General features: G+C 37.7%; 2 protein-coding genes across 2 annotated transcripts; one reads left to right on the forward strand and one right to left on the reverse strand.

Annotated features, from left to right (window-relative positions):
- Positions 1-26,101: 26,101 nt before the first annotated feature.
- On the forward strand, positions 26,102-31,625 carry LOC115924475. Its single transcript, XM_030986638.1, has 7 exons — positions 26,102-26,290; positions 27,850-27,976; positions 28,658-28,879; positions 29,486-29,628; positions 30,159-30,204; positions 30,705-30,856; positions 31,391-31,625. The coding sequence occupies exons 1-7, from the start codon at positions 26,271-26,273 to the stop codon at positions 31,494-31,496; spliced, it is 816 nt and encodes a 271-aa protein (XP_030842498.1). The 5' UTR covers positions 26,102-26,270; the 3' UTR covers positions 31,497-31,625.
- Positions 31,626-40,713: 9,088 nt separating this feature from the next.
- LOC115924476 (peroxisome biogenesis factor 10-like) lies at positions 40,714-50,814 on the reverse strand. Its single transcript, XM_030986639.1, has 8 exons — positions 50,095-50,814; positions 48,099-48,220; positions 46,654-46,734; positions 46,341-46,417; positions 45,199-45,450; positions 44,441-44,604; positions 43,558-43,696; positions 40,714-42,758 (listed from the first exon to the last, which is right to left on the reverse strand). The coding sequence occupies exons 2-8, from the start codon at positions 48,211-48,213 to the stop codon at positions 42,684-42,686; spliced, it is 903 nt and encodes a 300-aa protein (XP_030842499.1). The 5' UTR covers positions 48,214-48,220; positions 50,095-50,814; the 3' UTR covers positions 40,714-42,683.
- Positions 50,815-72,089: the final 21,275 nt, after the last annotated feature.

Consider the following 72,089-nt stretch of genomic DNA (forward strand, 5'->3'; position numbering starts at 1 on the left):
TTTTTTTTTTTGTCTTGTGGAATGGTCATTTTGTATCATACTGCAATAATGTTTCAAGGAATTTAGGTAATCGTTCATTTATCAAATCAAACACAAAATTACAAATAGATAATGTATGATTCATTAATACAACTTTAAAGTATAGGTAGCATAATACCCATGCACTCCCAAGGTAAAATTTCGCGCCGCCCCAACCCACTCCCACACCACCACCTCCACCACTACCAGCGTTTGTCGAAACCTAGGACAAAGACTACCTTCATATTATTTATCCGACTTTTCTCATGTAAACGAGCAGAAAATAGAATTGTATCGAATGGTGATGATAACCTCTGATTTCTTGTTTCGAATAGTCATTAAGTGTACCTTAGTTTCAAGTTTCAAATTTGTATTGTTCCCCATTTTACAGAAAATATAGACATACATATAAAACTAGACATATAATACTTGTTTGGAACAAGTATAGGTGGGCTGGTCAACTAAAATTTGAGACAAAATAGAGCAAAAATAAGCGACATACTGCTTACAAATTCTTAAAAAACAATATCATGTAGATTCATAACGTAAACTACATTCACCTTCTGTAGGCATAACACGCAAATTATGAAGTTTTTGAATGAGGCCTTTAATCGAAATTTTCACTATGATGACATCATCAAAATGAAACATGGTGATTACTTAGCTTGTAGAGAATTGTCTTAGCTACAACATATCGAAACTTGGAAGAAAATCAATCAATATTTACAGAGATACAATCAATTTTCCTAAAAAATGCTGACGTCATAATATGCAAATTCGTATTTTGAGTTCCAAGGCCATTTGTGATGATGTCACGATACTTGTAATGGCCAAATGAGACATGATTTCATATCTCCGACTCATACCCTATCCAAAAATGAAAAAAATTAAGGGTCCCGGTTTATCCAAAAGAGCTATAATGGATTTTGTATAGGCAAGTTTTTGCCCATATATGCTATGTAATACAAGAGCTCGCGCGCACGGACATTTTTCTTGAATAGACGCTAATCTTAATATTAATGGTCATAAATAGATGAAAATGGTATCAAATTGTTTGAAAAAATATGGGAATTATCATGAAAGAAAACAAAATGGCGATTCTATTTTTGTAATGGCGTTACGCGCGAAAACGCGCGCGCATGCGCGTGTGCGCGATTTTTTATAAAATGCTTAAAATGACCTGAAACGTATGCAAAAAAAATTTAAGACGATTTTGAGCATTTCAAAATTTTGCGCGCGGACGTACGCGCACGCGCGCGTTTTTTGACCTGAAATTGACCGGATTGATATTGACCTTAATGATGATAAATATGATTGAAAAATCACTTTGGGTTATGGAGATATGATCAAGAGTTGATTTTCGGAAAATTTCACAAAATGGCGGCTTGATGACGTCATCAGTCAAGGTCAAGGTTGAAAAATTTGCTGTGTTTTGTGCATATGCCTATACATATGTGTGCCAAATTTCAAAGTATTTGATTGAGCCATTTTCAAATTATCTTGCACACAAAAAAGTGGGTCGAAATAAGAAAAATAAACTAGATTCGTAATACTTGTTTTGAACAAGTATAGGTGGGCTGTTCTAATTAAAATTCAGAGGGCAAATTTGTGATAGCTGATTGTCTCAGCTACAACATATCAAAATTTAGAAGAAAATTGATCAATATTTACAGAGATACAATCAATTTTCCAAAAATATGCTGACGTCATAATATGCAAATTGGAATTTTGAGTTCGGAGGCCATTATGATGACGTCATGTGGAAATTGAGGGTCAAATGAGACATGAAATCATACATCCAATTCATACTCTATTTAAATATTAAAAAAAATTGGGGTCACGTTGCACCCTAAAGAGCTACAATGGATTTTGTATAGGCATGTTTTTGCCCATATATGCTATGTATTACAAGAGCTCGCGCGCACTGGAATTTATGTTTAACGGTCGATCATTCCTATATTAATAGTCATAAAGAGACAAAACTGGTATCAATTTGTTTGTAAAAATATGAAGAATAATATGAAAGAAAAACAATGGCGATTATATGTTGTGTAATGGTGTTACGCGCGAAAACGCGCGCGCATGCGCGTGTGCGCGATTTTTTATAAAATGCTTAAAATGACCTGAAACGTATGCAAAATAAATTTGAGACGATTTTGAGCATTTATAAATTTTGTGCGCACACTGACGCACGAACGTACGCGCACGCGCGCGTTTTTAGACATGAAATTGACCGGACTGATATTGACCTTGATCATGATAAATATGAATGAGAAATTACTTTCCGTTATGAAGATATGATCATGAGTTAATTTTCACAAAATGGCGCCTAGATGACGTCATCAGTCAAGGTCAAGGTTGAAAACGTTATTTTGATTTCTCTAAATGCCTATACATATGTGTGTCAAATTTCAAGGTATTTGATTGAACCATTTTCATGTTATCTTGTCCACAAAAAAGTGGGTAGAAATAAGAAAAATAAAGAATAACTAGACATATAATACTTGTTTGGAACAAGTATAGGTGGGCTGGTCAACTAAAATTTGAGACAAAATAGAGCAAAAATAAGCGACATACTGCTTACAAATTCTTAAAAAACAATATCATGTAGATTCATAACGTGAACTAAATTCACCTTCTATAGGCATAACACGCAAATTATGATTTTTTTTATATGAGGCCTTTAATCAAAATTTTCACTATGATGACGTCATCAAAATGAAAAATGGTTATACTGCGCTTGTAGAGAATTGTCTTAGCTACAACATATCGAAATTTGGAAGAAAATTGATCAATATTTACAGAGATACAATCAATTTTACATAAATATGCTGACGTCATAATATGCAAATTCGTATTTTGAGTTCCAAGGCCATTGTGATGATGTCACGATACACTTAATGGCCAAATGAGACATGGAATCATATTTCCGACTCATACTCTATCTAAATATGAAAAAAAATTGAGGATCCCGGTGCATTCCAAAGAGCTATAACGGATTTTGTATAGGCATGTTTTTGCCCATATATGCTATGTATTAAAAGAGCTCGCGCGCACTGACATTTATCTTGAATTTACGCTCATCTTGTTAATAATGGTCATAAAGAGATAAACATGGTATCAAATTCCTTGAAAAAATATGAGAAATATCATGAAAGAAGAAAAAATGGCGATTCTATGTTTTGTAATGGTGTTACGCGCGAAAACGAGCGCGCATGCTCGTACGCGCGATTTTTTATAAAATGCTTAAAATGACCTGAAACGTATGCAAAATAAATTTGAGACGATTTTGAGCATTTAAAAATTTTGCGCGCGCACTGATGCGCGGACGTACGCGCACGCGCGCGTTTTTTGACCTGAAATTGACCGGACACATATTGACCGTGATCGTGATAAATACGAATGAGAAATGAATTACCGTTATGAAAATACGATCATGAGTACATTTTCAGAAAATTTCACAAAATGGCGCCTAGATGACGTCATCAATCAAGGTCAAGGTTGAAAACTTTGCTGTGCCTTGTTCATATGCCTATACATATGTGTACCAAATTTTAAGATATTTGATTGAGCCATTTTCAAATTATCTTGCACACAAAAAAGTGGGTCGAAATAAGAAAAATAAACTAGACATATAATACTTGTTTGGAACAAGTATAGGTGGGCTGGTCAACTAACATTTGAGACAAAATAGAGCAAAAATAAGCGACATACTGCTTACAAATTCTTAAAAGACAATATCATGTAGATTCATAACGTGAACTAAATTCACCTTCTATAGGCATAACACGCAAATTATGAAGTTTTTGACATGAGGCCTTTAATCAAAATTTTCACTATGATGACGTCATCAAAATGAAAAATGGTTATTACTGCGCTTGTAGAGAATTGTCTTAGCTACAACTCGAAATTTTGAAGAAAATTGATCAATATTTACAGAGATACAATCAATTTTACATAAATATGCTGACGTCATAATATGCAAATTCGTATTTTGAGTTCCAAGGCCATTGTGATGATGTCACGATACACTTAATGGCCAAACTAGACATGGAATCATATTTCCGACTCATACTCTATCTTAATATGAAAAAAATTGAGGATCCCGGTGCATTCCAAAGAGCTATGACGGATTTTGTATAGGCATGTTTTTGCCCATATATGCTATGTATTAAAAGACCTCGCGCGCACTGACAATTATCTTGAATTTACGCTCATCTTGTTAATAATGGTCATAAAGAGATAAACATGGAATCAAATTCCTTGAAAAAATATGAGAAATATCATGAAAGAAAAAAAAATGGCGATTCTATGTTTTTTAATGGTGTTACGCGCGAAAACGCGCGCGCATGCTCGTACGCGCGATTTTTTATAAAATGCTTAAAATGACCTGAAACGTATGCAAAATAAATTTAAGACGAATTTGAGCATTTAAAAATTTTGCGCGCGCACTGACGCGCAGACGTACGCGCACGCGCGCGTTTTTTGACCTGAAATTGACCGGACTGATATTGACCTTGATCGTGATAAATATGAATGAGAAATGAATTACCGTTATGAAAATATGATCATGAGTAAATTTTCAGAAAATTTCACAAAATGGCGCCTAGATGACGTCATCAGTCAAGGTCAAGGTTGAAAACTTTGCTGTGCCTTGTTCATATGCCTATACATATGTGTGCCAAATTTTAAGATATTTGATTGAGCCATTTTCAAATTATCTTGCTCACAAAAAAGTGGGTCGAAATAAGAAAAATAAATAATAAAGAAATAATAAAGGCAATTTTAACAAAATTATAAGGTGGTCTGTATTAGATACAGCCCACCTAACTAGATTTGTAATACTTGTTTGGTACAAGTATAGGTGGGCTGGTCCAGCTAACATTTTAGACAAAATGAAGGGCACATTTGAGAAAGCTTTTTGTCTCAGCTACATCATACTCGAAGTTCAGCGTAAATGAAGCTAAAATGACGTAGATGTTGCCCGCGAAAGACGGGAATGTAGAATCGAGTTTTGAGAAAAAGTCATGTCCCATAGAGAATACACGCAAAATGTGAAAAATTGACATGCCTCCTTTAATCGCAAAAATACGCCATGATACCTTTGTCAAAATGAAAAATAGTACTGACTGCATTTGTAGAAATTTGTCTCAGCTAGAACATATTAAAATTTGGAAGAAAATTGATCAATATTTACAGAGATACAATCAATTTTCCATAAATATGCTGACGTCATAATATGCAAATTGGAATTTTGAGTTCGGAGGCCATTATGATGACGTCATGAGTTAATTGAGGGTCAAATGAGACATGAAACAATATTTCCGAATCATACTCTTTTAAAATATGAAAACAAATTGGGGTCACCTTGCATCCTAAAGAGCTACAATGGATTTTGTATAGGCGTGTTTTTGCCCATATATGCTATGTATTACAAGAGCTCGCGCGCATGGAGATTTATGTTAAACGGTCGATCATTCCGTTATTAATAGTCATAAAGAGACAAACATGGTATCAATATGTTTGTAAATATATGTGGTATATTATGAAAGAAAAAAAAAAGGCAATTCAATGTTGTGCAAAAGTTTTACGCGCGAAAACGCGCGCGCATGCTCGTACGCGCGATTTTTTATAAAATGCTTAGAATGGCCTAAAACGTATGCAAAATGATTTTCAGACGATTTTGAGCATTTCAAAATTTTGCGCGCGCATTGACGCGCGGACGTACGCGCACGCGCGCGTTATTTGACCTTTTATTGACCGGACGGATATTGACCTTGATCATGATAAATATGAACGAGAAATACCTTTTGGTTATGAAGATATGATCATGAGTTGATTTTCGTAATATTTTACAAAATGGCGCCTAGATGACGTCATCAGTGAAGGTCAATGTTGAAAACGTTATTGTGCTTTGTACATATGTCTATACATATGTGTGCCAAATTTCTAGGCATTTGATTGAGCCATTTCCAAGTTATCTTGTTCACAAAAAAGTGGTTAGAAATAAGAAAAATATATAATAATAAACTAGATTTGTAATACTTGTTTGGAACAAGTATAGGTGGGCTGATCCAACAAAAAATTGAGACAAAATAAAGGGTACATTTGAGATAGCTTTTTGTCTCATCTACAACATACTTGAAGTTCAGCGTAAACGAAGCTAAAACGACGTAGATATTGCTCGCGAAAGACGGGAATGTAGAATAGAGTTTTGAGAAAAAGTCATATCCCATAGAGAATACACGCAAAATGTAAAAAATTTACATGCCTCCTTTAATCGCAAAAATACGCCATGCCTTTGTCAAAATGAAAAATAATAGCAATTGCCTTTGTAGAGAATTGTCTCAGCTAGAACATATCAAAATTTGGAAGAAAATCAATCAATATTTACAGAGATACAATCAATTTTCCATAAATATGCTGACGTCATAATATGCAAATTGGAATTTTGAGTTCGGAGGCCATTGTGATGACGTCATGAGTTAATTGAGGGTCGAATGAGACATGAAACAATATCTCCGAATCATACTCTATTAAAATATGAAAACAAATTGGGGTCACCTTGCATCCTAAAGAGCTACAATGGATTTTGTATAGGCATGTTTTTGCCCATATTTGCTATGTATTACAAGAGCTCGCGCGCACGGAAATTTTTGTTAAACGGTCGATCAATCCGTTATTAATAGTCATAAAGAGACAAACGTGGTATCAATTTGTTTGTAAATATATGTGGTATATTATGAAAGAAAAAAAAAAGCAATTCAATGTTGTGCAAAAGTTTTACGCGCGAAAACGCGCGCGCATGCTCGTACGCGCGATTTTTTATAAAATGCTTAGAATGGCCTAAAACGTATGCAAAATGATTTTCAGACGATTTTGAGCATTTCAAAATTTTGCGCGCGCATTGACGCGCGGACGTACGCGCAGGCGCGCGTTATTTGACCTTTTATTGACCGGACGGATATTGACCTTGATCATGATAAATATGAACGAGAAATACCTTTTGGTTATGAAGATATGATCATGAGTTGATTTTCGTAAAATTTTACAAAATGGCGCCTAGATGACGTCATCAGTGAAGGTCAATGTTGAAAACGTTATTGTGCTTTGTACATATGTCTATACATATGTGTGCCAAATTTCTAGGCATTTGATTGAGCCATTTCCAAGTTATCTTGTTCACAAAAAAGTGGTTAGAAATAAGAAAAATATATAACTAGATTTGTAATACTTGTTTGGTACAAGTATAGGTGGGCTGGTCCAGCTAACATTTTAGACAAAATGAAGGGCACATTTGAGATAGCTAATTGTCTCAGCTACATCATACTCGAAGTTCAGCGTAAATGAAGCTAAAATGACGTAGATGTTGCCCGCGAAAGACGGGAATGTAGAATCGAGTTTTGAGAAAAAGTCATATCCCATAGAGAATACACGCAAAATGTAAAAAATTTACATGCCTCCTTTAATCGCAAAAATACGCCATGCCTTTGTCAAAATGAAAAATAATAGCAATTGCCTTTGTAGGGAATTGTCTCAGCTAGAACATATCAAAATTTGGAAGAAAATCAATCAATATTTACAGAGATACAATCAATTTTCCATAAATATGCTGACGTCATAATATGCAAATTGGAATTTTGAGTTCGGAGGCCATTGTGATGACGTCATGAGTTAATTGAGGGTCGAATGAGACATGAAACAATATCTCCGAATCATACTCTATTAAAATATGAAAACAAATTGGGGTCACCTTGCATCCTAAAGAGCTACAATGGATTTTGTATAGGCATGTTTTTGCCCATATTTGCTATGTATTACAAGAGCTCGCGCGCACGGAAATTTTTGTTAAACGGTCGATCAATCCGTTATTAATAGTCATAAAGAGACAAACGTGGTATCAATTTGTTTGTAAATATATGTGGTATATTATGAAAAAAAAAAAAAGCAATTCAATGTTGTGCAAAAGTTTTACGCGCGAAAACGCGCGCGCATGCTCGTACGCGCGATTTTTTATAAAATGCTTAGAATGGCCTAAAACGTATGCAAAATGATTTTCAGACGATTTTGAGCATTTCAAAATTTTGCGCGCGCATTGACGCGCGGACGTACGCGCAGGCGCGCGTTATTTGACCTTTTATTGACCGGACGGATATTGACCTTGATCATGATAAATATGAACGAGAAATACCTTTTGGTTATGAAGATATGATCATGAGTTGATTTTCGTAAAATTTTACAAAATGGCGCCTAGATGACGTCATCAGTCAAGGTCCATGTTGAAAACGTTATTGTGCTTTGTACATATGTCTATACATATGTGTGCCAAATTTCTAGGCATTTGATTGAGCCATTTCCAAGTTATCTTGTTCACAAAAAAGTGGTTAGAAATAAGAAAAATATATAAACTAGAAATTTAATTCGTCATGGGGACGAATTAGGTGGTCTGTCTTCAATTCCTATGTTCATGCTCATCTTTAATTCAATATTTACTATATTGAAAAAGGGAGAAGTTATATAGACATGTAAACAAAGATGATCATGATGATGATCATGATGATGATCTTGATAGTAATGGTGATGACGATGATGATGATGATCATGGTGATGTTGATGATGATCATCAACAGACCATGATGACATCTGATTAAAAAATGAGGGAACGTTTAGATAGCGTATAGTCTCAGCTACAACATACTCAAAAATCAACAAAAATCAAGCCGAAATGATGGCGATATTGCTCGCAAAAGACAAGAATGTAGAATCCAGATTTGAGAAAAAGTCATCTCCCATAAGGATTACACGCAAAAAGTAATGGATCAAGTGATAATAGGGTAATAATAAAGTAAATATGGTTGTCTATTACATTATTTGCGATTGTACGTATTTTAATATTTAAAGGAGATGGTACAGTGAAAGGTCAAAAAGAAAAAAAATTGAAAAAAAAAATTGTTGGAGACGCCCGGACTCGAACCAGGGACCTCGAGGTCGGAAGTCAAGTGCGTTACCGATATACCAAAATATTTCCCATAGCGATTACACGTAAACGGAAAATGGAATTATCAAATCCCACTTTGCAAGTGAGATATGAGCATGATCCCGGCATCTGATCGAAAAATAAAGGGCACACTTATGATAGCTTATTGTCTCAGCTACAACATACTCAAAGCTCAGCGAAAACAAAGCTAAAAAAAACGGAGATATTGCTCGCAAAAGACAGGATGTAGAATCCAGTTTTGAGAAAAAGTCATGTCCCATAGAGAATACACGCAAAATGTGAAAAATTGACATGCCACCTTTAATCGCAAAAATACGCCATGATACCTTTGTCAAAATGAAATATTGTGGCAACTGCATTTGTAGAAAATTGTCTCAGCTAGATCATATCAAAATTTGGAAGAAAATCAATCAATATTTACAGAGATACAGTCAATTTTCCAGAAAAATACTGACGTCATAATATGCAAATTGAAATTTTGAGTTGGGAGGCCATTATGATGACGTCATGAGTTAATTGAGGGTCAAATGAGACATGAAATCATATTTCCAATTCATACTCTATCAAAATATGGAGAAAAAAATTGGGTTCACTTTGCATCCTAAAGCGCTACAATGGATTTTGTATAGGCATGTTTTTGCCCATGTATGCTATGTATTACAAGAGCTCGCACGCACGGAAATTATCTTAAACGGACGCTCATTCCGTTATTAATGGTCAGAAAAAGGTGAACAAGGTATCAAAATGCTTGGAAAAATGTGTCAAATATGATGACAGAAAAAAATTGGCGATTCTATGTAGGAAAAAGCAATTACGCGCGAAAACGCGCGCGCATGAGCGTGTGCGCGTTTTTTTGCAAAATGCTTAAAATGGCCTGAAACGTATGCAAAAAAAATTCGAGACGATTTGGAGCATTTTTATTTTTTGCGCGCGCGGTGACGCGCGGACGTACGCATGCGCGCGCGTTTTCTGACCTGAAATTGACCGGACGGATATTGACCTTAATCGTGATAAATATGAATGAGAAATGCCTTTCCGTTATGAAGATATGATCATGAGTAAAAAGTACCAAAAAAAACACAAAATGGCGCCTGGATGACGTCATGAAAACTTGATGACCTTGAAAATGTTACTCTAACGTCTCATGACAATGACCTATGACTGTGCCAAAATTGAATGAAATTGACTAAACTGATCTTGAGTTATCCTGTTAACAAAAAAGTGTGAAAATAAATAAAAATAAATAATAATAATAATAACTAGAATTTAATTCGTCACGAAGACGAATAAGGTGGTCCGTCTAAGTCTTATGATAGATTTGAGAATGGGAGAAGTTATATAGACATGTAAACAATGATGATCATGATGAACATGGTGATGATTATGATAGTAAAGGTGATGATGATGATGATGATAATGATAATGTTATATGATGATAAAAACGATAATGTTAATGATGAGGATAATGATCATGATCATGATGATGTTGATGATGATCATCTTCATACCATGATTATGATGATGATGGTGACATTGATGATGATGATGATGATGATGATATTGATGATGATGATGACGATGATAAGTATGAGCATGATCCTGACATCTGATTGAAAAAATGAGGAAATATTTAGATAGCATATAGTCCCCGGTGGGGTCACTCAATGTGACTTCCGGACCGCATGATCGTTACCAAAATCGCGGAAAAAGGGGTCGATTTCAAGCAATGTCCGCGGACAAAATATTCCTCGAAATAAAGAAAATAGGGGTGCACAGGTGTCCCCGAAATTGATAAATAGGGGTCAGGAAAAGGGAAAAGAGAAAACCGGGAAGAAAAATTCTCGGAGCCGAGTCTTGTCCTTGAAATATGGTAAAATAGGGGTAAATTTGCGAAAGTGTCCTTACAATCTTATAAATAGGGGTATTCCAAAGTACGATTTTGTCCTTGTTTTGACGTAAAAAAGGGGGTTAAATTTCACAAAATGTCCTTGAAATTGACCGCAAAAGGGGGTTATATGCATTGGTGGTAACGGTCATACGTGTCACTCTTTGCAGGGGAGTGACCCCACCGGGATATAGTCTCAGCTACAACATACTAAGATTTGGTTGAAAACTGTTTTGAATAACAACTGAGACACTGGTCAAAACAGAATCCAGATTTGGAAAAAGTCATCTTCCATAAGGATAACACGCAAAAAGTAATGGATGTAGTGATAATAGGGTAATAATAAAGTAAATATGGTTGTTTATATTATTTGCGATTGTACGTGTTTTAATATTCAAAGGAGATGGTAGAGTGAAAGGTCAAAAAGAAATAAAGGTGAAGAAAAAAAAATTGTTGGAGACGCCCGGACTCGAACCAGGGATCTCGAGGTCCGAAGTCAAGTGCGTTACCGATATACCAAAACATTTCCCTTATTAGCGATTACACGTAAACGGAAAGTGGAATTCTCAAATCCCTCTTTGCAAGTGAGATATGAGCATGATCCCGGCATCTGATCGAAAAATAAAGGGCACACTGGTGATAGCTTATTGTCTCAGCTACAACATATTCAAAGCTCAGCGTAAACAAAGATAAAACGACGGAGATATTGCTCCCGAAAGACGAGAATGTAGAATCCAGTTTTGAGAAAAAGTCATGTCCCTTAGAGAATACACGCAAAATGTGAAAAATTGACATGCCTCCTTTAATCGCAAAAATACGTCATGATGCCTTTGTCAAAATGAAATATCGTTCGGACTGCATTTGTAGAAAATATTCTCAGGTAGAACATATCCAAATTTGAAAGAAAATTGATCAACATTTACAGAGATACAATCAATTTTCCAAAAATCTGCTGACGTCATAATATGAAAATTGAAATTTTGAGTTCGGAGGCCATTATGATGACGTCATGAGTTAATTGAGGGTCAAATGTGACATGAAATCATATCTCCAATTCATATTCTATCAAAATATGAAAAAGAAATTGGGTTCACTTTGCATCCTAAAGCGCTACAATGGATCTTGTATAGGCATGTTTTTGCCCCTGTATGCTATGTATTACAAGAGCTCGCACGCACGGACATTATTTTAAACGGACGCTCATTCCGTTATTACTGGGCAGAAAAAGGTGAACAAGGTATCAAAATGCTTGGAAAAATGTGCCAAATATGATGACAGAGAACATTTGGCGATTTTATGTTGAAAAATACCAGTACGCGCGAAAACGCGCGCGCATGCTCGTGTGCGCGTTTTTTTTTAGAAACGCTTAAAATGGCCTGAAACGTATGCAAAAATAATTTGAGACGATTTGGAGCATTTTCTTTTTTTGCGCGCGCGCTGACGGGCGGACGTACGCATGCGCGCGCGTTTTTTGACCTGAAATTGACCGGACGGATATTGACCTTAATCATGATAAATATGAATGACAAATGCCTTTCCGTTATGAAGATATGATCATGAGTAAAAAGTACCAAAAAAAACACAAAATGGCGCCTGGATGACGTCATGAAGACTTGATGACCTTGAAAATGTTGCTGTCACGTCTCATGACAATGACCTATGACCGTCCCAAAATTGAAAGAAATTGACTAAACCGATCTTGAGTTATCCTTTACACAAAAAAGTGGGGAGAAATAAATAAAAATAAAGAATAATAATAATAAAGAAAGAAAATTCTGACGAAAACAATAGGTGATCTGTCATTGACAGACCACCTAATAATAATAATAATAAAGAAAGAAAATTCTGACGAAAACAATAGGTGATCTGTCGTTGACAGACCACCTAATAAAGGCAATTCTAACGAAATTATAAGGTGGTCTGTACGTTATACAGCCCACCTGATAAAGGCAATTCTAACGAAATTATAAGGTGGTCTGTACGTTATACAGCCCACCTGATAAAGGCAATTCTAACGAAATTATAAGGTGGTCTGTACGTTATACAGCCCACCTGACTAGACATGTAATACTTGTTTGGAACAAGTATAGGTGGGCTGGTCAACTAAAATGTGACACAAAATAGAGCAAAAATAAGCGAGATACTACTAAAAAAACAATGTCATGTAGATTAATGATGTGAACGAAATTCACCTTCCATAGGCATAACACGAAACTTAAGAAATTTCTGATATGTGCCCTTTAATCGTAATTTTCACTATGATGACGTGATCAAAATGAAAAATGGTGGTGACTGAGCTTGTAGAGAATTGTCTTAGCTACAACATATCGAAATTTGGAAGAAAATCAATCAATATTTACAGAGATACAATCAATTTTACATAAATATGCTGACTTCATAATATGCAAATTCGTATTTTGAGTTCCAAGGCCATTATGATGATGTCACGATACACTTAATGGCCAAATGAGACATGGAATCATATCTCCGACACATACTCTATCTAAATATGAAAAAAAATTGAAGGTCACGGTTTATTCCAAAGAGCTATAATGGATTTTGTATAGGCATGTTTTTGCCCATATATGCTATGTATTAAAAGAGCTCGCGCGCACGGACATTTATCTTGAATTGACGCTCATTTTGTTATTAATGGTCATAAAGAGATAAACATGGTATCAAATTCCTTGAAAAAATATGAGAAATATCATGAAAGAAAAAAAATGGCCATTCTATGTTTTGTAATGGTGTTACGCGCGAAAACGCGCGCGCATGCGCGTGTGCGCAATTTTTTATAAAATGCTTAAAATGACTTGAAACGTATGCAAAAAAAATTTGAGACGATTTTGAGCATTTTGAAATTTTGCGCGCGCATTGACGCGGATGTACGCGTACGCGCGCGTTTTTTGACCTGAAATTGACCGGACGGATATTGACCTTGATCATGATAAATATAAATGAGAAATGGTTTTTGGTTATGAAGATATGATCAAGAGTTTATTTTCAGAAAATTTCACAAAATGGCGCCTAGATGACGTCATCAGTCAAGGTCATGGTTGAAAAAATGTCTGTGTTTTGTTCTAATGCATATACATATAAGTGCCAAATTTCGAAGTATTTGATTGAGCCATTTTCAAATTATCTTGCACACAAAAAAGTGGGTCGAAATAAGAAAAATAAATAATAAACTAGACATATAATACTTGTTTGGAACAAGTATAGGTGGGCTGGTCAACTTAAATTTGAGACAAAACAGAGCGAAAATAAGCGAGATACTGCTTAAAAATTCTTAAAAAACAATATCATGTAGTTTCATGACGTGAACGTAATTCACCTTCTACAGGGATCAGGCAAATTATGAAGGCCTTTTGACATGAGGCCTTTAATCGAGATTTTCACTATGATGACGTCATCAAAATGAAAAATGGTTATTTTAAAGCTTGTAGACAATTGTCTTAGCTACAACATATCGAAATTTTGAAGAAAATTGATCAATATTTACAGAGATGCAATCAATTTTCCATAAATATGCTGACGTCATAATATGCAAATTCGTATTTTGAGTTCCAAGGCCATTGTGATGATGTCACGATACACTTAATGGCCAAATGAGACATGAAATCATGTCTCCGACTCATACTCTATCTAAATAGGAAAAAAATTAAGGATCCCGGTGCATTCCAAAGAGCTATAATGGATTTTGTATAGGCATGTTTTTGCCCATATATGCTATGTATTATAAGAGCTCGCGCGCACTGACATTTATCTTGAATGGACGCTCATCTTAAAATAATGGTCATAAAGAGATGAACATAGTATCAAATTGTTTGACAAAATATGGGAATTATCAAGAAAGAAAAAAAATGGCGATTCTACGTTGTGTAATAGTGTTACGCGCGAAAACGCGCGCGCATGCGCGTGTGCGCGATTTTTTATAAAATGCTAAAAATGACCTGAAACGTATGCAAAAAAAATTTGAGACGATTTTGAGCATTTAAAATTTTTGCGCGCGTATTGACGCACAGACGTACGCGCATGCGCGCGTTTTTTGACCTTAATTTGACCGGACTGATATTGACCTTGATCATGATAAATATGAATGAGAAATTACTTTTGGTTATGAAGATATGATCAAGAGTTGATTTTCAAAAAATTTCACAAAATGGCACCTAGATGACGTCATCAGTCAAGGTCAAGGTCGAAAAATTTGCTGTGTTTTGTGAATATGCCTATACATATGTGTGTTAAATTTTAAGATATTTGATTGAGCCATTTTCAAATTATCTTGCACACAAAAAAGTGGGTCGAAATAAGAAAAATAAATAATAAACTAGACATAATACTTGTTTCGAACAAGTATAGGTGGGCTGGTCAACTAAAATTTGAGACAAAATAGAGCAAAAATGAGCGAGATACTGCTAAAAAAACAATGTCATTGATGTAGTGATGTAAACTAAATTCTCCTTCCATAGGCATAACACGCAACGTAAGAAATTTCTGATATGTGCCCTTTAATCGTAATTTTCACTATGATGACGTGATCAAAATTAAAAATGGTGTTGACTGAGCTTGTAAAGAATTGTCTTAGCTACAACATATCGAAATTTGGAAGAAAATCGATCAATATTTACAGAGATACAATCAATTTCCCATAAATATGCTGACGTCATAATATGCAAATTCGTATTTTGAGTTCCAAGGTCATTATGATGATGTCACGATACACTTAATGGCCAAATGAGACATGGAATCATATTTCCGACTCATACTCTATCTAAATATGAAAAAACATTGAAGGTCACGGTTCATTCCAAAGAGCTATAATGGATTTTGTATAGGCATGTTTTTGCCCATATATGCTATGTAATAAAAGAGCTCGCGCGCACGGACATTTATCTTGAATTAACGTTCATCTTGTTATTTATGGCCATAAAGAAATAAACATGGTATCAAATTCCTTGAAAACATATGAGAAATATCATGAAAGAAAAAAAAATGGCGATTCTATGTTGTGTAATGGTGTAACGCGCGAAAACGCGCGCGCATGCTCGTACGCGCGATTTTTTATAAAATGCTTAAAATGACCTGAAACGTATGCAAAATAAATTTGAGACGATTTTGAGCATTTTGAAATGTTGCGCGCGCATTGACGCGCGGACGTACGCGCACGCGCGCGTTTTTTTACCTGAATTTGACCGGACTGATATTGACCTTAATCATGATAAATATGAATGAGAAATGACGTACCGTTATGAAAATATGATCATGAGTAATTTTTCAGAAAATTTCACAAAATGGCGCCTAGATGACGTCATCAGTCAAGGTCAAGGTTGAAAAGTTTGCTGTGTTTTGTTCATATGCCTATACATATGTGTGTCAAATTTCAAGGTATTTGATTGAACCATTTTCAAATTATCTTGAACACAAAAAAGTGGGTCGAAATAAGAAAAATAAATAAATAAATAAATAAATAAATAAATAATAAATAAAGGCGATTTTAACAAAAATATAAGGTGGTCTGTATTAGATACAGCCCACCTGATAAATAATAATAAAGGCAATTTTAACAAAATTATAAGGTGGTCTGTATTAGATACAGCCCACCTAATAATAAATAATAATAATAAAGGCAATTTTAACAAAATTATAAGGTGGTCTGTATTAGATACAGCCCACCTAATAATAAAGGCAATTTTAACAAAATTATAAGGTGGTCTGTATTAGATACAGCCCACCTAATAAAGGCAATTTTAACAAAATTATAAGGTGGTCTGTATTAGATACAGCCCACCTAATAATAAAGGCAATTCTAACGAAATTATAAGGTGGTCTGTACGTTATACAGCCCACCTGATAATAATAATAATAAAGGCAATTTTAACAAAATTATAAGGTGGTCTGTATTAGATACAGCCCATCTAATAAAAAACTATACAATACAATAGTAGTTTAAATGAGCACCTCTCAATGATTCTCAATTCATAATGGTTTAAGTAGAATGTGATGAGCCTATCCAAAAGCAGTGCTTGTATAATATAGGTTCCTGGGAAAAAAATAAGTAATGTAGATTTAAAAAGCAATAGCAGTAGAGAAAGACGTAATTTAGAGGCGAGAATTTAAAACACAATGAAATAAGGACATTTGTAAACAAAATAATGCAATAGCACCGATACCCATGAGTCACCCGGTTAAAATGAAGTCAAAATGCGTAGTCACTCGAGCAATTAAGTAAGCATAGCACAAAGTGATTTGTGTATATACATTACAAAACCGGAACATTAGCATTGAAGAAAAAAGGACTGTGGGGAGGGCAAACAAATTATATTAGATGTAAGAATTTACAATAAGAAAATTCGAAGTTTGCGTTTAAAGCAATTTAACGATGGTGCTTCCGTAACCGCCGAATCCAAATCATTCCAAAAAGAGAGACCAGTATACATAATTGTCTTGTGGGCACAAACTGTCCGGATTGGGGGAAGATGGAAATTGTCTCTTTGTCTTGTAGGATAGAACTCATCCTTACTTTGCTGATACATACAAATTCCGAGTAAATAATTGTATAAATCAGGTACTTTCAGAAAACGATTTGCAAGAAATAAAACGTTAGTGTGTGCCTGGAAATCTGCCAGATCTATCATTCTTATTGCTCTTTTGGGGGTCATGAAAATCAAATTGATTTTTGTTTTTGAACAATTTCCCCACGATAGCACCCCATAATTTAGATAAGGTAGCAACAGAGTTGATTATAATATTTTTAAGACATGAAATGGAAAAAAATAAAGCTTATTTATTACACCTACGTTCCTAGGCAACATCAGTTTGCATAAATTATCAATTTGAGTATTCCATGTTAGTTTACAGTCAATAAAAAGACCAAGAAATTTAGTGGATTTTATCTGGGTTAAGAGTAAGTCATTAATCAAAACTTGTCCTGGTAGCTCAGATAGTGTGAAAGTTAATGTAGTAGAAGAACATAAGGATTGCGAAATGCACTTTCAGTTTCTATTTCCTGGCACGATATTCTTCGCAGAATAACGCCAAGATCAATATCTCTCGTATCCGTTGTGAGAGGTATTACATTTCTTGCGGCTATTGGGATAGATTATAACTGTAGTCTTGAATATTCTTTTTTGATGATTTGGTATATTCCTTGGAAGAGGATCTCTATTTTTATTTATTTGATCCGTATCTTTAAAATATTTAACTTAGAAATGTGGCGTTCAATTCCATAATACATTATAGGTCATATCAAAACAATGTTAATATATACATCAGATATACGAGGTCAAGGGAAATGGGAAGAGGAGAAGAACAGATGGCAATGTAGAGAGAGACAGACAGACAGACAGAGAGGGAGAGATAGAGAGAGACAGAGAGAGGGGGAGGAAGAGGGGATTGAGAGAGATAGACAGATACAGAGACACAGATAGAGAGAGACGCAGAGAGAGAGAGAGGGGAGTTCACAGACTATCTAGCATAGAAATATATCTAAAAACAACATTGCATGCATTATACACATGTCATAGTGTAGTTGGTTTGTTCACTCATGCGTAAAGTCTGTACTGACTTTCTTTCTTTGTTTGCTTTTGAATAGGCCTGTACAATCACAATGAATCTCACCACTTCAGTAGCTTTTGTGTGCTGTGTGGTCATGTTGTACTGTAGATGTCATGTAATGCAACAATGGTGTCATGCTTCTGATCTGGTTTCTGATCCACATGTACAAAATGTTCCCTACATGTATTTAGAAGCTGGACCTGATGCATATCCGTTGAAGTTGAAATTGAAAGGAAAACATTTTTGTGCTCCAGTACAGTTTTACGCTAACAGTGTATCCACTTTTCAGATTTTGATATTGTTATCTGGCGATGTGAATCCGAACCCAGGCCCTGTCACACATAACTCGGCCTCCTCGGATAACGATAACAGTACGAGATATTCTATATCATACAAGTATGACAGTAAAACACTTCATTCTTTTAATTTGCGTTCATTCTCGCTACTGTGGTGTGAACAGAATGAGGAATTATGTAATATGATTACGTCTTTAGGTATTAATAGACATGACATAGGGCGGAAGACACATCGAGGTATGAAGGGGGCCGTGATCGTTTTAATAACAACCTCAAACTTGGTATGATGAATTGCCGTTCTGTTCGTAATAAATCTACCTTATTAGAGGAATTTATTATTGACCATAGTTTAGATTTTACATGTGTTTGTGAAACTTGGCTAACTGCATCAGACGATGCAGTGATTGCTGATCTTTGCCCTCGTGGTTATCTGTTCAAGCACCATCCCAGAGCTGCCAAACGTGGCGGCGGGGTCGGCTTTCTCTTCAGGGACAGTCTCCACGTCGATATTTGGTTATCTGCACAAGCTGCGCCTTGAGCATTTGACTGTCAAGTGGATTTGGCGCCTTATAAATCATATGTATTATTATTATTAAACTTGAGGAATATAACATGACGTATGAACAAATTCACAAGTTGACAATACAGTGCGTCCCAGAAAAAACGAAAACGAGAATTTTCGATATTTTATCATAACTTAATCACAATTGTGCTTAATAAATGACACATAGGCTATTTTTAAAGCTTATATCCTCCTCTTTCATTTGATGCGACTCAAATGATGCATATTTCACGCATGAGTGATTAAAAACAATTTGAAGGGAGGGTACCAAAATTTGGCGGGCGGTATCTGAATTTCAAAAAGAAAATCACATTTCCACAAAGTTCATTTTCTGCCCTTTCATATGACACCTCAATCAGGAAAAATGAGTGAGGAATAACCAAATTCTGTTTGTTTAAAGTAATGCTTGCATTTCCATAATTTGATTAAACGAATTCGTTTTCACTGGCTGCCTGCCGTAGCGACAAACAGAGTTGACAAAAGACTTAGATAAAGGTGAGTTCTGGTTAAAAAATATGAAAAAATGAAATCTCACAGAATCAAACTGAATGTTCAAGATTACAAATAAATGTCATTTGCCAAACAATTTTGGTAGAAATTGCATACTGGCTGAGTCATGAGCATCGAAAGATTAGTAAATCAAGGTTGGTAGCCCCGACACTATTTGTATAGTCCCATTTACATATTTCTGTGTACAGTGCTTGTTACTTTACCAAGACTGGGCCAAATTTATTATGATTTTGATGACTCCAGAACTTTGCAATACACACCAATACTTACATGCGACATGATCTACTTTTTCTGATCCATTCCACACCTTTTCTTTCACAATGCAATCGGATGACCAGAACTCACCTTTATCTTTAACTCTGTTTCCTTGACGATCAGCCACGCATCAAGTCTTTCGTCTTCTTTGTTCGTGGCTGATCGTCAGCGGAAAAATAATAATTTGAGCCCTGATTACAATCTTTTGGGGGGAAACGAGTATGGTAAAAACTGGTCACTCAAAGATTTTTAATTTTTTGAGGCACTTCTTGGTCATTTTGAATCGCAATTTTTGTTAGGGCTTCAAAATTACACCAGACACTGTTAACACGTAGGGCCGTGCATCTCAGATTTAACATTGTTAAACGATGCCTCTAATGCCTCAGTCACACCTTTGCGTATGTGGCTTGCGTATTTATTCCTTTACATGTATCTTGATATCAAGAAGTGAATTCTCGATATCAAGAATTCGATTTCTTGATATCAAGAATTCGATTTCTTGATATCAAGAATTCGATTTCTTGATATCAAGAATTCGATTTCTTGATAATCAAGATTTCAATTCTTGATATCAAGAAATAGGAATAAATGTTAAAACGGCTTGTCATAAATACGCAGCACAACGCAAGCCAAATACGCAAAGGTGTGACGGCGGCATTTTTAATAAGTGTACATTCCTAACCGAATTGAATCTTTTTTCTTTCTTTTTTTGGTTAAGAATTCTAAGCATTATATTTTGTTGAATTTGTACATTGTTTTACATTGCATTGTGATTGCATTATTTAATACAGGGCTTTCTTGCAAAACAGTTTTTTTATTTCCTTAAGAGACCACCCTGTCTCTGGATAACATAATAACTAAACGAATGAACGAATGAAGATATATTTCTATAGATTTAACAGCATCCATTTTCAATATTCTATGATAACTATTCCGATCTTTACTTGACCTTTAGTGCCTTCACATGAAATTCAATTTCAAAATAAGTGAAATCATAAGTGAATCCTACTCCCTTCAAAAGTTGGGAATACACTTATCATGCATCAACATTGAACATTGGGCTCAAAATTGTATCCAAATTATACAAATTGCCGAACATTGCCCGAATGTAGACAATGCTCTCTAACGACATGAGATCACGAAACATCACCATGATCATTAACAACAACAACAACAACAAATCTGTAACAGGAATTCCTTTTCTAGGTTCAAAATGCGAAGTCCATTATCCTAAACCGGGGATTTGGGGGGAATCGCTTCGAACAAGATGATGTTCCGAACGTTACCGGTGCCAAAATGACTGATCCTTGCCCAGGTATAGACTTACGAAACTTAAGACATGCCAATGTGGATATAGTCCACCTTCTCATCATTCTCACAATAATAATAACATTTTAGTCAAATTGTCTATAATATTTACTAAGGATTAGGGTTTCTGCAATATATTATACATATACTGTATGTAACTCTATTACGATGAGCTTATATAGTGGCTATATTGCTTGGATCAACACAATAGAGGTAAGTAACGATTTAAAAATGAAGTATTATACTCACTGTTTGCCTATAGATCCTGTTAAATGCGAAATGAATCGTAGAATGAGGCGTCGAGTCGTCTCCTCAGAAAGAGCTAAAAGTATTCACACATAATCTTACACAGTTCAAATAAAAGTAACAGGCAACAAGTGACGTAAGAGTTCTCTTCTAGAACGTGTTATGAAGGCGTCTACAATGTCTCTTTCCCATTATAAGAGCAGAGTCTTTCTCTGTATCATGAATCTGGTTTTATAGTTGCTAAAACATGCAGTGTGTCGAGGAAAATGATCTTGAAATCAGTCTCATGTAGATTCCCTTAGCACAAATGTGCTTTGTTCAATCAGATGTCCATGAAAATGTTACTGATATCCCATATCAAACGAAAAGCATAGTGTGCGTGATTCCGTATTTCACAGTCTTGTGACAGTGAGGAAGTGTGCATGGAGTCTTAAGTTATGAAATTGTAAATAATACACTCTTTATGTTGTATAGCTCCCTCTCAAGGTCAATATATTAATTAAGCTATAAAACAATGTTTCACGACTAAAATCGACCGATTAGCTATTCCCGTTTGAAAATTATATATCACAACTACATATTCTGACATTTTCATGATCGCAGCTACTATCGTATGGCCGTAGGCGCTATTTGAAATTATCAAAATTTACCGGGAGCTCCGGTAAATTTTTATATTTAATATTTCTCGAAAGTCAAAGTGTTTTAGGGGCTGAATTTTCTAGTGATTATAATACATCCACAGGGGCATCCAAACATATATAAATTGTAAAGAATCACTTCCAGCCAATTTTCAAAATTTCCCAAAACTTTGTATTACCTTTAACAGTAAGATTCATGAGAAAATTAAACGGCGGGAGAAAAGGGTTGTATTATTGTTTCAAGACAAGTATAGCATTTCAAACATATTTCTCGAGTCACAACATTTGCATATTTACAAACGTTACTGCATGCGGAAATTACAAACTGAAATTAACACGGCGAGTGATGTTAATGTCAATGAGAGGGAATTTGAGGAGTTTTGTATCAACCAAATAACGAGTCAATATGTTGTGAATGATTAAAACAAATTATGGAAATAGAGATATATGTGTGTAAATGTTTTACCCTACTTCATCGCTGCTATGCGGGTAGTCCAGAATCTGGCCTATTTAACTTTGATCTCCACCACACCAGCGCTACCTCCCCCTACTTCCTTGCTACCAGCCGATGATGGGGTGATCATTAAATTAGGACGCCCGCCTGGCGAAAAAAAATTGGCTGGGCTGGTGAGCATAATACACCAGTTTACGGTTGTGGGCGCCATTTTAATGTACGGGTAAAAAAAAACATGGAGCCGTGGCGGTACACCGAAAGAAAGAGATTGACAATTAGCAGCTATCGACACTTTGAAATGCTAATATAACTAATTGTTGTGTGCAAAGGCGCCGGAAGTGGGGGGGGGGGGGGGGCAGGGGGGCAAAACGCATTTTGCCCACCCAAACAAAAATAACACCCTCCCCCCCCCCCCCCGAAAGGGCAGTAAAGGATTATGGGTGGTTTGTATTTTTTAACCAAAAAGAACATAAAAAAGAACAAAACCTGAATTGAATCACATATAAATTATATTCCATTCAAAGAGAAGGAAAGTGAACAGGAATTAAATTTTGTATACATTCCGCATGCCCCTACATTTATCAATGGTGGTTTTTATAATATATGCGATTCGCGCATATCGTGGAAATATTGTAAGAGGATTGGAAAGTGTGTGCGTTTTTTTATTATAGAGGTGAGGAGACATGAGCGCCTGAACACTGGCGTACTAATAGGTGAGGGTTTTTTTTTCTAATTCGATACTAGGATTTCTTAGGGGAGGGGGCCCAACTTTTTTTTCTTTTTTTTTGCTCCCGAAAATTTGAAAATCGCGCCGGCCGAAAAGTCGCTCAGTGGGGGGGGGGGGGGGGGGGGAGGGGGGGGAGGGGGGGGGGGGGGGGGGTAAGCGGACATTTTTTTTTTTTTTTTTTGAGTCCCAAAAAAAACCGCAACGACTCAGCCACCCGAAAAGTCGCTCAGTGGGGGGGGGGGGGGGGGGGGGGGTAGTGAGCACAACTTTTTTTTTGGTCCTCGAAAATTTTAAAATTTGCACCCCCCCCCCCCCCCTTGAGCGCCAGGGGGGGGGCCCAACCCCCAAAATAGGTAAAAATCGCGTGATTTTGCATGGTTTTTTTTCTCAAGGGGGGAGCCCGGGCCCCCCGGCCCCCCGGCCCCCCCCCCCCCCCCCCCCCCCCTGGATCCGCCACTGTTGCATAGGTTGCTGAAATTTCTCTCTTTTTTTTTTGTAAATCATACCTTTTATGCGTTTGTTGGAAAATTACTAATTCCCAAATTAATAGTTGGGCAAAAATATGCTTATTAAGACGGTTTCATGTCAGGGTCTGCAGAACGACGGGGCTCGGGGGCTCGAGCCCCTCTCACTTTTTGAAATAGAGGAAAAGAAAGAAAGAGAGAGAAAACAATGTGTGACCTACCAATGTCACAAATGAGATATCAAAATATGCTCATCTTACGGGATGAGCTTACGGGGGCTTCACCCCTGGATGCTCATCTGACCATAATTAAATACCTAAAACCTTAGAGCTTCCAGGGGCTCTGTCCCTGAACCCCACCAAGGGCCCTAATGAGGGCCTCTGGATGTTCATCTGACCGTAATAAAATACAAAAAACCTCTGAGCTTTTGTTAAGATGTGTGACGTCGCAGTGCGAAAAATTAGATCTTATAAAGAGGAAAAAAACCAATCATATTGGCAGATATGCAGGGGTTATAAGCACATTCTTATAACGGAAGACTGAAAAGACCTTTGATAAGTAACACAAGTATATCTTCTAGATACGTGCGAACGTAGAGAGCGACTTTTGGGAGGAATTGCTTTTAGTCGCTTGAAATTAGCTAGGGCGCGTTTAATGATGAGAGGAAAAGGGGACACCTATCAGGAAAGAAAAAGAGCATGTGCCAAAGTACAAAGAGTAATTATCAGAGGTGCAAATGGGGCATTTCTTACACCCTCGAAAAAAAGCACTCACCAGGAATGGAAAAAGTCAGTCATGAGATTAGGAAATGAGTATTTGTCGACGGAAAAGGAGCCCCATCAGATTTTGATAGGGGCATTTATAAGAGGTAAAAAGGGGCATTTATGAAAAGGGGATAGGTCCCTTACTAGAAAGGGAAAGGGGCACGTATCATTGTTAAAAGGGAAATTATCAGAGGTAAAAAGAGGCACTTATCGCACCTTAAAAGGGGCAATGACCAGATATGAAAAGATGCACTTATGTGAATGAAAAGGGGCACTTGTAAAAAAAGGAAATTTGTGTATTAGTTGAAATAAAATGGGCACCGATCAGAATTTAAAGGGGCATTTATCGGAGATGAAGGGGGCACTGATCTAAAGTGAAAAGGAGTAACTTGTTGTACCTGAAAAGGGTCAATTACCAGAGAAGGGGCACTTATGAGAAGGGGAAGGGGCTCTTTTTTTAATGGGGCACTTATCATTAGGAAAAGGGGCACTTATTAGAAAGGAAAAAGGGCACACGTGAAAATATAAGGTGCGCTTATCCGAGTTGAAATTGGGGTAGTTATTAAAAGGGGAAGGGGCACTTCTTACAAAAGAAAAGGGGCACTTGTCAAAGTAAAAGAGGCACCTCTCAGATTGAAATAGGACAATTATCAGAGGTGAAGGGGGCACTTATCAAAAGTGAAGAGAGGCACTTCTCGTACCTAACTAGGGGCACTTACTAGAAATTAAACAGGGAACTTATTAGAATGAAAAATGGACACTTATTGCAAAGAAAAATGGGAACTTGTCGAAGGAAAGGGGCACGTGTCCGAATAAAAAGGGCACTTATCAGGGTAGAAAAGGGGAAGGGGCACTTTTACAAATAAATAGGGGCACTTCTTAAAAAAATAAAGGGGCACTTTTCATTTGTAAAAAGGGGCACTTTTCGGGTGCTTGAAAAAGTACTTGAAAAAGTAACTGTGTTCCTCCCCCCCCCCCCCCCCCCCCCCCCCCCCGGAGGGCCACCTCTGTTTATAATATTCACAGTGCATGCTGCTCAAGGCTGGAGCTCTATTGAGATAGGGTACATTGAAATGATGTTGATGAGACTTGAGGTATATAATTTGCACATCAATTATCAAGTTCAACGAAGTGATATGGTTATGGCTATATACAGTCTGGTCTCATATTTTGATTACAATTTTCAATTCTAGAAGGCAAAATTAATAATTAAAAAATTCCACTAAATCATGAGAGAATCATGAATCACGCAATTAATACCTTGATTTGATTATCATAAATGACGATTTTCTAGCTCTGGTAGCTCTGTTGATGAAGCAATGACATGATTGAACACACTCGTAACAACAACCCGAAGCGAGACTAATTAAGCAGGATCCATAGCAATTATGACGTCAGAGGTACGCGAAAGTACACAGCTACAGAGAAGTGCACAACTACGATACATGTCATTTTCTGTACGGCGAACAGGTGTATTGTAGCACGTACATGTATCACTATCAGTATCAAATACGCAATTTTGCTCAACAGAAATCGACTGAATATTGAAAATGTGACAAATTTACTGCTGTAGATCCTGCCTTGGAATATGACCAACATGACAATAGAGTAAGCTATAAGTACTACTTGAATATATATAAATTATAATAAATAATCATGATAATTAGATCATAGAGGTCTACGGCATGGCATATGCATAATTATGTGTGCATGGCGAATGAAAATGAAATGATTGTTGTTGTTGTTGCTGGGTGTTAAGGCTGACCAATCTGAAATGAGATTTTTCTCATGAAATTCATCATCGAATGTACCAGACGATATATTTATTTTTGGTAGCCAATTAGATTTAAGATTGAAGAAGGGGTATAAAAGGAGAAAAAACCAAATTAACAATTTAGTAGATTTTTAAAAATTGTATTGAGAGGTGCTCACTCACCGTATAATTAATGGAAAGAAACAAAATAGAGCACCGGTAGTAAAATGGGTAGTATGTTGTGACAGAACCTGCGAAAAAGGTTTTCTCTAAATAATCACACATGTTTGTGTGAATGTGTGAGAGGGAAAAAGTGGGAATACCTTTTCCGACCACTTCATATTTTTGGCTAGATCTAGACAGAAATAACCGTCTGGTATGGGTCATTCTTTAATAAAACTGACATTTGTCGACGCGGTCAGAGGAGCCAGATGCAATCTCGGCGGAACAATTAACCGTCGATATCAGAGACTGAAGCTTTCGGTGACTTTTTGGCCTGACAGAGATACATACATGAGAATAATATATTAAGGTATTTTTTTGTAATGATGTCTCTTTCGTGACAATGATTGTGATATTCAAAAAATGATAACAAAATTTGAAACCCAATCCATGATCCAAATTTCATTGCCCATGTTATTTATAGTATATGAAACTTGATCTTTATTCTTTCCAATGATAACTTGTTTTCTCACTCAAACTGTTAAGTCTATATATAGCAATATAGGTTAAGCCAAGGAAAAACTTTTTCGCTAGATTCCGGCAAAATCGGCTTGTAAATACGTGTTCCCCCCCCCCCCCCACCCACCCCTTGTGCGTGCGGCAAGGATTACTATCTGTGTATGAGGAAGGTTGACAAATGTCAGCTTTATCAAGAATTCCCTATACCAGATGGTTATACTTCTGTCTATAGGAAGGGGGTCGGGGGATAATTATGTAAAAATTTCATTTTCCTTCTCAATATGGAGGTCATTTTGAAATTCTTTATTGATAGGTTACTCCTTACATAATCATGTATTGGAGAATAAAGCATAATGAAATCGTGATTACCATAATCACACTACTAACATTTGCATGGGAAAAAAGGAAAAAATATCTATAATTCAGTCGTTATCACATTCAACATACCTGAAAGATAACATTTTTTCAGTATACAACCCCGAGTGGAGATTGTCAAATGTGGAAATGAACTCATTGTTTTTTAATCCTATATTGCATTCTTTATCTGGGCAATAACATCAAACGAACCAATAGACCTGGAATGTATTGACTAAAATGTTTAAATGCACGTTTGATGGAATCAGAATATTTGAATGCATGTTTGATGGCATTGGAATATTTGAATGCATGTTTGATTGCACTGGAAATAATTGAATACATGTTTGTAACCCTTCTTGCATTGTCTTTAATACAGTCCTCCAGCCTACCCGGGCAATAACGGCAAGCAGACCGATAGCAACTGGAACACGGTCCCTATCATCACGGTCAGCTCACCTAAAAATGCCGAAAAATCTGGGAATAAACTCGTCAAGCTACCCAAGGTAAGGAATGTACGACATAGGCTAGCTGCTTTAAGGTGGTGACGAGTCATGTATTGTTTAATTTGTTTTTGTATTCATTGAGAATTTGTCATAGAATATGTGTATCAATTCATATCTCTTCTCTCTGTCTCTTGCCTTCTCTCTCTCTCTCCTGACTGCTTGTCTCTCTCTCTCTCTCTCTCTCTGACTTTAATATTCACCTTTTGATCGATTAGCAAGGCCTGTGAACACATCTTCCATTTTCCATCCTTCCACTTGCAAACAATTATTGTTGTTGTATATCACGTTGTATCACCTTAAAACTATTGTTTATTTGCCTTGTAAACACAAATCCTTGTAATTGTGTCTACATGTAGATGTACATCCCAAGATTTTACTTTTTTCCGGGGGTGTATTTTCTTAAAGTAAAATAGGCTGAATTGAAAATGACACATAATTCATCATCAATCACTTTGGCAAGACATTGATCTACATTTACCACACTCCACCCAGGTGATGTAAATGGGTACCTGGCAGAAATTTATTCTTTGAAATGCTAGAGCGCCCAATGGCAGCACAGCTAAAGCCGGGATAATAATCTTCAAGTTTGGAAACGCTTAGTGATTCTAATAAGCGCTATATAAAAACTGAGTATTATTATTATTATTATAATCATTATCTCCTTATTTTCCAACTATTCAGCTCCCATCAGAGCGATTTCGGTACACTCTGTGGCACGAGCTGCGCTCCAATGACCTAAAGGGCAGTGACCTTCACTTCCCCAGGGTGCGGAAGGCACCGGAGGTCAAGGAGAAGATCTTTAAGAAGGTCCAGGATGATCAGGGTAGGAAGATTCATCATGGCAAGATGGGGCAGGAGAGAAAGGCCCATCAGAAACAGGCGGAGGACTGGGAAAATACAAAGGTAATTAAAGACGTCTTAAAACAGTCATTGCAGTGAAGGCATCATTTTAAGAAAATTTTGTAAAGAATGATTGTGAATTGTTCCACAAGGAGGAGGGGGCACAAGGGGTCATGTGCACTGCAAATCAAATGGGGAGGCTGTAGTATTTACATGTAATGTTTTCACAAGTAGCTTTTGATACTAGTGAATGTAGTGGCCTTCCAGACTTCCATACATGTATCAAGTTTAGCAAACGGACACAGTAATAAACGCACACTACACGATCCATGCAAAGATGTAAATTATCACATGTTTATTTCTATGTAAAACTTGTACTCTAAATATAACAGAGGCATATGGGGGACTGCAAAACCAAATGATTTGCTATAGAAAAATGGAGAAAAAAGACAGAGTTTGAAAATGCCTCCTGTACACTTCCCTAATCAATAGCCTGGTTAAATCACATTTTATATGCTGAGTAAGACTGGTAACCCTTTTCCGTACCTTTTATGTAACCCCCCCCCCCCCCCCCCCATAATGCCCCCTCAATCACTGGACCTACATTCCACCTGTGTCTAGCTGCAACGATTGATACCAATTGATATATTTCCATTACTTTCTATACAGCATGCGAACCTGTCATTTCAAGATCTCCACCATGACTACCAGAAAGAGAACCTTCATCGCATCATGAAGAGATTGATCAGAGCGGAGACCGTTCAGATCAGAGACGATAATATCATCAACCTTTCAGACATCTCATTCAACTGGTAAGAACATTATAATGCTAATAATCTGTTCTTGTAGCACTTATCATATTATTTTATGATGTATAGTTGAAGTTCAAGTTCATTTTATTCAAAACCAAACAGAGATCGATTAATATAACCTTTTACATAAAAAAGAAACTGCAGGGAGTACATTAATAAACATTAACTTGATTACATCATAAAAATGAATGGTTTTAGGACCCCTTTAGGCTAAGCTTGTGAGCGTGGCCCTATACTCAACAAAATACATACATTAACAATATGGCAAGGTGAATAAAAAGAATGTAAGGTATCTACAAGGGATGTAAATACTAAGCTACATAATATAGAACACACAAATATAGCATACATATGCATTTCTAGAGTTTTGAAAGATTGTTGTTTATATTTGTTCAAGTGTATATGGGCCAATTTAGCTCACTTTTGCTCTATTTCAACTTAAACACTGGTTTTATGTATTTTAGGTATGTATGTATTTCAAGGATTGTTGTAAAAAAAATCATTATTCTCTTTGCTCTCTTTCTAAATAGCTGTAGAGAACTGAATGCAAGCAAAAACTTCATTACATCATTCAAGGTGAGAAAACTGTGGCATAGTGTGAGTCGATCCTGCCATTGAAGGGGCTCTGACATCATGGAGTGGGGTGGTGGTGGGGGCACCAGTAATACTCTGAAAATGAAACAGACATATACAAGGCCTCTGATTAAGGGAAGGTGCTGAAGGCGGTCCTTTCACCTTTTTTCTACACCTTTCTCCCTCTCTTTTCTTCCCACTTTTGTTATCAAGTAGAATTGTAGATGCATATTTTTCAGATGTTTTTTGTTTAAGTCATGTGTGAAGTATTATGTCTTAGAAATGCAGGTAGTTTGTTCTATAAGTGTGGAGCAATGGATTAAAAGGATTGGAAGCCAGCTTTTTTCAGGACTTGGGAATGAGAAGTGAAAGAGCTGTGAAGTAGATTAAACAGAATATGATGTTCTATGATGTTGTAAAACAAACCTGAAATTGAAGAAATGGATGTGTGATGTTTACTCTCGATAACTCTTCTCTATATCTTCCCCTTGCTTTTATTCTAGAAATTACCAAGATGTCCTGTTTTAGAAGTACTTAACCTCAGCGACAACTCGATCAACTCATTTGATAGCATCAGTGTCTTGAGGAAGACACGCCTGGAGTCTTTGGACCTGAGAAGGAATCCTATCTGCTTCATGGAGAACTACAGACAGAGGTATATATACACCCCAACCTCTGTAATGAGCAGAACAATCTGGGAAATAGACTGGTGAAAGTTTATTAAATGAAATCCAACAAGAAAATAAGAAAGTTATGAATTTTTGAAAGTTGTAATAACTACAGGCCTTTGTATTGGAATTTCAGTTCTTGTAAAGCGCATAATATGTTATGAAATAACATCTCTATGCGCTTCCAAAGATCTTTGGAAATTACCCTAACTTTAGCTCCCGCAGCTGTAATCAGCGCACAGTGCATTTCAAGGAATAATCCTACCAGGTACTTATTTACCCCACCTGGGTTGAGTGTGGCAAACGTAGATAAATGTCTTACCAAAGGACATTAGTGCCGCAGCCAGTGGATATGCCTGTGACATATCCACTCGACCATGAAATATGACAATGCTTTTGAAATTGCCTCCCCCGCCCCCCCCCCCCCTCCCCCTCCTCCAGCCCATTTGAAATATCTGCTCCCATATTTGATTCTCCAACTTTCAACATTTTCTTTCCTTTTCTTTCTTTCTATCGTCCAGGATATTTCAGGCTCTACCCAACTTGAGAGTGCTTGATGGCGTCTCACGGTTACCGACGGATGATGGAGAGGGTCTGTCCTCGACCGGTGGCTGCATTGTAATGTGATCCAGAGCAATGGAAACTTGACACTCTCCGGGGCTCTTGAAGTCCTATCCCACCCTCAACCCCCCCCCCCTACTCTTGGAACGGAGGGACCGCATGCGTGTTCCCAAAATCTCCGGCTCGTAACGAAAGAAAAAGGTCTACCCTTATTGACTTTACACACCGGAATTGTGCTGAAAGGGGGGGGGGGGTGCTAGGAACACGCATATGTGTACCCTAAATAACACTGAGTGGGGGGGGGGCGGGAGTCCTATACTCCCAATTGGATCCGGGGAAGATACAGAACCCCTACCCCCACCCAATTTGAGATTGCTGGATCTCGCTTTAACCATCCTTATATTTCGCAGAGCGCCTCTCCTCGACTGGTTGCTGCTTCATTAATGTGATCAAGATGAACTGTAGTAAATGGGCGATCTTCTGGGCCTAAGTTCAAGATGGTTTACCCCTCAGCGCGTTATGCTCACGTCCACATATTCAGGCAATTAAGGGCAATACTTGATTTTGGGTGATTCTCTTCATGAATTGAAACACTAGACTCCCACACTTCTAGGTGAATCAAGGGAGTCGATAGAATAGGAAAAGTACTGACGTCATGTTCACTCGTCATACAGGTTACTGATGGCAGGGCCTGGGCACGACGTTCACCATGACATCATTCAAGCAATGAGCTGAAGCAGGGTTAACTCAGTCTTTGGGTCTGGTGTGATCACCACGTCATTGATTACCACATAATTGTTTGGAACCAGCAACCTTGACAACTTGGCCAGTATAATGTCATACTTCGGTACTCTACACGACACCATGATTTTTTTTCCTTCTTTTTCGTCTTGGTCCTACTTGACCCCTCTGGCCTAGATTTGCATAATAGTGACCCCAGCAGTAAAGAGAGCATGTATTACCAATCACTTATGTATGGTTCTGAATTGGGATATATTACAGTGGGTGATACAAAGGTACATGTTTTGAATCTTTGGTTCTTTGTCGAATTTTGTATGGATAAATTGTTAAATATGTATTTTAAGTGTGATTTATATAAGCCATCATCCGTCCAACTTTTGTAATCATACATTTCCTTCTTTTTCGAAGTAGGTGCTTAATAGAATATGATTCACATTCATTTTAATTCTGAACAATTATTTTATTTAGTGTAAATAGTGTGCTTTAGTTGAATTGTTTTTATAAATGTTTTGTCATTGTTATAAGCAGATAACTGGTAAGACTATTCTCATATGATATTCAAGGATGAATTCTTGAAAAAACCACTAGTCACTTATGGATTATTTAGCACATTTTTGTAATTTCTCACAATCATGATTATGGACCTAGTGCACCACTTCCACTCCTGCATTCTGTTCTGTAAAGTGAATAGAGACATGCAATTATGCCTATGTGTTATGTGCTATACATAAACTTTGGATATTACACAATTTGGATGTAACAGGTGGGGAAAATCAACATGTCATATGGGGGATAGTGTCACAGTTGGAATCACCTATTTTATATTGTAAAAACCTATGACAGGTATTTTTAGATGTCCACATTATAGGTACTATGTCCCATTTGCAGGCCAAAAAAATGAAAAGGTTAAACTCCAACAGCATTTGAAAGGTAAAAGTAATTTAGAACTCCCCTTAAAACAAAAGGGCTTGAAAATGTCTTTTAGTGGGAAAATGACGATTGTTAGTTGTCGAATCGAATCAAATTTAGTGATCGCGGTCATATAATTAAATAGTTTGCTTTTTAAAGATTCAATCAGTTTAATTTTGGCCATGGGTCATTGATGTAGACAAATGCTCATTTTATGTTTGTTATTACCAAAGGAAAAAAAAGAAGTTAATCAGTCACTCAATAGTGTCTGACAGTGAAGTCTAGCAAGTAAACGGGTTTCCTTGCATCATTTGAATACCGGTACTAGGACACTGCTAACGTTTAAATTTCACAGATAGGACATACGTGACATATTCATAATTCCTGCAAAGTTCAACAGAATTTGTACATATTTAATCTAGTGGTCTACATGTAATTGAACAAATCTTTGTAAAAAATCAAACTATTTTCTTTTACAACTATATGTATATCAAGAAACTCTGAATGATTATTTTCAATAAACTACTTTAAAATATCAGAGTGATGGATATTTCAGATTTGTTACAGCAGGACTTTTAAAGTAAGTGAACGAATTGTTTAAAGAAGAACACAGATAAAGTGATGTTCTGAGGGACAGAGAGGAAGAGAAAGAAAGATGAGAATTGAGGAAGCGTATGGACGTGTAACTGGCCATTTCGTAATGTAAACAAATTTAATGCATACGCCTTTGTGAAGTGCCTCCTAACAAATTATTTCATTCACCTGTTATAAATTATCAAAATAGTCAGAATGCATATTGCTTATCTTACATTTTGTGAGGTTAAGCAAGCCAGGTTTGCCTTACCTAGCAAAAACTAATGTATACAACTTGCATTCTGACTACCGGTATTCAAATACAATACACCCTTTCATGGTTACAAGAGTGCATATGCGCTGACCATGGCGCCATTGTAAATTACGAGTAAACAAAGTTGTTTACTCGTAATTTACAATGGCGCCTGTGTCAATATGATGTGAGTGCACAGCGCAGGCAGTGACGCAACAATACATGCACATCTGAAAACATTGATGACGCAATGTTTACTCGCAAATTAAAATGGCGACCTTAACCGTGAAAGGGTTTATTATTTGTAACAAGTGAATGAAGTAGTTCATATAGATTCAATCACTTCACAAAGACATAACTGAAATAAATGAATCACTGCTTTGTTTTGCCATTTAGAAGTTATTTTCAAACAGTTCCATCCTGCAAAATAATCATATCATGAGTCTGAATTTTGCTTTTAAAAAGTTTCTGGTTAAACAGAATATGATCATTAATATGAAGAAAAAAACATGTTGGTACATTATTAATGCTCTAACGTTCTAGTAAAAACATAAAAAATCTGTTGTATTGGGTAAACATCCACATGTATTATTCTAAAGAGATTCAATATACTTCAAAACTCAGAAAAACAAAAGACTTGGATGGAGACGTATTAAATTTCATAGATTTGTTCAATTTTTTCATATATAATATGTACATTTATTTGCTTATAAATAATCATAAAATAAAATATATTCTTCAATGAACGACTCGTAATTAACATCTTGATTTTGACAGAATACTACTTGAAAATGTCAGAAATTCTAAAATGATTTCAAATAGAGTTAATATCTCTGCACAACAACAATAGCACATATTGCGATCAAACAAAATTTAGCTCCTACCTTAAAGTATATAATTATAAGTTTTGGTACAGAGATCCAAACACATACGTTTCTAAGAAATTTAGGTATTCTTGAACAAGCCTTAAAGCCCCACTGTCCTACTTTTGTAGCTACTTGCTCCCTCTACATAGAAAACTTCCCAAATCGGTGCCTGTTGGTCCCCCATGATCCTCTTTTTCTTATGTTAGTTGAGAGCTCAGTAGTATTCACTATGAATATGACGGACAAAGAAAGCGGACAAAATATACAGTTCATCAGGTAGACAAAGGAACATCCCTTCACTGCTATTATGTAAAAATGTGTAGAACAGGTGTCACATGCATATTCACCTGTTCTACACATTTTTACATAATAGCAGTGAAGGGATGTTCCTTTGTCTACCTGAGGAACTGTATATTTTGTCCGCTTTCTTTGTCTGTCATTTTCATAGTGATTGACGGTCTTTAAACTAGCTTATTGTTCTAAATATAAATATATGGGAAAGGAGGGGTAATGGGGTTGGTGATTCTTTAACATTAGGGACTTTTAGATTGAGTGGACGAGAACACGATGAACACCGACTGATCATGCATGTCAACGTACTTAACTGCCCATGTTGACTACAATTAGAAATCTTTTAGATTGCACTCGACGATATACATGCATGCAGGAAGTAACACTATGAACATCACGGACAAAGAAAGAGGACAAATACAGTTCATCATTCTACCCTCAACAAAAGAACATCCCTTCACTGCTATTATGTAAAAAAAAATGTGTAGAACGGGTGAATATGCATGTGACACCTGTTCTACACATTTTTACATAATAGCAGGGAAGGGATGTTCCTTTGTCTACCTGAGGAACTGTATATTTTACGCGCACGCGGCATACTAGTACCTTGAGCATGTAAAGGCGCTATATAAATACCAATATGTATGTATGTATGTACTAGATTTAGGAAAATCAAGGTTGACGCATTCTCGATCGCCGACTGAGACGACGTAACGCATGCGCAATGCCTTAAAATGACGTCACACGTTGCAGTCAAAGCTGTCGACGTGCAAATCTAAAAGTCCCTAATGTGAGACCCGTTGACTCGAAACCACCAATTAGTCACTAGACTTTGTCATTGTTTCATTTTGCGTATTTTCTGACACAAGATTCCAAACTTTCCATTGAAATATTACACTCGTAGAATCCACTTCAATTTCAGTTTGGTTAAATTTATTCAGAAAAATTATGACCTTTTTCTTATATTTAGACTATATTTTAAAGAACTCAATGTTATGGTGTGAATAGTATACAGTTACAGATTAAAAGTAAAATCAAGAATTTCAATGACACCTTAACAGAGAAATTTAGTGGCATAATGTCTAGCAACAAACAATGATAGCTCAGTTAAAAGTTAGGAAAGCAGCTATAAAGGATTTCAGTATAACTGTCATTTTTTTATCAATAAATATATATATTTCTTTACTTTCACCTTTGCTTGAATTGTGCATTAATCTACAAGAAAATGCTGGATACAAGATGTTGAGGGTTAGGGTTAGGTGGAAGTGAATAACAAGCATCAATCTTCAGCGCTGGATTTAAAGAAAGCGTTTGATACTGTAGATCACAATCTGCTCGTAAAGAAACTTGAATGGTACAAAATAGTGCATCTTGGTTTAAAAACTATTTGAGTGAGCGCACGTTTACGGAAACAATTGAATTTGCTCCCTATGGGGAAAGGTGGTCGTAATCTGTGTATAGTGCTTAATAAGCAGAAAAAGTTCCTTTACAACTCTGAGATATTTTTCATTCTTTATAGTGTAGAATGGCTTGCTAGGAGAGAATGTAAAGGGTGGGATTTGAGGGTAAGAATATAGATAGGCAGAGAGGAGGAGGGAAAGCTCTAGAGGAGAACCGAGCCGCAACGAAAGCAATCAGAGACTCAGAAGCCAGGCATCAGGACTAGGTTCTACCTACTCAGCCGCTTTTGGGCTGAGGGAGGGGCGGCGGATCCGGAGGAAGCGGCCCAACCTAGTCAATACATGCAGAGAGGCTTACCCCTGGGTCCGAGGGTGATGTACAAGGAGAGAAACAGCAGCTGGGTGACAAGGGATCTTATCTAAAATGTACATGGGGACAAGCTCTCATTCAGGGTAAGGACATAGTGGACAGACCCAATAATTAATGCAGAGTATAACTTGTGTTATGCTTGTTCCAATCCCTTTCCCTCGATTTTTGCTATACAGCCCCCATCAAAGGGAATTATTCAAGTTAGGTTTAAGTTAGGTTAGGTAAAGAACATTTACAGTTATCTGTCTTTCGGACAAGGATCACATAGTTAAAAACATTAAATGCCTGTGCTTACTCCAGTTCTCCCAGTATGTTTAAAGCATTTTTCTGATTTAAGATTCTTACTTACCAGACACTACGATGTCCATTATAAATGTGTATTATAGTTTGTTATGATATTGTATGTATAGTACGAGTGTAGTCACCAATATAAAAAGATGGATATATCAGTCAATACACAATAAAAAGGAAGCTTAAGTATATATAAAAGGAAATGCTGGTCTGTTGATTATGAAAGGCAATTGATGGTTGTGTAGTAAAATCAGCAGACAATTGTTGATGATAACATTTCGCTACAACATGTTTACTCATCATTTCCCAAATTTGGAAATTAGTTGTTTGTTTCTTTGTGTTCTTCTTGTATTTTATGAAATGTCCATTATTTTGTAATTGTTTATGTCTGTAGGTTTTTTAAATGGAATGTGGAAAAATGAATAAATGAAATCAAATGTGCATGTACTTCTGAATTCCTGGATATGGACTGAAAATGTTGCATGTATCAAGAGTTGTATACTAAGAGGGTACAGAAAGACATTGTACATCAGTAGATGAACTTCTTCAATCACGGACATAGACTGAATTTCTCAACATATTGAAAACATAATCACTGTGACAATGTGCTCTAAGGAGGCGACTCTCATTACAGGTGCAACCAACAGTTATTGGAGCTAAAGATAGTGAGGACAAGGAAAGAAAAGATCTCAAAGAAACAGTAACTAATCTTTATGAGTCACCCACATTTGGAAATGAATCACAAGACAAGTTCACTATGCAAACAGAAGAAGGAAACTTGTTATGACTATAACATGGAGGAATATTGGTCATGTACATGTAGTCCTTCTCTCTTCTTGATGTATTCTCCTTCTCTCTCTCTTTATCTTTGTCTCTTTCGGCTGTAGCTTACTTTGTCTTTATTGATTATAGTTGTATTTATTAAATGTGCTGGCATGTCTCCATAAATTAAAGCTAGCCCGTTCCCACACTGGGATATAGCCTTTATAACCCTATTGCCATTCACAGTGTTAATCCATCATGTTCGATACAATAATTACTACTACTAGACTTAAATGCCATTCATAAATCTGTAATCCACTTGTATACTTAATGGAGATTAAGCTCTATGAAAGGAGATTTAGATATGAGACAGGTTCTTTGTGGTCATTCATGCTTTGTGACTATTCTTTGAAATATGCTCTTTGAGGAACACTTCAAAGGACTGTGTCTTTGGTCATGAGTGGTGATCTTGAACCAATAAGAGTAAAGTCTTACATTAGCCCCCTGCCCCCCTTTAACGTAATTACCAATAAGATGATCCGAGGAAAAGTCAAGTATGAATGTTTAATGAGGTATAAAAGTAGTTTGCATGAATGTTTTGCTCACCTGGTTCCACCCCAACTTGGTCTCCCCTACTTGTACCCCTGTCCTCCCATCTCCTTCAAGCTGTCCCTGGACTAACTACTAATTGCTGGATGTGAAAATCAACAATTTTTTTCCAACCAGATCGGTTCGATGGGAGTAACCCCTGGAGAGACTACTAGGCACATTTTGAATCATGTGCACTTGTCATTGTCTGGGATTCGAGACAGAAAGCTCAGTTTTTGGCGGCAAGCTTACGTGGCCCGGGTCAGGAAATCTTGGTCGACTTAGAACCACATGCCCAGCAGAACTACAGTTCACTCTGTCAGAGACTAGAACAGAGGTTCGGACCAGGGAAAGAGGCGGAAACTTTTCTGACAGAGCTGAGGGCCCGGGCAAGGAAATCAGGAGAAAACTTGCAAGAATTGGGACAAGCAGTGCGGCGCCTTACCTCATTGGCATACCCGGAGCTGAAACGAGATGTGCATGAAAGACTAGCACGAGGACATTTTTCTGATGCAATCTCAGACCCGGAGATTAGGGCAGGGATCTTTCTCGCTTGTCCTAAGAACTTGGATGAGGCCATCGGGCAGCAATCGAGACAGAAGCATACCTCTTGGCGGAGAGGCAGCGACAAGGTATCAGGAAGCCAGAAGCCAAATTCACCAGGAAAATTCAGGAAGTTACGTCAAACGAGAACACATATGAGGGGAGGACGCTGCCAACCCCTGAATGGGCCAAGGAGTTAGGGAAGCTGATGAGAGAACTGGTGGCAGAAAGGAGGGAACCACTCCAAGCTGGTGGACCTGGACGAGGACGACAGCAAGGGTCACCCTCAGTTTGCTTTTATTGTGGTCAGGAAGGACACTGGAAGAGGTCGGGAAACGGGAACGGGCCTTCCCAGCTGGCCAGGGGGAGGTCAGGGCCACAGGGCTATGGACATCAACAACGGAAAACGTACTAGAACATGATTCAGGACAAAGATTATATGAAAAGTGGAGATAGGGAATGGACACTGGAAGTATGGGAGCAGGTAACCTTAAGACAGAGCCAATATGAAAGGGTTGCATATCCCAGGAAAAGTCATACCTCCCAAACCTATTACTACAATATGGAGTCCGTACAGTGCCTGAAATGTTCCAAGGACGTATCCGTCAACGAAATCGCTCCAGAGGCATCAAAGAGAAAGGCACGGTTCTGGCTTGGAGTTCCATTGCACAAGGTGCTTGAACACCTATCCCAAGAGGTGGAACCTGAGCAGCCACTATAGAGACAATCACCAGGAACATGTAAGTGAAGCAGAGGCAATCCATGGCCCCATCACCAAGGAGGCAGTATGCACTGATACCGTCGGAAAAGTGAAAAGAGCTCCCAGAGAGGAGGACACCACAAAGAAACAAAGAGGAGAAGAAGCTGGGAGCTTGAGTCAAAGTCCCAGAAAGAAAACTGCATCAGACCTACAGGCAGCGGAGCCGAGAGACGGAACCCCCACACGAGACAAAGCCCTGAACCTCAGCACTAAACATTAATAGCATCAGGGAAAGTGCAAGACCTGAAGCTCGGAAGAGGGCGGCAGGTCTGAAAAGCCAAGTTCCAGTTCCTCCAAGTCGCATCCCGTCCCAAGTCCAGTCACGAGCAAGCAAGTAATAGGCAAGTAACTTTCTTCTAATATCCTCCCTTTCTCTTTAAAAGATTTGGTGATATTGTGTGGTTCTTGTGAATGAATTTAAATATTTTGTTGAGTCTGAAGTTAGATGATTATTTGAAGAAAGTTTAAATGATTTTAATAAAGTAATAATTAAGTAACACGTAATCAGCCTGTGTCCGTGCCTTGCGTTGTTTTTAAAGAATCTGGTAATTAATATAAATCAAAAGTGGTCCCTTTGTGTAATTTTCTGCCCGGGACGGAGTGGTTGCCCCCACGGACTTACCACAGAAACGAAAAGGGGAAGGAGCTGGGAGCTCGTCTCAAATTCCCAGAAAGAAAAATTCATCAGATTGGCTGAACCCCAATCTGAGACCAGTCCTTGAGCTACAGCACTAACAGCACCAGGGAGAGAGAACCTGAAGCTCGGAAGAGGGCGGCGGGTTTGAAAGGGCCCGATCTGGTCCACTGCAAAAGAAAGCAGGAGACTAGTGACTACGAGAGTAATAGCCGTAACTCCAGTGACACCGATGCGAAGTTAGCTACTCTGCCGGATCGAGCAACTTACAGATAGCAGCGCCAACGAGGATACGTGGGGACAATCACCGACGGAAAGGGTGCTGCCTGAGGCACCCGAATATGAATCAAGAAGACTATCACTGTTTGGGCCCCTCTCACTCCACGCAGTGATCAACAACCAATGCATGGAGATTATCGAGAAAACATGGCAGGAAACATTCAGTAAAAAGGGCCAACTGCATCGTCGGCTCACCTTCAATAGACATTACACCCTCAAAGACATCAACGGAGAGAAATTTGAAAGACGATTCGAAGACATAACGGGACGAGAAGAACATTAATACGCTCACAAACAACAAGTGTCGACTGGAGAGGCTGGAAGAAGGGCAGCAGCAGCTGACGCAGTTGGTAAAACAACTGCTTTTGTCCAAATCGGGAGTGGCCGTTGATGTGTAAGACCTGAGGGAGCCATTTACAGAACCAGTGAACACCGAGGACGAGTTTGACGCTCTTGCATCAAAGCTTGTTGACGTGGAGTATAGGAAGAAGATGGTGAATTTAGAAAAATTTGAATTGTAGTGTCAACTTTACTTGATCATCCATTAACCCCATCTTAACTGGGAGGAGGGTCAATCCCCCCTCGACTTTTCGCGCGTTCATTCTGCAACGCACACAGATATTGATGCTCCACTTCATTTTTCATTGAAGTCTTGCGCAACTTTCGAGACCAATTTTGCGACTAACAGATATACTGTTCTTAAGTCATGTGACCTTTCTCAAGTGATCCTCGGCACCAAAATCGCTAAATTTTGTGGTTTGTGTACAAATCCTATGGAAAATGATTTTTTCCTAGAATACACAAAACCTTCGAAGTCAAGGTCAATATTGGAAAAAAATGCTTTACAATATTTTGTGTTTTATTTCTATGTTTAAATATCTATTTCTGGACCTCTAGGAAAAACAGAGCCATTTTGATAATGGCCCAGAATAGAGCATTCCAGTAGTTTTTTAATTCTCGATATGTACTATATCTGTAAATTGTACTCTTGTATATATTTGAATTTTTATACGGAAAATATAACCAAACCAAACCAAAACAATATATCTTTTTTTTTAAAGGCTGGCTCAGATCCATCCATAAAACATGTTTGTTACACTCTGGTAATGTTGGAATTGAGTTTGCTTTCTCTTTTCAAAATACTCCCCTTTTCTAGTAATTACGTATAGATTCACACAGATTAATGCACAATTCAATTAAGGAGATGGTCCCATTTGACTTCCAAGACAAATGTTGTACTGGTAATGTATACTTATTCTTGTTATTGTTTATATGTCCTTTTTGCAATATTCAGTGATGATAGTTGTTTGATATTTTAACTTCTGTAACCTATTTATTTATTCGTTACTGCCATTTTATTATGTATACTTGATGTTATATTGTACCCAAGACAGGTGTCAGTCTTCAGACTGTTTGTTCTTGGATTTTTTTTTGTGATTTGATTTGATTTCAATAAATCCTATATATAAAATATTTCTAGAAAAATGTCTCTGAATATTCTGTACACTGATCTGCATACTGACAATCAGTGAGTATGCATAGAGGGCTACATTTATTTTCATGAATATGGTTTATCTTTATGTAATATTAGGAATGATTCATACAAGGAAAGATGTTTCTTTGGTGTTGACAAAATACCAAAATCCTTAGTTTAAGGTTGGCAAGAAATATGTCTCAATGATATAAAGACTAAAGCAGATAAAACTTGACTTCATACATACATTTGAAATGCGTTTTCATGAAAATCAACAAAACTTAGACAAATGACAAGTTTGTCCGAAATATTCTTCCATTAACTCAATACAATATATATGTTAATTTGGCCTCAAAAACTTAAAGCTTCATACTGCAGCATTTGTGCTATTAAATTCGGGCGTAGGAGCCAAACAATTTAGCCCAAATAGTCTGCCCTCCATAACAAGACCTGATTGCTTGGCACCGAGCATGGAATACTGGATGGTTATATTGGCGTGACTCCTCCTCCTGTCTCCTGTTATCTCCTGTCGTAGTTCTGCAAACGGACTAGCCTTGAAGCCTGGAAGCCGTCTCTGCATATTGGGCACTCCGGCTGGAAATGGATAAAATGTAAAAACGATAATTAATTTTCTGCAAAACATAATCAGCAATAATTTAGAAGAAACAAACTATTTTGATATAATAGACACTATATAAATACATTTTATAAGAGCTATGGAAAAAACAACCCAGACTTTAGCCAGAGTTCCGAACTTACTTTTTTCCTGGGGTCCAGATCAAAATATTGGGGGTTCTAGGATCACCAGCCCTGTTTACATTTGGATTCTTTTGGGGGAGGGGGCAGGTCTGTTTGTACTAAACACTTGTTAAGCTGGATGCTCTCCGCCCCCCCCCCCCCCCCCCCCAACAAAGAATATTCAAATAAATTATAATAATAATAATAATTAATAATACAAACTTAAATTATTTTTTTTTTAAACGTATAAATAAATCAAATTATTTAAAAATTGCTCTAAAAAAGTTATAAATCATCAAAAGTTAAATCATCAAAAGTATGAAATTGGCAGGTATTGTGGACTTTTTTTCTCCATTAGTTATCAGGTAAGGAGGAATTCATTCCATGTACTACTGAAAGTGCCCAACCCCTCTTCCTACAATCTTAAAGGCATCTTTGATCGTGAAGAGTCTTAAAACATCCCCAAATGGATTGTGCTGACAGCCTGTCAAGAATCTCAACAAATCTCCCCAAATTGCGTAAAGAGTATGCAGCGTAGAGATTTTTTTTCTTGTCCTTAATTTTGGTGTAAATAGTCACAACTGAATAAATGATACAAGCCGTTAAAATTAAAACAACAACAACAACAGGCAAGGAAATATCATGACCGGCTCACCTTTGTCCTGCACCATTCCATGATACACCCCCAGCAATAAAGATGGCCACATGGAGGGCAAGTCGTGTGCTGACGTCGTTCCAGGCAAAGTGAACAGCGCCATCTGGGGTCCACAACTTGAGTATCGAGGGTTACACTTCTGCAAGTACAGCCAGCAATATGTTTTTAATGGATTTGGATAGAGCAAGGTTATTGGTCAGGCCAAGAAACTGAATCGTCTTAAATAGGTGTAAGCTTGAGATACAGATACAGATACATGTAATAATTCAAGGCTTCAGAACAGTCAATGTGCTAGTGCCCTCAAGTTAGAAACTCATCATCAATTTAAAATTAGATCCTTCAGACAGTTCTTGAAACCATATATAAAAGCCCTGGAGCTTACTTACTTAGATTTGCTTTTTAATAGCATTCAATGCAAGTTTCATTTAAAAGTCATTAGAAACTAGATGGATCTTTGACTGCGCACGGTCGTAAATGATGCCTCCGCCAAAGAGCAATTTTACAAACCAAAACAGAAGCAATTTTTAAAATGCAAGTTTGGTTGTAATCCATCAACAGGTTCTCAGAATATCATGATTACAGTAAAAGCTATTTTTCATATACATGTATGACCCTTTGATCATTGACCTCATGACCCTAAGTTCATTGGCTCAGCAAGATACATACATGTCTTGAGTTTGGTAATCTGTCAATTGGTTCTAATGGTAATGCGATCACGAGAATGGAACGTACGGACGGACGGACAACCCAAAAAACATAATCCCTCTGGCTCCTTCGTTGCGGGGGCATAAAAATAGCCCAAATAATCATGCAGTGAACTAAAGAAAGACAACTTCATGGGCAATATGAACAAGCTTTTGGCATTCTCAAAAAAATGTTTTACCTCTCCTTCTCCTCAGTTGCTTCAGAAGACTGGTAAATCACCATTTTTCTGAGTTGTAGGGCATGCCATAGTAGACTGACACTAAGCTGAATACCTGATAACCAGCCCAGAATGTGAAAGCTTTTCTGCAGGGCCTGAGATACTGCTGTCCTTCTGACTTGGATCTAAGGGATGGGGATAGAACATGAAAGGAAAATTTGCATCTTAACAGCAGTAGGCTTTTATAAAGTGGCATTTGATTAGAAAAATCTGTCGAGGTAGAATCATTCAAGAAATTTCTTTGCTACTGATTTTTCTACACATGGGTTGAGAGAGACAAAAATAAGAAAAGGGAAAAAATGTGTCTTTGGACATAAGAAGGCTCCAAAGTCAGGATTTAAAGCCACACTGTACTACTTGTACCTACTTGCTCCCTCTATATAGAAAACTTCCCCAATCGGTGCCTGCTGGTCCCCCATGATCCTCTTTTTCTTATGTTAATTGAGAGCTGAGTTAATGAGATAGCCATCTGTCACAGTGACCTCGCTGGCTAGATGGGTGGTCTAGTCCCTTCTAGCTGAACTAGTACAGCTGGCCTTTAAACCAATCAAAGTTAAGCAATGATAAATGATCTCTTCACTCATTTTCTTTTTGAAAACTCTTTGAAATGAAAGTGCAATGATAGGGTTCTAGAAAATCAATTATTTTTTTCCCTTCAGTTTTAGAGATTTGGTTAAACAACTCCCTACAGTGTGCTTAGGACAGCGAAGAAAACTTACATAGTTGACTCCAGAGAATCTCTTTGCAATATGATAGAAGAGGCCACGTAGGTAGAAAACGGCCATGTGGACACGGTTTACAAAGGTCAACGCACGTCTCACGGAGGGCAGCCAAAGGCGGAGCCTGTTGTTAGCCTCCTCGGAGAGATGAGACAACCTGTAGCCAGCCTCCAGGTGAAACAAGAGACGAGCGAGCGTCTTGTCCAGGAGGTAGGGGGCACCGATGTGGAGCGCTACTAGAGCAATGCGTCTCTGCAGGAAGAGATCATCGAATTATGATAATGATAAAATGATGAGGAGGAGGAGGAGGAGGTAGAGTAAGAGGGAGAAGAGGAGGAGAGGGAGAAGAGGAGGAGGAGGAGGAGAAGGAGAAGGAGAAAGAGAAAGAGAAGGAGAAGATGTGAAGAGAAAGAGGAAAACAATAATAATACAGTCATGGGTGGAGATTGGTATCAATGCAGACAACAAATTAAATGGTCTCAAATTTGTTGTAATGAATTAGTTCAATCTGTAAAGCGCTTAGGCACATTGTTGGATCAGTGTATTTAGCGCTATATAAACAAACAGATTAGTATTATTATTATTATTTTTCATAGGAAAAAGATTTTTAAGTCAGAAGTAGGACTCAGCAGATGGTTAAAGATAAACTCCAGTACTGGTTAAAAAAAAAAAAAATTCTCACAGAATCAAACGAAACTTACCCTGAATGTTCAAGATTACAAATAAATGACACGGGCCAAACAATTTTGGAAGAAAATGTATACTGGCTGAGTAATGAGCATAGAAAGACAAGGAAATCAAGGTAGTACTAGCCCCGACACCATGTGTGTTGTCCCATATATAGCTTTCTATGTGAGTGCTTGTTACTTTACAAAGACTCGGTCAAATTTATTATGATTTTGATGACTCCAGAACCTTGCAGTGCACACCAATACTAACATGCTACATGATCAACTGTTTCCGATCCTTTCCACACCTTTTCTTTCACAATGCAATCGCATTACCAGTACTAAAGTTTATCTTTAAATTCCAAGAAAAGTTGCAATCTACTGCCAAAATGGTAGAGTTGGCATATGTGAGAGACAAGAGAGAGTGCAAACTCAAAATGAAAGAGAGAAATGAAAGAGTTTTTCATGCCATACCTGCAACGATGGAACTGCTCTCTTTGTTCCATCAACTTGAAGTATGTTGACATACTCTTCACCAAGGGTCTGGAAACCTGTGGAGATTCACCAATTCATATGGGTTAGTTAAAAGAGAATTGTATCCAACAAACATTAGCTGATTATCTTACTCAACATAGGGTGCATTTATCAACTCTTTTCTAGCCTATAATTAGCATTTTCAAACGTGTTTCAGGCAAATTGGCATGTTGATAAACGTGACATCCTGCAGATCACGTTCGTATACTGAACATTTTTGTTCAATAATCCCCTATGAAAAGTAAGTACATACCTGCAATTGTTGTTAGACCGAAGTACAAGACATCTGACACTACATCAAGTTCCTTTCTCCATCTGGCCCAAAATCTTGTACCTAAATGTAGACAGTAGAGAAAGACTGGAAATAAATAAAATTTATGTATCGTTTTCTCTCTTGGTTTTCTCTGTAGTAAACTAGTAACAATCTTGATAATCTAAAGTCTGGTTTTAAAAAATGGAAAGGGGGGGGGCGGTTGATAAGCCCTGCACATTTGCTTCAGACTTCCTTCCCTTTGGCATGCTATGTGATTATTATAACAAGGCCACAATTCTACATTGTTGAAATGGTACTTGGTACTTGGTTGGGTAATCCCTTTGGCAGCTCACTCAGGAAGCTATACTGGGATGGAAGGTGAGGTGAGTAACTACAAGGAGTGTCATGAATTGCTGGAATGGTGTGGAGAAAGCACTCGTTAATTTACAGTAAAATATGCTGAGTCCAGTGCAAGTAAAAACCAAGCTAGTAAGCTTATATGATGTGGGAACCAACAGGGGGGCTGCATCATTCTGATGGAGGGTAGAGCAGCCTCCTTGAAGTTGGTTATTCATGTTGCATTGACTGCTGATCCTGGCAGATGATTCTAGTTACTTATTGCTCTTATGGTCTTATTGCTCTTATGGTCATCCCCAGCATCTCACAGGAACACAAGAAATTAAAAATAGTACAATGATGGAAAAATTCATTTCATTTTACCCATACTTGGTGCTTTAAGGTAATTGATTTCCCATTCAAGCCTGCCTACTGCTCATTGGAGCACATTGTGTTTACACGGAGAAGTTGGTTTTAATCATGAAGGAGATATTAAGGTTCCTTGTACAGTCAACTATCAGACCTACAGGGGGGGGGGGGTTCACAAAGACTAAGATCGAATTAAGTTGGACTCGAACTAAAGCAGGCCATTCACGCCACTGGTTGCTCTCACCGTTGGTATCACAAGGGATGTCGCACATGTATCTACAGAATTTACTTTTTTGATAGTTCACTGTTGAAGAAAAAAAGTTACTTACATTGTAAACTTAAGTTACATTTAAGACTTGGATTCATATTAGGTATGCGATTTATGCCCCCAAAAAGTCTTGAACCAGATGTAAAATTAGAGGGGGAAAACCTTAGAAATTATTATCATTAGATAATATTTTTCCCTTTAATAATGAACTATCAAAATATGTGAATTCTGCAGATTGTACGTCCTTTGAGAGACCAATGCCACAAATGGTTAGAGGAACTAATGCCATGAACTGCCTGCCATAGTTCAAGTCCAACTTAAGTCGATCTGAGTCTTGTGAAACACCCCCCTGGTTGTATCTCCCTTTTCGCATCAAACTGATAAAGCTTAGCTCATTCAGACAGACAACAGAAGTCAAGAGTATACATGTAGAAAAATGTCTCTACTGATGAAAGTGAAAGAGGTGACATACCTATTAATGACTGGACGACATCATGGATACTGCCTCTAAGCTGAGTTTGGTACGCTTCATCCTTTTGACTGCTTCTGATAATCTCGGCTTGACCTGCCGACTGAAAGGTCGCCATTGAAGATCTGTAATATGAAATGACAATAATTGCATTCATGATTCATCTCCACAACCCTGTACTTATATGTTATAAAAATACAAAATGGTGAAAATATGTACAACCACAACTTCACAAGAATTATACAATTTTGTGAGTGGTAACAACTTTGCTTTTCCAGTTCCATGCCACAATTAGTTGAATATTACTGGTAAGTAGAATTTTTTTTTTTCCAAACACGCCTTCATAATATGGTTAAAAGAACTGATCATGATTTGACTCCGGCAAAATATATATTTAGCCTTGTCGATTACTAAAACAAAATTTTAATAAATCTTAGAATCAGTCTGGGAAATCGACAGCCACCCAAATTGAACAATAAAATATGGGGACAGTGAGAAATATATGTTGTGCATGACCCAAATTCAAACATACATGTACGTCGAGGTCAAAATCTCAACAACCACCATTATTGTAGGAGTAACTTCAAATTACCAAAATATGAAGAAAAAAAATTGAAATTGGGTTGTTTTTTATGAAAATGCCGTTAAAAAGAAATATCAGCAAAGTTTATTGTTTTTTTACCTTAAATTAAAGACGAAGCCCAATGGTCTGAAAATATTTTTTTTGAGAGAAAAAAAGTGCCTTCAAATTTGTATGTAAAAGTTGATACTGCTGTGGAATCATTCTTACCTTTTCTTTAAACTCTCATACTCACAGTTTGCACTTATTGTTTTTATGACTTTTTTTGTCAATTGCAGCAAGTTATGATCCGACCATGAATTCTGAGATATCAGATATCTCTCCACAATTCTTTTGCTATAAATTTTCTAGTTGCAACCATTTCACTTGTCATCTAAAATGTTGGTATTAATCGATCTGAATAATTTTTTTATTATTATTATTATTATTTATTTGACCAATCGGAAAACATACAATGAGTATAACAATCAGATAATACATAGACATTTCATACAACATTCAAACAGCTTTATGAAAGTGGAGAGGGGATAGAGAGAAGGATGCAGTCTGCTGGTCAGAAGGATTGACTAGCATGAGTCATGGCATGACCCTGAAATCTGAATATCACACTCTTAAATTGATAGTTGATACAAAAAATGTTTCTTGTTAGACTTTTCTAGTCTAGGCGATGTCGAATATAAAAATGTAAACAGTCGAGACACCGTCAGAATCAAAACATCTCATCACACATACACAATTATACATGTAGTCTATGTAGGGTCTAGGCCTATAATCTTTTTGGCAGTAACATTTTTAAGACTACATATACAACCACACACACCACTTCCACTGATACTGAACAACGAGAACAAAGGGGAATCTACTCTTGATCTTGTCACAAGTCACAAATCTAAACTGATGCGGGACCGCCAAACGTTCTCAACATTATTAACACGGCTCAGCTGGCGCTAGTGTAGCAAGGTATCCAAAATATAGCCTACTAAAACAGACCCCAAATTTCAGACCCCAACCCTAACCCTAAGTTAACCCTAACCCTAACCCTAACCCTAACCCTAACCCTAGAACCCTAACCCTAACCCTAACCCTAACCCTAACCCTAACCTAACCCTAACCCTAGAGATAATGATAAACACGAAATTTGGGGTCTAAAATTTGAGGTCTGTTTTAGTAGGCTATATTTTGGATACCTTGCTACACTAGCGCCGCTCAGCTCAGCCTGCGCGGCATGCAAGGACTAGATCTAGCCCGAGCCGCTCCGGCAAGAGCGTGTGACGCATTGACCATTTTTCTGTCTGGCTGCCCCAACTTCGCCACAAAAGATTAAGTAGAAATTTAATGTAGAAGGTTAATTTATTCACTTTAGGGAAATGAAGTCGGAGTAAAATTCATGACAAATGTTAAAAATGAACCATATTTCACCTCAAAGGCTCAGACGATGTAGAATTGTGCAATTTGTTGATAGAGTTCGTTAAAACTGTTATCTCCCGAAACGCAGATATTGAACAAACAAATAAAAAAGGAAAAATATTATGCACTGTTCCAGCGTACCGTACCCTGCCCGGTTTCCGCCCGATGGGCAGTTTTTCTCAGATAACTTCTCCGAAAATGAATTATACAGGCGCTAATGTATACCAATTTGTTGCCGAAATTCTAGCAAATCTAGCGTTGCCATTCTTACGCCCGAAATCATAAGCGATTGTCCGTAGCGCGCCGTCTGCGTGAGGCATTTTCCTTGCCTAATTCCGCCTAGACCCGCCCTAATTCCGCCCGATGGTGGGCGCGCATCAAAAGTATAGAAAAAGGAAACATCTCGGGTACACGTTAGGCCAAATCAAATTGCTTCCCAGTAGAATTCGATCTACATGTTATTTTGATAATTGATATTTCTTTCTTTATTTCTTCTCTTGCCTCTGTAGGCCTAATGCAAGTGCACTGTTATTTATCAGTTTCTGATCTGGAAAAACAATTTTGTACTGCCTTTGGAAAATCCTGCGACTTGTCTATGATGTTTTAATAATGTGTTCAGTCAAATCTTCAGTGTTCTATCGCTAATCGGGAGAGGGGAAGAAAAAAAAATCCACAATAACAACATTTTGTCAAAAAAAAAACTACCACTATTAAAGTAAACACTTTGGTAAGAGAGTAATGGCACTTCATTTTTTAATTTTTTTTTTTAAACTGCAAATTATTCTCGACATCTCTCAAATCTTGATTAAAAAATAAATTAGCGTATATTTTTAGGATATTGGTTGGAAAAGCATAGCATTTTCGTCATAGGAATTATCATCATCGCCGACATCGTCTTAATCATCATCATTACAATTTTAGGGTAGGCCTATGTGACGCAAATGTGGTTTCCTGTTTGATTATTTGTTCAAGACTTCAAGTTGTTGTGTTTTTTGTTTTCTAGTTGTTCTAAATTATGCAGTATTTTATGCATTCAATAATAATAGTTCAACTTTAAAGATAAAACTTTCCGAAATGATCTTGAAAACGAAGTCGTCGATTCACTTCCATGGGGGGGGGGGGGGGGGGGGGGGGGGGGGGGGGGGTAGTGAGCACATTTTTTTTTTTTTGATCCTCAAAAAAATTTCAATTTGCACCCCCCCCCCCCCCTTGAGCGCCAGGGGGGGGGCCCAACCCCCAAAAAAGGTAAAAATCACGTGATTTTACATGATTTTTTTCTCAAGGGGGGGGGCCCGGGCCCCCCGGGATCCGCCACTGCCCCCACCCCCCCCCCCCCCACATTTTCTACATAATGCTACATGTTAAATTCATCCATTCATCTATTTATTTATTCAATATTCATTCATTTTATTGCCGAGAGATATTTATGTTATGGATAGAGATGAAAAATGTTCACCTTTTATTCGCCATAAAACTTTCGCAAAACTAACAACGTAAGAATCACCTTAGCAATTTGAAAGGCCTGACAGGCGTATGCCCTTAATGTATTATTTATACTACTCTTTCGATAGCCATTCATATAGGTTTATTTCACATGAAACAACAGACTGGGATTTTAGTTTCTACCCCTATATTTATTTTATTCACAGTCAACTGAGGGAAATTTATGGCAGCGAAAATGTCATGATTCATGTTGGTCATGTTGGTAAAATTAGATAACACACAAACAATTGAAAAAAAATTGAAAAATAATTATAGCCTAAAGCATAGAAGTATTAAGAAAGAAGGATATAAAATTGAAGAGGGAGACTAAAAGAAAAATGGGGAAAAGGAGGGGTGTAATCGAAGAAACATCCTGTATCGTATTATAAACAAGCACTCTTTTCGCTACAAAGCCACGACGCTGGATTAAAAGGCGACACAACATGAATACAAACTTTTTGCAAATCTATACCAACCCTGGCAACTTTTTTAAAAGCCGGACCTATTTTTTGTCATTGGGATCACTGTCGGAGAACCGAACTTCAAGCATTTCTTAATATCAATCATATCTAATTTTGTCACAAAATTTAACTTCATGACTAGTAGGCCTACATTAAATTACAAATCAATAGACCACATCGTTACCCGAAATTGTCGGTTGCTCGAACGAACGGCCAAACATCATTGCAACATTCTTCGGGGGGAGGGGGGGGGGCTTCAATCCCGGCCTCCCACCTTATTCGCCTATCATAATAAGGACAATTACACCCCAGAAAACTACTCCCAAGGATAATTACCCAAATGACAATTACCCCTCGACGACTCAAACTACGCCCAGAAAATTACCCCCGATGACGATTACCCCCATCTCTGAAACTTAACCCCTATATAGGACATTGACCCCCCCCCCCCCGGACAACCAAGAACAATACCCCCTGTTCATTAAAGGGGAAGTCAACCCCGATAATAAGTTGGGTAATTTTTAGGGGGAGATCATTTTCAGGGTGGGGGGGGGGTAAAATTATTATCTATCCCAACATCGTATAAACGATGTTCACACAGGGAAAATTTTCTATAAACATGTTTAAAACTGTTGAGTTAAACACGTTTATACTAATCATCTCTAGATACGATGAATTTTAGCTGTGTGTGAAAAGGCTGCATGTTATTGCAATGACGACCTTCGTCATTGCCTTGTTTTCGTTCACATTCTGCCCCATAAATATTCTTCTTATCTTCGTCAGAAAATCGCATTCGTTTTGCACGTAGTGCTTGTTATTCCTAGTTAGGTGCTTTTCTCATGTCCATTTCCTTTCAAATTTCGTATGGTCAAGGGTGAGTTTATGTTACCCCTGGGGGCAATATGTCTTTCTACACAGCCATTCTCAATGTTTTCAAAGTAGTAGGCGTCATGATTCTCAGTATCATTATATGGCTGTATTCCTCTTTTGTTATGTACATAACAAAAGAGGAATACACCCTTGACCATTTTATTATTGTTTTGGTTTCGGCCAGGAATACAGACTGGTCAAATGGCCTAATCCATCAAAGTTATGAGTCATGTTTCGGGCTATACTGTAGGACTGGTAGGATTTCCCTGAATTCAAGTTCGGGGGGAACATGAAAGGAAGTGGACCTGTTGACCAATGGGAATTTAATATTGTATGACCCTTCCCACTTTCTCAAACTGTTGCCCACTGGCGTACCTCTGGGGGGCAGGGGCAGAGTGCCCCCCCCCCCCTGACGGGCTCCAGGGGGAAAAAAGAAAAAGGGGAAAGAAAAGAAAAGAAAGGAAAGGAAAGAAAAAGAAAAAAGGAAAAGGGAAGAAAAAAGGAAAGAAAGAGAAAAAAGGAAAAAAAGGAAAGAAAAAAGGAAGAAGAAGAGAAAAGAAAAAAAAGGGAAAAGAAAAGGAAACGAATAAAAATGGGGAAATTTTTTTTAAAAAGACCATGGTCGTACGCACCAGGGGGGGGGGGGCAGTTGACCCCAGATATTTTGAAAACGTACAGTTTTTTTCCTGAAAATGTAGTGTAGGCCTATACCAAATCCTTCAATTCTACTTTTGAAAATGCAAAAGTACCCTCTTGACCAGTTCGGTCGCTCGAACTCCCTTCACTCCTTTTGCTTTTGAGATTCTTCGAAAACTTTTAACGCATCTTTCCCCCCCCCCACCAGAAAAATATTCCGCATACGGCCCTGAAAAATTAAAACAAATGAAAATAGGAAAATATAAGTGATATAACAAATTCGAAACTCTTCGCTGGCGCGAACTGCTTGCTAGCCTATTTTGTATTAAATGTTTTCACTTGCTCGTCCCCCTGAAAAAAGAAAAGGATTAGTATTGCCTAGAATACAATTGTGCCTGCCCCGACCTGCAACCATGGCAACAATAACACACAATACAGTGCGTCCCAGAAAAAGCGAAACCGAGAAGTATCGATGTTTTATCATAACTTAATCACAACCATAATGAATGAATGATACATATTTGGAAAGCTTAGAGTCTCCTCTTTTAGTTGATGCTACTCCGATGATGCATATTTCACGCATGAGTGATTAAAAGCAATTTGAAGGAAGGAAACCAAAAAGACATTTGGCGGGCGGTATCTGAATTTCGAAGAAAAATTCACATTTCTAGAAAGTTGAGTTTCTGCCCTTTCATATGACACCTCAATCAGGAAAAATGAGCGAGGAATAACAAAGTTCTGTTTGTTTAAAGTAGCCCTTACATGTTCATAATTTTAACAAACGAATTCGTTTTCACTGGGTGCTTGCCGTAGCAAAAAGCAGATTTGACAAAAGACTTAACTCCGTTTCGTTGACAATCAGCCATGCATGAAGACTCTCGTCTACGGCTGATTGTCAATGAAACGGAGTTAAGTCTTTTGTTAATTTCGTTTATTGATACGGCAGGCAGCCAGTGAAAACGAATTCGTTTAATAAAATTATGGAAATGCAAGCACTACTTTAAACAAACAGAACTTTGTCATTCCTCGCTCATTTTTCCTGATTGAGGTGTCATATAAAAGGGCAGAAACTCAACTTTCTAGAAATGTGAATTTTTTCTCGAAATCTAGATACCGCCCGCCAAATGTCTTTCATATGGCTCCGTTTAGTCTCATTTCACAACGCCCCTATCGTCAGAGCATGGTCAGATTCAGCAGCCTAACATGTTAGCCTATGGACGTTGTTTTTTTAAAATCGTTAAAATTCATTTTTTGTTTAAACGAAAAGCACATCCACCCCGACGTACGTTATCACTAGCTCTTTCATTGGAGCCCTCATGTCTAATTGACTTTTGAAAGTTCACCCACCGTAATTTTTCAAAATAGGTTGCAAGCTCGTCATTGCCTATAAAACACATGTGAAACAAGTCTAACTTTGGACTCAGTTTACCAAGCGATTTGAAGATTATAGGTCGAGCACACGAAACATAAAAAGCATGAATTATCATAGATCACTTCTGCCTATTTCGTTTTGTCCATTTCATCCAACCCCCCACCGTAATTTTTCCATTTAGTAAAAGCAAACATTTTGCCGAGTTTAGCAAAAACATGAATATTCATGAACGGTCAGACAATACAGCCTTTTAGTACGTAACGTATAGTGAATGGGAATGTGCGATGATCCGTGTAGGAGGTAGAGGTCAGTGGTTTGTGCTGGCAATGTTCACGCGAGCGAAAATGAGACAATCGGAGCAATATGTTGGTTTCCTTCCTTCAAACTGCTTTTAATCACTCATGCGTGAAATATGCATCATCTGAGTAGCATCACATGAAAGAGGAGACTCTAAGCTTTCCAAATATGTATCATTCATTAATTATAGTTGTGATTAAGTTATGATAGAACATCGATACTTCTCGGTTTCGTTTTTTTCTGGGACGCACTGTATATGTAAATGTTGCTAAAAGAGATTAATTCATTTTTCTAGCTCGCTACACTCGCTCGCAAATAAAATGAATAGACATTGCTTTGGAAACAATTGTGCCCACCCTTGACCTGCAACAATATCATTAAAAATGGAAGAGTTTTTTCGCCCTCTCGCCAAAAAGGAATTGAATCGCGTTAAACGCGATTGCGTCCATCCTGACCTGCCCCAATAAAAACAAGTTTATTTATTAATTTCTATTAAAAGAGAATTTGTTTTGTTTTGCTTGCTCGCTATGCTCGCTCGCCAAAATGGAGTTGCCACCGCTAACGTGTCCGCCCCAACCTGCAACAACCAGTTAATAATTATGTACCAAACGTTATTCAAAGAAGTTTTGGTGTGCTCGTGCTCGCCAAAACGGAATTAACATCACCTTAGACATGGTTGTGTAAGCCCTGCCCTGCAAAACAAAACAAAAAAACACAAAAAAATCTGAAATTTATGAACCAATTATCATTACAAAAATTTTGCTCGCTCGCCAAAATAGAAATAACACCGCTTTTAATAATCACGTCCCTGACATGGAACAATGAACCCAAGTTTAAATACCATATTTTCCCTATAAAAGAGAAGTGATTTTTTTTGCTTGCTCGCTACGCTCGCTCGCAAAAATAGAAATAACACCGCTTTTAATAATCACGTCCCTGACATGGAACAATGAACCCAAGTTTTATGTACCATATTTTCCCTATAAAAGAGAAGTGATTTTTTTTTTCGCTCGCTACGCTCGCTAGCTCGTGGAATTATGTGCCCACCACTAACCTGCTACAATATCATTAAAAAGAGAAATGTAGGGGGTTGCCTGCCCGCCAAAATGGGATTGACATTGCCTTAAACATGATTGTGCCCGCCCCCTACCTGCAACAATGAAACAAATTTTATATAGCAATTCATTGAGAGAAAGATGTATTTTCGCTCGCTAGCTAAAATGGGTATAAAATCACCCTAAACACAATATTGTTCCCGCGCACTGCATGGGACAATTGAACCAAGTTTAAGTGGCAATTATTAAAAAAGAAGTGATTTTTTTCTTGCTCGCTACACTCGTTTGCAAAGAAATGAAATTAACGTCGCTAACAAGTGAATGTTCCCACCCCCAACTTGCAACAATACCAGTTTATATACCAAACGTTACTTAAAGATTTTTTTTTTGCTCGCTCGCTCGCCAGAAGTGAAAATTAGCATCGCCTTTTTTGTTTGTTTCGGTCGCTTGCCCCCCCCCCCCCCTGACGGAGTACCCCAGGTACGCCACTGCTGTTGTCCAATAACATTTTAGGAAAGTCCTACACTGGTCCATGTATTGTAAATGTGGTATAAGTGCGTGTAAGGAGGAGAGCTCAGAAGAAGAATGATCGGCGAAGAATAATCGACGGAGAAGAGTTGACAAGAATAATTGTTAGAGTCGGGTTGAGAATCGAAATGTAGAACTCAGACTTTTAGAAGAATTGAGAAGAACTATATATATCAGTCAGATTGAGAATCAATACCGAGAATAGTGACAGAGCCCAGAACTAAGAACTCAGATTCCGAAGCGGAATCAGAATGGGAACATTGAGACTCTAAATCAGAATACAACTACAAAGCATCGTTCTTCGCTAGTCGATATAAAGGGGTGTTGACGGCCACAGAATGCTGAACGAAACTTCATAAGTCAATGACAGAACTTCATTGATTCAACAAGTTGCAGTGACGGTGTTCGTGGTGATTGCCTAATCATCTGAAGCATGACTGACGTAGCTAGGGAGTTGCAACTGGACATCCAGAGGACGACAACCACGATCGCACTTCGAATCGGATCCAGTTCGTTGTTGAACTTTTAGAGAGCTCTCGCGCGCACCCCCTCGCTTGATTTAAGTAGCGGTACCGTGAGTAGATTTAAAATGAGATTGATATTTTGCTGTTTGATTTGTTGTTGATGATGATGAATGTTATACTTATATATTTTTTAAAGGACCATGTATTAAGTAAATATAATTATACTTCCTATCGACCATTATTTAAAAGTCTACTTACCTCAACATAAGACGTGAGAATGTGTGGTGGTCTATGTGAGTAAAGCCAGTCAATCCTTTGATAATTATTATTACCTGAACCCTGGCATAATAATTTAAAAGTGGTTTCCCCTGCCACTATGCCACGGGTTACATATCAATAGTCATATCTATCAATAATTCTATAAATTCAAATTATGAAGTCATTGACAGTTCCATATTATCTTTTGGATATATAGGCTTGTGCAATGCTGGATTAAGAACAATGACTAAACTTCTAGACAAGGAAACATATTTCAGTAAATACATAGGACTGCTACAAAGCTACTGAACCGCAGTGCAGTGCACAGCGCAAGTTGAGCAATGCCGATGACGTATCATGACGTCATATAATCATGTTTATTCATGTTCATACGCTACCATAGATATATATACTTAGTATATTAGTTCAACTCCGCTTCTGCATCCGTCTAGCCATGGGGAGATTTTGGAGGGTCAAAAGTACACACTGCTTCCACTTTTCATGTATTAGCCTATGAAGACGACAAATTTTTAGTGCACCAGCGAAATGGGGATTTTGGACTGCGCGTAGCGCGCAAAATATTAAATTAAAATTTGAATATTCATGACTCTTTTCCACTTATTAGCATATTATCGCAATGAAAAAAAGACAATGCGCATGCGTTACTATATCGACATAATCCTTAATTGGGCTAGCCTTTGGACAAGGCCTCGCGCGCTGCTTGTCTGCCGAGCAGGGTCTGAAAATAGACTAACGCAGTGTGGCTTTACAGCAGTGATCGCTGGACCGAGCCGCTTCAGCGGCTTGGCCTTTGCTAAATTGCGGAGCTCATCATTATGTGCATATGCATGAGGGTCTTACATATACAGCAGCTAGTGATGATCGTGGCCAATCCTAATTGTTTTAACCGCGCGGTGTTTAAAATGGCTTCGTCCATGAAATTGTGGGGGAATCGGTATTCAAATGTACTAAAAAAAAAAAATAATATCTAGTTCAATTTCGAATAAAATATGAATTTATCAAAAACAATATTCTACTTATTGACTAGGGTATTTATTATTTTGCTACTTTAGTAGATTTATAGTAAAATTTTGTTCCCTTGTTTTTCATTTTAACCTACGCATAGTGGTTCGCACGATCAGCTGGTCGGAATTGTTATTGTACAACACTCGAATCTGTGTACGTGTGAAAACGATGCGTTCATGGAGCTTTGAATTTGCAGGGCTAGCTGCTGAGCTAGCTGCATGCAAGTGAATTAAAATAATGAAAAGGACATCAAATTCTGTTAATTCTGCTTAGGTCTATAATGTAATAGATGTGCAAAAAAGGGTAGATATCTTCTATGCAGTACATTCTGCATGGTTCCTGTGCAAGAGTTTTCCTAGCTATTTCTTATACTGAATATATCATTTTATTGTGTGTGACAAGTTTGGTTCACATTCCTTCATTAAAGAAATAAGAGGTGAAACGATAACTTCAATGGACAGTGCAGTGCGGTGTGAGTAGTACCTCCCGACCCCCGAACTCTGGGCAGCTTCGGGAGTAGACGCCGATGGGGATGGTGTGCTGGCAGCGACTGTGGTCGTCCGCACAAAGAAGTCCTTGCACAGTGAAATGGCTTGAAAATCGCAGATTTGCCATAACCCGTTGGAAGATTAACAAATACATCTTCCCCTTTCACTGCTGATTTTATAGCTTTTGATTGTAACTCCTTAAAAGATGATAATTTCAACCTTTCGACCGCATATTCAAGGCTCTTTGATAAGAGATCTCCTTCGTCGTTCTGTAACCGCTCAAAAATGTATTTATGATTATACATGTTGATAATGAATATGCATGAAGTTTTCTCGAATCGTCTACTCTGATTGGTGCGTCGGATTGGAAGGGGCGGTTTGGCCGGTTTTCTGGGTAAGATACTTTGCATCTAATTATCTCCTGATTCGGGAGCGGAAATATAATACAAAACAAAAGAAATAAACTACAACAACCACTCAGGTTAGTAAAGGCCGAGCTGCTGACGCACCTCGTCCCACAGATCACAGTCGTCGCGCGATTAGTCTATGTATTCAGGCGCGTTTAGGGAAATACAGCACGAGTGCCTTGACTAAAGGCTATAATTGGGCCGGATAAATGTAGAACAAAGGTCATGCAGAGTTGTGGAGGTGTGTGTGTTGGGGGGGGGGGGGGGGAGGGTAATAAACTTTTAAATGGTTGACTTAGTTAGGGCCACAAACTTCACTGTCACCAGGATGGAAAGTACATTTTTTAAAATTCAGTTCAGTTAAAAGGCAAAAATAATGACCCCATTTCACTGTTGTACCTCAATTCATTTTTTACCCCTTTTTTTTTTTTTTTATTAACTTAAATAGTTTTTAAATCAGAAAAACTGCACTGATCATTTAGCCGACTTAACAAGTGATATATTAATATTTTAAGTGTCCAAATAATGAATCATTCTCACCTCGACTTCAATGTTCTTCATATTGTGCCCCATCCCCAATGAAATTTAAATTTTTGCATTCGTCGTCACTGATTTTGGGGAAATTTGCCCCCCCCCCCCCCAACAGTAACATTTTCAATACAGGGACCCCTTCCAATATTGACATTTCCATAGGCTCTATTAACCTCCCTCCCCCATCCACACCCCAATTACCTATATGCTTTCATCATTTTGGCATTGACTTATTCTTTATTTAACCCCCCCCCCCCCTCATCTTTATTGTAAACCATTTTTTATACTGTATTTATACATTAGTCTTGCCCACTCTCTTGTTACATTTCCACTTTCTCTCATTAGGAAAGATGGTTAAATCTATCTCGCTGATACCAGATATAAACAAACATCAAAAGGTCGAACACCATACTCAATTCTACACAAGACTGCATCAGACCCCATCTCACCTCAGTCATACAGCATTATCATTACAGAGTGCCTACATCATCATAATCACCAGCATCATCACATATATTTCACAAAATAAGAAAATGAAAAGAACAGAATTAAGCAGTATCAACTAATTTATTAACATTTATGAACTCATTTATTTTTTTTTTTTTTTTTTTTGTTTCTATAAAGATCTTTTTAAATCCAACATGACATCAACAAAAGGATGGCAAATGGATGGGGGGGGGGGGGCTGTCTCTTGAATTCAAATTTTTCAGTTGTAAAAGTTTACTGTAGATTTTGAAAAAATATTCAATAATATCAACATGCTATTTTATTATGTAAAGAACAGGTTATACTGAGTTTTGTTTTATGAGTACTTTATCTTACATTGGACATTATTGTTGTTGTTTTTACTACTATCTGTATTATCATTATTATTACTACTATTATCATGATCATTGTCATTATTGTTACTATTAGTTGGAATATTTTTGTTTTACCCCAATTTATGGAATTATTTTATAAATAATTTAAAAATAAGATCTGAGAATGTATATTATTATCTAGATCTATTATTTTTAAATTATATTTAAAATAATTCCATAAATTAGGGTAAAACAAAATATTCCAACTTTATGAGCGACAGTGTATAATTATATTACTACAGTATTACTATTGAACTACATAATTTTATAACCCCCCCCCCCTTCAATTTACTATCCAGTACAGCATCCCTAATATTTTTGTCAGAACTTGACTTAAGATTAAATATCAAAAAACTATATTCCATGTACACGCATTTAAAAGAAGATATGATTACTTTCATGATCCTCGATATATCTTCTTCTTATTCTTCTGGTAATCTTCAAAAGGCGTTGTAGCCTTTCACGAAGATGAACTAATACTAAAGATTACAAGTGGTGTTGCATTTTAATTTTATTAAAAATGATAAACTTATGTCTATCTGATAGGGCCTTTTTTGAAGAGAAGAGTAAAGGTTTAAATGTATTTCCAATTATTTTAAAAGTAATTTCCAATTTATTTTAAGTTATTATTTGCTAGACTTTTGTGAACAAAAGTTTGTTAGATATAATGTAATATTTAGGAAAAGTACCTTTGAGTACATCTTTTAATATGCTGAGAGAATAAACTGTAGCAACACCATAGTTTGTCACCTAAATAAAAAGCTAGAGAATAATTGAGAATTACAAGATATAATGCAACACAAGATGACAGTTCCCCAAATCTTTGTATATAGTCCAAGTCGAGTGTGGTGTTCGCATGGGCTTAGATTTATACAGCCTGAATATTTTCGAACTTCATACAAACATACCTTGCCAAAGTTCAACTTAGGTCTTAGGTGTCCTGTTCCTGATTAGATACATTTGTTGATCAGGTCCTGGTGCTCTTTGTTGCACTTCTGTGATCATTATCTGCTTCTTTGTTCCATAGCATCTACAATTAAAAGAAAACAGAAACTTAGTAAGGTTCCTGCTAATATCATAATGCATGCATAAGTTATCTGTTTATAACTTTGTTCATGTCCTTTAGAGAAAGAAATATCCATGTCATATGTAGGGTTGGATCCAGAATTCTCACCAATAAAACTAAGGAGTGGCATAAAATCCTGAAAATAAACTAATTATTTCAAACAAGGCACAATGACATAACTAAGAGCGAAATCAGGGGAAGTGGGAGGTGGGGAGGGGGGGGGAGAGACACCTTTTTTGTTTTGTTTTTGTTGTCGTTGGTAGATCTAGCCTAGATCTACATTCAAACTAAGCTGAATCTGGACCTGGATCACAATAATGACACATGTGCACGACTAGTCTAGTCTAGTGAATCAAAAACGAGCCTAGACCCATGGCTTTGGAAGTCTTTGCTACAAGCTATAGATCTAGATCTAATTGCCTATTTTTAATATTATTAGTAGGTGGCTCTGGACCTAGATCTAGACCCGTCCCTATGGCTATGCCACATCTTAAAAAGGGGGCACAGAATGATTGTGCACCCCCCCCCCCCACCCCCCCTCCATATTAAACTTCCACATTGATCCACCTAGATCTAGAGAGGAAATCTACATCAGGCATTTAGATCTATTTAGAATTTTTTGTTAGAGTACATTAGGCCTAGAATCTAGCCCTAGATCTAGGCCTAGATCTATACTAGATTCGGGGTTAAATGCTGTTTAGGTCTAGAATTCTATAGACTTCTAGATCTACTTAAGACAGTGCAACTGCTAGATCTAAAGTTAGGCCTGCATAGCCCGAATTTTTCTGTCTCTTTCGTTCGTTAGCCTCCGATTTGGGTAGGGTCGGCTAAAGAGAGGAGCCGACCCTACCCAAATCAGAGGCTAACGAACGAAAGAGACAGAAAATTCAGGCTAGAATATGCTATGAATACTAGTCTAGATCTAGGCTTTACTGTAACACTAACACACACTGTAAAGTCATAGCCGCGCCAGCTCAGGAAACGCAGTCGCTTCTTGGTGTTTCAGCCGGCTAGCACCGGCGGATTGAAAATCACATTCTGCTCGACGAGATCTCATCGGCTTGGACTAGCAATGAGCCATTTGCGCAGTCTACAACAGATCCACATCTACGACCGATTACTATCGGTAATCAAGCTATGAACTGAACTTAAAATTATGAGATGCGCTCTAATGAAATAACCTACGGTAAAATCCTGATTGTTTCTAAAAATATTACCGTCGATGACTTAAATTAGAGTTCATTCAATCAGTTAATATTCTTTGGTCAGAAGAAAGAAAAGAGGATGGGGTAGGGGGTTAACCGGGTAATACGTTGTGACAATGCGGGGAGCCGCTCACTGCAATGACGAACACATCACAATAATTTCAGAGACCTTCAAACAAAATGGATCTTTACTTACTTTTCTTGATATCATAGGGTATCACTTCGATGTCAATGTTCGCCTGAAGATTTTCTGCTTCACTAAGATGTACTTGACAAACTTCTATTATAATAGAAATTCACTTAAAAGAAAAATGTTTCATTGTTCGTAATTGAATAACTTGAAAGTCGCAGTTCATACAACCGCCATTTTCGTGCTCAAATCGTAGGGAATTCTGGGAATGAAAAAAATGTTTATGCATGACCTAATACATAAAACATTTTGTCGATGGCCAATCAACGAACAGTAGTTGGCGTATTTTTTACGTCATTGCTCATGAATATTCATTGACCCTCCAAAACCGTCGTTCAAATCGGACAAAACCCCAATAATTCATCCAATGCAAAACCTATGAAATGTCAAAGGTCACGATTTTAGTTGGCCCTCTAGTCCTCCTACGAAGGACATACTGTGTATGATCGAATCTCTTTGCTTAGTAGTATGTATCTCTATGTACGCTACCGATAGAAAAGTACAAGTTCCTCGAAATGCATGCCGGACAGGCGTATGAAAGATGACGTAATGCTATCGAAATACTATGAATGAATATTCAAAGCAAATGGCGTACGAACGAAGTCTATTATGTAGAGGCTCTGTTTCCTTGTCTAGGACTGGGACTGTAGTCTGATTTCAAGAAAGGAAAACAATTTCGGGACAGTTCAAAATAATGCTTGGAAATGGAAATTCAAATGATACCGTTTTAAAAACCAGAAAGATATGGTTTGAGGACAAGAAGCAGGATGTAATTCATTGCTCGGCAATCTTGACTGTATTTAAAACAGAGCATCCAATATACCTGATATTTAATAGTACTGTACAATGTCAATTAAATAAAATAACTAAATAAACAAACAAATAATGGACCTCTTTAGCCAAGACTGTGGATTTTTATTGTTGAGCACTAAATGATTCTGCTCGGTCATACAGGCTAGGTGGGGGAATGCTTTCAATAGACTTAAATTTGAAAGGCCCTTTGTATCACTTCGTGCAAAATGACATAGGGCACTTCTAATAAATTTATACGAGAAGTAAAACCCTGTTCATCATTGTTTTCGTGTTGCAAAGTTGTTTACAGACTGAAAAAGGGATAGTACGGGACTGTAGAGAGTGAATAAACTAGGAAATTATAATTGCAAATGTAAAACAACGTTGTAAACCTAGCAATAAGAGGCTCTTGAATGCAGTTTTTAAATGGACATGGCTTTGGGGCTACCCGCTACCGCCGCCAGGCTACGCTGTCGATTGCCAGCTAGCTGTCGATTGCCAGCTAGCTGTCGATTGCCAGCTAGCTGTCGATTGCCAGCTAGCTGTCGATTGCCAGCTAGCTGTCGATTGCCAGCTAGCTGTCTAGATGGGACCCCCCTGGCGATTAATGTGGGGGGGGGGGTGATTTTTTCAAATTTTCGAGGGCAAACAAAAAATAGTGCTCTCTACCCCCCCCCCCCCCCCCCCTCCCCCTTCCCCCTCTACCACTGAGTGAAATATCGGCCGGCACGATTTTTTTTTTATTTCAGCACATTAAATTTCAAATTGATTTCAAGTTTGGGCCCCCCTAAGAAATCCTGAATCCGCGCCGATACCCACCCCCCCCCCCCCAAATAAAAATCCCAAGGCTCCCCTGTAGTTTTTTTCTACATTGCTCCCCCCCCCCCGCAAAAGGTCCCTATTTTCTCATTGTTTTACATCAACAACAACAACAACAATAATATTTATTATAAAACTCCAAAATTGGTTTGTTTTTATAAATAATAATATCTGCCCGGCAAAATATTTGAAGTAAGTATGTAGATTAAGATCATCAGACTTTATTACACTGATGAGGTGTATTGGGTTCTCTTCACTTGTCTCTTTCTGGCTCTCTTTCTCTTTCTCTCTCTCTCTCTCTCTCTCATTGGGACTGAAAAAGTATTGAATGTAATAATGTTTGATAAATAGATAAAACAGGATTCCTGTCCTTCTTGTACTTCGTAAATATAATACTTTACCTTGCTTACAAGTTAATTGCAAGCTCATTGTATAGATCAATTAAGAGAATAGCAATAAATATGGACTTTGAGTGAGATCAAAATGGGTTTGACATCAGTTTTTCTTTTTCAAAGATTAAAAAAAAAGCAACAGCTGGGTGTCGAACCCGATACCTTCCAGTTACCAGGCGATTGCCTACCCACTAGACTAAAGTGTCACATTGCTAATCTCCATGTTTTTTTTTTCATACTTATACTTATTGTTGTAGATGTAGCAAAAGAAAAAAACGCAACAGCTGGGGTCGAACCCGATACCTTCCAGTTACCAGGCGATTGCCTACCCACTAGACTAAAGTGTCACATTGCTAATCTCCATGTTTTTTTTTCATACTTATACTTATTGTTGTAGATGTAGCAAAGAAAAAACGCAACAGCTGGGGGTCGAACCCGATACCTTCCAGTTATCAGACGATTGCCTACCCACTAGACTAAAGTGTCACATTGCTAATCTTCATGTATTCTTCATACTTACACTAATTGTTGTAGATGTAGCAAAAGATGTTTTCTGACTAATTCAGAGAGTCGCTTGTTAAAGAAAGAGTATTACATGCTATTTTTTCTTTGTTGAGGGGGGGGGTGTCCCCTTTAAAAAGAGATGACAAGTCAATATTATGGAGTGAAGAAAAAAAATAACATGGGTTTATATAAAGGAGAAACTGAGACTCGAACCGAGTACATTGCATTGTGAAGTGATCACTTTTATCCACAAGACCATTTTGCCTCACCGTGATAACTGGTTCGCTTTTTGTTGTTAACACTTTCTGCATGCTAATGACTTTACAAAATGTGCCGATTTACTGATTTGACGCTTTCGGGATGCATTATTATCATCATTTTTGTAGTCCGATGTTGTCAAGATTGCCCGTATTTTTTTTCTTTCAGTTACTGATATTACTGATATAATAGTGAGGTTTTATGTTTATTTCATTTAATTTGCAAACTGCTGACTTAAACTTAAAGTGATATGACAAGAGGCCACTGCCCTCACATAGTATAATGAATAGAACACGGGTCTATTCAATTCAGTATATGCTACGAATTCTATAACAGGGCACCAATGAATAGGGAAGCTTGGCTATTCGATTCTGTTTTCAATAGCTTGCACCTGCAATTTTTGAATAGTTACGTAACAAACTACTCAGCTCTTTCTGACATGGCATCAATAATATTAGTGAATTGAAAACAAACCTGACCCTCCCTTCATTGAGTGACTTTTGTTTGGTCAAATGCGAGGATTACCAAAGAGGAGGTAATAATAGCATTCCTGACATTGCAACAATGACCGCGTTATTTTGATGCATTGTCCCTAAACCTACCGAAGAGGCTCTTTGTCCTTGTCTGGGAGGACAAGCACTTTAGACTGGGGCTGTAGTCTGATTTCAAGAAAGGAAAACAATTTCGGGACAGTTCAAAATAATGCTTGGAAATGGAAATTCAAATGATACCGTTTTAAAAACCAGAAAGATATGGTTTGAGGACAAGAAGCAGGATGTAATTCATTGCTCGGCAATCTTGACTGTATTTAAAACAGAGCATCCAATATACCTGATATTTAATAGTACTGTACAATGTCAATTAAATAAAATAACTAAATAAACAAACAAATAATGGACCTCTTTAGCCAAGACTGTGGATTTTTATTGTTGAGCACTAAATGATTCTGCTCGGTCATACAGGCTAGGTGGGGGAATGCTTTCAATAGACTTAAATTTGAAAGGCCCTTTGTATCACTTCGTGCAAAATGACATAGGGCACTTCTAATAAATTTATACGAGAAGTAAAACCCTGTTCATCATTGTTTTCGTGTTGCAAAGTTGTTTACAGACTGAAAAAGGGATAGTACGGGACTGTAGAGAGTGAATAAAACTAGGAAATTATAATTGCAAATGTAAAACAACGTTGTAAACCTAGCAATAAGAGGCTCTTGAATGCAGTTTTTAAATGGACATGGCTTTGGGGCTACCCTACCGCCGCCAGGCTACGCTGTCGATTGCCAGCTAGCTGTCGATTGCCAGCTAGCTGTCGATTGCCAGCTAGCTGTCGATTGCCAGCTAGCTGTCGATTGCCAGCTAGCTGTCGATTGCCAGCTAGCTGTCGATTGCCACCAGCTAGCTGTCGATTGCCAGCTAGCTGTCGATTGCCAGCTAGCTGTCGATTGCCAGCTAGCTGTCGATTGCCAGCTAGCTGTCGATTGCCAGCTAGCTGTCGATTGCCAGCTAGCTGTCTAGATGGGACCCCCCTGGCGATTAATGTGGGGGGGGGGGTGATTTTTCAAATTTTCGAGGGCCAAACAAAAAAAGTGCTCTCTCTCTCTACCCCCCCCCCCCCCCCCTCCCCCTTCCCCCTCTACCACTGAGTGAAATATCGGCCGGCACGATTTTTTTTTATTTCAGCACATTAAATTTCAAATTGATTTCAAGTTTGGGCCCCCCTAAGAAATCCTGAATCCGCGCCGATACCCACCCCCCCCCCCCCAAATAAAATCCCAAGGCTCCCCTGTAGTTTTTTTCTACATTGCTCCCCCCCCCCCCGCAAAAGGTCCCTATTTTCTCATTGTTTTACATCAACAACAACAACAACAAATATTTATTATAAAACTCCAAATTGGTTTGTTTTTATAAATAATAATATCTGCCCGGCAAAATATTTGAAGTAAGTATGTAGATTAAGATCATCAGACTTTATTACACTGATGAGGTGTATTGGGTTCTCTTCACTTGTCTCTTTCTGGCTCTCTTTCTCTTTCTCTCTCTCTCTCTCTCTCATTGGGACTGAAAAAGTATTGAATGTAATAATGTTTGATAAATAGATAAAACAGGATTCCTGTCCTTCTTGTACTTCGTAAATATAATACTTTACCTTGCTTACAAGTTAATTGCAAGCTCATTGTATAGATCAATTAAGAGAATAGCAATAAATATGGACTTTGAGTGAGATCAAAATGGGTTTGACATCAGTTTTTCTTTTTCAAAGATTAAAAAAAAGCAACAGCTGGGTGTCGAACCCGATACCTTCCAGTTACCAGGCGATTGCCTACCCACTAGACTAAAGTGTCACATTGCTAATCTCCATGTTTTTTTTTTTCATACTTATACTTATTGTTGTAGATGTAGCAAAAGAAAAAAACGCAACAGCTGGGGGTCGAACCCGATACCTTCCAGTTACCAGGCGATTGCCTACCCACTAGACTAAAGTGTCACATTGCTAATCTCCATGTTTTTTTTTCATACTTATACTTATTGTTGTAGATGTAGCAAAAGAAAAAAACGCAACAGCTGGGGTCGAACCCGATACCTTCCAGTTATCAGACGATTGCCTACCCACTAGACTAAAGTGTCACATTGCTAATCTTCATGTATTCTTCATACTTACACTAATTGTTGTAGATGTAGCAAAAGATGTTTTCTGACTAATTCAGAGAGTCGCTTGTTAAAGAAAGAGTATTACATGCTATTTTTTCTTTGTTGAGGGGGGGGGGGTGTCCCCTTTAAAAAAGAGATGACAAGTCAATATTATGGAGTGAAGAAAAAAAAATAACATGGGTTTATATAAAGGAGAAACTGAGACTCGAACCGAGTACATTGCATTGTGAAGTGATCACTTTTATCCACAAGACCATTTTGCCTCACCGTGATAACTGGTTCGCTTTTTGTTGTTAACACTTTCTGCATGCTAATGACTTTACAAAATGTGCCGATTTACTGATTTGACGCTTTCGGGATGCATTATTATCATCATTTTTGTAGTCCGATGTTGTCAAGATTGCCCGTATTTTTTTTCTTTCAGTTACTGATATTACTGATATAATAGTGAGGTTTTATGTTTATTTCATTTAATTTGCAAACTGCTGACTTAAACTTAAAGTGATATGACAAGAGGCCACTGCCCTCACATAGTATAATGAATAGAACACGGGTCTATTCAATTCAGTATATGCTACGAATTCTATAACAGGGCACCAATGAATAGGGAAGCTTGGCTATTCGATTCTGTTTTCAATAGCTTGCACCTGCAATTTTTGAATAGTTACGTAACAAACTACTCAGCTCTTTCTGACATGGCATCAATAATATTAGTGAATTGAAAACAAACCTGACCCTCCCTTCATTGAGTGACTTTTGTTTGGTCAAATGCGAGGATTACCAAAGAGGAGGTAATAATAGCATTCCTGACATTGCAACAATGACCGCGTTATTTTGATGCATTGTCCCTAAACCTACCGAAGAGGCTCTTTGTCCTTGTCTGGGAGGACAAGCACTTTAGACTGGGGCTGTAGTCTGATTTCAAGAAAGGAAAACAATTTCGGGACAGTTCAAAATAATGCTTGGAAATGGAAATTCAAATGATACCGTTTTAAAAACCAGAAAGATATGGTTTGAGGACAAGAAGCAGGATGTAATTCATTGCTCGGCAATCTTGACTGTATTTAAAACAGAGCATCCAATATACCTGATATTTAATAGTACTGTACAATGTCAATTAAATAAAATAACTAAATAAACAAACAAATAATGGACCTCTTTAGCCAAGACTGTGGATTTTTATTGTTGAGCACTAAATGATTCTGCTCGGTCATACAGGCTAGGTGGGGGAATGCTTTCAATAGACTTAAATTTGAAAGGCCCTTTGTATCACTTCGTGCAAAATGACATAGGGCACTTCTAATAAATTTATACGAGAAGTAAAACCCTGTTCATCATTGTTTTCGTGTTGCAAAGTTGTTTACAGACTGAAAAAGGGATAGTACGGGACTGTAGAGAGTGAATAAAACTAGGAAATTATAATTGCAAATGTAAAACAACGTTGTAAACCTAGCAATAAGAGGCTCTTGAATGCAGTTTTTAAATGGACATGGCTTTGGGGCTACCCGCTACCCGCCGCCAGGCTACGCTGTCGATTGCCAGCTAGCTGTCGATTGCCAGCTAGCTGTCGATTGCCAGCTAGCTGTCGATTGCCAGCTAGCTGTCGATTGCCAGCTAGCTGTCGATTGCCAGCTAGCTGTCGATTGCCAGCTAGCTGTCGATTGCCAGCTAGCTGTCGATTGCCAGCTAGCTGTCGATTGCCAGCTAGCTGTCGATTGCCAGCTAGCTGTCGATTGCCAGCTAGCTGTCGATTGCCAGCTAGCTGTCGATTGCCAGCTAGCTGTCGATTGCCAGCTAGCTGTCTAGATGGGACCCCCCTGGCGATTAATGTGGGGGGGGGGGGTGATTTTTCAAATTTTCGAGGGCCAAACAAAAAAATAGTGCTCTCTACCCCCCCCCCCCCCCCCCCCCCTCCCCCTTCCCCCTCTACCACTGAGTGAAATATCGGCCGGCACGATTTTTTTTTATTTCAGCACATTAAATTTCAAATTGATTTCAAGTTTGGGCCCCCCTAAGAAATCCTGAATCCGCGCCGATACCCACCCCCCCCCCCCCCCAATAAAAATCCCAAGGCTCCCCTGTAGTTTTTTTCTACATTGCTCCCCCCCCCCCGCAAAAGGTCCCTATTTTCTCATTGTTTTACATCAACAACAACAACAACAATAATATTTATTATAAAACTCCAAAATTGGTTTGTTTTTATAAATAATAATATCTGCCCGGCAAAATATTTGAAGTAAGTATGTAGATTAAGATCATCAGACTTTATTACACTGATGAGGTGTATTGGGTTCTCTTCACTTGTCTCTTTCTGGCTCTCTCTTTCTCTTTCTCTCTCTCTCTCTCTCATTGGGACTGAAAAAGTATTGAATGTAATAATGTTTGATAAATAGATAAAACAGGATTCCTGTCCTTCTTGTACTTCGTAAATATAATACTTTACCTTGCTTACAAGTTAATTGCAAGCTCATTGTATAGATCAATTAAGAGAATAGCAATAAATATGGACTTTGAGTGAGATCAAAATGGGTTTGACATCAGTTTTTCTTTTTCAAAGATTAAAAAAAAGCAACAGCTGGGTGTCGAACCCGATACCTTCCAGTTACCAGGCGATTGCCTACCCACTAGACTAAAGTGTCACATTGCTAATCTCCATGTTTTTTTTTTCATACTTATACTTATTGTTGTAGATGTAGCAAAAGAAAAAACGCAAACAGCTGGGGGTCGAACCCGATACCTTCCAGTTACCAGGCGATTGCCTACCCACTAGACTAAAGTGTCACATTGCTAATCTCCATGTTTTTTTTTCATACTTATACTTATTGTTGTAGATGTAGCAAAAGAAAAAAACGCAACAGCTGGGGGTCGAACCCGATACCTTCCAGTTATCAGACGATTGCCTACCCACTAGACTAAAGTGTCACATTGCTAATCTTCATGTATTCTTCATACTTACACTAATTGTTGTAGATGTAGCAAAAGATGTTTTCTGACTAATTCAGAGAGTCGCTTGTTAAAGAAAGAGTATTACATGCTATTTTTTCTTTGTTGAGGGGGGGGGTGTCCCCTTTAAAAAAGAGATGACAAGTCAATATTATGGAGTGAAGAAAAAAAATAACATGGGTTTATATAAAGGAGAAACTGAGACTCGAACCGAGTACATTGCATTGTGAAGTGATCACTTTTATCCACAAGACCATTTTGCCTCACCGTGATAACTGGTTCGCTTTTTGTTGTTAACACTTTCTGCATGCTAATGACTTTACAAAATGTGCCGATTTACTGATTTGACGCTTTCGGGATGCATTATTATCATCATTTTTGTAGTCCGATGTTGTCAAGATTGCCCGTATTTTTTTTCTTTCAGTTACTGATATTACTGATATAATAGTGAGGTT

Source organism: Strongylocentrotus purpuratus, unplaced genomic scaffold, assembly GCF_000002235.5.
Source record: "Strongylocentrotus purpuratus isolate Spur 01 unplaced genomic scaffold, Spur_5.0 spur5_scaffold_16, whole genome shotgun sequence".
NCBI lineage: Eukaryota > Metazoa > Echinodermata > Echinoidea > Camarodonta > Strongylocentrotidae > Strongylocentrotus > Strongylocentrotus purpuratus.

Bases quoted from the DNA above. Each gene is read 5' to 3' on its own strand.
- LOC115924476 (XM_030986639.1), bottom strand. From the start codon at position 48,213: ATGGCGACCTTTCAGTCGGCAGGTCAAGCCGAGATTATCAGAAGCAGT. The intron at 46,735-48,098 runs GTATGTCACCTC...GTCTACATTTAG, and splicing joins TGTCGTCCAGTCATTAATAG to GTACAAGATTTTGGGCCAGA. The intron at 46,418-46,653 runs GTATGTACTTAC...GAATCTCCACAG, and splicing joins CGGTCTAACAACAATTGCAG to GTTTCCAGACCCTTGGTGAA.
- LOC115924475 (XM_030986638.1), top strand. From the start codon at position 26,271: ATGACCAACATGACAATAGA. The intron at 26,291-27,849 runs GTAAGCTATAAG...TCTTTAATACAG, and splicing joins ATGACCAACATGACAATAGA to TCCTCCAGCCTACCCGGGCA. The intron at 27,977-28,657 runs GTAAGGAATGTA...CCAACTATTCAG, and splicing joins AACTCGTCAAGCTACCCAAG to CTCCCATCAGAGCGATTTCG.